This window comes from Dendrobium catenatum, unplaced genomic scaffold (genome assembly GCF_001605985.2).
Source record: "Dendrobium catenatum unplaced genomic scaffold, ASM160598v2 fragScaff_scaffold_621, whole genome shotgun sequence".
NCBI classification, from domain to species: Eukaryota; Viridiplantae; Streptophyta; class Magnoliopsida; order Asparagales; family Orchidaceae; genus Dendrobium; species Dendrobium catenatum.
Window position 1 is genome coordinate 16,218,549 of NW_021319083.1, and position 60,948 is coordinate 16,279,496.

Genomic DNA, 60,948 nt, shown 5'->3' on the forward strand with positions numbered 1-60,948 from the left:
TGTTTAGTGTGACAATTGAATGTATATTTTTGAGACATTATTTTTATTATTGTATAGATTTATTATTTCTGCACAAATTTACTGTTATTACATTATTCTAATGCTCATGCCACTAAATTATTAATGTTACTGATATATATATTAATACTATTTGATACTACTTATTCATTATACTGATATTATTCATGTGATATACTAAGATGTGATATAAAAATCATGGATATCATGTGTACATTCATATATTATTTTATTACATTGATTTGATTTCGATAATCTTTATCGATATTTTGATTTGATGTTTTATATGATTTTTATACTGATTGATATTACAAATATGTTGATTGCTTTATAAATTTGACATTAGTACTAGTTTATTGCTTTATTAGCTTCCATAATGTAATGTTTCACTGCTTCTAGATTCTTCTACTATTTCATGTGAATTTTACTATTTTTGCACTAATTTAATGATCATATGAATGTGATTATTATAATTTAACTATTGACATGTATATTATTCCTTTATCTTACTTTAAATTTAGTTATAGGTTTTGGTGGCCTGTTGAGCTTTTTAAGCTTATTATATATGATTAAATAATTTTAGGTCAAGATAGGTGGATAGAGGTGTGAGGTTAGTCAGGATTCTTCAGGTTTTATTTCTTTTAATTATTTTTTTGTACTCAGAATATAGCAGTTATGATATGATTGTGTATATCCTGAATATTGTATATGATTTTTGAGATTAAATATAGATATATACATTGATATTTTAAATTATAGAATCTATTTTATTGTTTATTATTAATATATGATATTAGCTCTGATTGTTATTTTTTTAAAAGAAAAATAAATAATTCTTTTAATTTAGACTCAAAGACACCATAATTAATATCAGAGCATAGTTATTAGAAAAATTAAATTATAACTAGAGCTGCAGGACTTGATTGAGTTGGGTAGATATGATAGATTAAGATACATTAGTTTGCATACATAATTAAATGACATGTGATAGAATGAATTGCATGACTGTATGATTTTTTAAATGTTTTGATTTGATTTGAGTTTGGAGTGTATATAGTTTCTTTAATTTAATTTTATACTTGAATCCTTAAGGGAAATGTTGGGGACGACATTTTCTTAAGATAGGTAAATTGTAATAACCCGTATTTTGACTTTGCTAATTTGTTTAAAGGAAAAATAAATAATTATTTCAATTTAGATTTTAAGACATCAAAATTGATATCAGAGCATAGTTGTTGGAAGAAATAAATTATAACTAGAGATGTAGGACTTGATTGAGAGTTGGGTAGATATGGTAGATTAAGATGCATTAGTTTGCATGCATAATTAAATGACATGTGATAGAATGAATTGCATGACTGTACAATTTTTTATGAGTTTTCATTTGATTTGAATTTGGATCGTACGAATTTGCTTTAATTTAAGTTTATGCTCGAATCCTTAAGGGAAATGTTGGGGATGATATTTTCTTAAGATATGTAAATTGTAATAACATGTAGTTTGACTTTGTTAATTTTTTTGAAGTCATTATAACTCCAAATTACAAACTATTTTTGTCATAGTATTTTGATTGTGGTATTTTACATACATGAATTTTTTCATAAAATTTGGGCACTAGTGAAAATTCTTAAAAATTTAGTATATATCGATATAAATGAGGATTTCGAGACTGTCATATATCTATTTTGCAAATCAATGTCATCAATATTTTTTAAATAAAATGATTTATTTTATGAATATTTTTTGTAATTTTTTAATTTTTAAAAAAATAATTATTTGAATTTTATACTAAAGATTTAATTAAATTTAATATCATATTAATATTTTATTATTATTTATTATAAAATATCATAAAACACTATTTTTATCATATTGCCTAAGCATTCAACTATCATAGTGAAGAAAAGGAATGTGAGAGAGAAATGAGAGAAATGTTAGGAGAGAGAAAAAAGAAATCAAGATTTAGATGTTGCAGAGTGATTTCTGTTAGTCGGGTTAGTTGGCAAATTTACTCGTCTCATTATAAAGAACCTTTACCCTAGTTTTGATTTTAAAGATTTTTTGTTTTTTGTATTTTTCTGATCAAATTTATATTTCTGTTACAAAAATATGTATAATTTTGTATTGACAAAACTTTCAACGCTTAAATTTTTTAGTATTTATTTGAGATTTTTTACTGAATTATTTTAAAAATACAATAATTTTTGTCTACCTAGAAATTTATTTTAATATTTAAAAATAATATGAGTTGTACAATAATAGTCTTAAAAAATTGTTTTAAATAATTTCTAGTATTTTGGTAATTTTCTTAAAATGTGCATTTTGTATAATATGATTCTTTGTTGTCAACTTTTTGACATTTTGAGTATTTTCTAAATTAAACTCAATTATTTATTATTTACTACAATGCATTAAAAATGAATGTGGATATATGATTGAGATTATTGTTATAGTACTGTGATAATAATATATATGTAAAAGAGAAGTAAATACTAGTTGATATATTAGTTGGAAACTGATTGACATAGACAAGATGGTGGACCAACAAATTTTTTTTTAAATATTGTGGTTTAGTGTTATCCTCTACTAATTCTCGTGATACACTAATTAGGAGTTCTAAGAATACCATTACTGTGCCAATGGATAAAGAGTGACAATTATATTTATTTAGCTAACAATTTACTAATACTGATATTAACACAGAAAAATACTATGAAAGTCAAGACTTTTTACTTGTTTAGCGTGACTTCTGAAATGCATATTTTTTAGGCATTGTTCTTATTATTATACAGAGTTATTGTTACTACACAGATTTATTATTATATTATTATTCTACTACTCCTACTACTTTATTTTTACTGTTACTGATATAGATACTGATATTATTTGATATTAGTAATTTACTGTACTTGTATTAACCATGCGATATACTGATCACATGATATAGAATATTTGGATAACATGTGTACATTCCTATATGATTTTATTACATTGATTTGATTTCATTAATATTTATCGATATTTTGATTTGATGCTTTATATCATTTTTATACTGATTAGTATTACAGATACGTCGATTGATTTATAGATTTGACACTCGTACTGGTTTACCGCTTTACTAGCTTTCATAATGTAATATTTTACTGCTTCTAGATTCTTCTACTATTTCATATAAATTTTACTATTTCTATATTGATTCAATGATCATATGAATGTAACTACTATGATTTGACTATTTTCAAGCATATTACTTTTTTTACCTTGCTTTGAATTTAGTTGTAGGTTTTGGTGACCTATTGAACCTTGTAAGCTCATTATATGTGGTTAAACAATTTCAGGTTAGGGAAAGCGAACAGCGGTGTGAGGCTGGTGAAGATTCTTCAAGTTATATTTTTTTTAGTTATTATTTTGTACTTAGAACATATTAGTTGTGATATGATTGTGTAGATCTTGAGTATTATATATCATTTTTGAGATTGGATATATATACATACACATTAATATTTTAAATTATAGAATATGTTTTGTTATTTATTACTAATAGATGATATTAGATATTTCTGATTGTTATTTATTTAAAAAATAAATGAATAATTTTTCTAATTTAGATTCCGAAAAATCACAATAATTTCTCCTAGTCATGAGAACCAAATTTTAATGATAAATTTGCTATGATGATAACGAGTTTACATCAATCATAAATGCATTATTACTTAGCCATTTAATTATGATAGATTTGAAACACTAACATATCATTGATAAATTTAAATAAAAAAAAGATTTTGTTTAAAAAATTAAAAATAATTAAGAAATACTTTAAAATTTTAAATTTATTTTGGAATTAATATAATATATGAATAATTTATATTATATTTATCTCAAAATAAATTTAGAAAAAATTAAAGCCATCAATCTTATATTCTAATATAGTTTTTTTTTTATGACGAGGAACTGTACGCTGCCACGCCCGGGCTTTGCCGAGCACGCTTGGTGGTCCATAAACTCTGACCGACCTACCGGGCCACCCACGCCTGCAGTACCCGCAGCCGGTGCTTAGGAGCCCCACTTAAGGGCGACAGCCGCTCGAGGGAATCGAACTCGGGATGGGGGTTCCCAACCGAGCACGGCCATCAACCAAGCTAAGCCGCAGTGGGTAATATAGTATTTTCCCTCTAAATCTAATTTACCTTGAAAATTGGTCCCATTGATTATGAGGTTTTGACGGTTACTGTCTTTTTCTTCTTTCCATTCTCCTTTTTTTGGGTCCATCAGCTATCTTAAAGGCGCAACCCTATGTCTCCTTTCCACCTTCAACCTCTCTCCTATGGCCTCCGCCAAAGCACAGAGAGAGAAACAGAGAGAATAACTAGGAGTAATCGGAAAGGATAGAGAAACTTTTTTGCCTTTGTTTCCTTTTCTGAATGTGAGAAAGATTCTTGTTCGTGCTTGTTTATTTCAGAGTAAGACAGAACCAGAGAGAGATTCTCGTCTTTCTTCTTCTTCTTCTTCTTCTTCTTTTCAGTTATTTTTTCATGGCAAAAGGGAGCAACACGTTCAGGTTATCTGACCTGATGCCATATTCGTGGTTCTATAAGCTTAAGAACATGCGAAGCAGAGGAAACAGAGTACAGAAAGCTAATAATTCCAAAGACAAAAGCCAAATCTCAAGAACAGAACCTCCCAAATCTCCTAAAATTCAAGATTTTTCCACAAATAGATTCTCTCACTACATTACAAGCGAAGAAAGAGCAGCAGAGCCGCTTTCCCGTTCTCCTACTCACCCAAAAAAATCAAAGAAAAAACCAAAGAAGAAGCTGTTGAGCTCCCCTGTTTTAAACTCACAGCCATCCCATGAAACTCCCCTACACAGCCTCGATGACCGCTTCGATGCCAAATTCTTCACCTCTTCATCAGATATTTTCGTTACAGAGCCCAATCATCCTCTTCCTCCTCCTATATTGACGAAGCGCCGCCTGATCAATGGAAGAAAACAGAGTCCGAAACAGGGGAGCAGGTCTCCCTCTGCAACTCAACAGATAAAGCTGAGGATAAAGTCACCAAAGCTTGTGCAGAAGAGACTGGTGAAGAGGAAGGGATTGACAGACAGTTTCGTAGTGGTGAAATATTCTTCGGATCCGAAGGGAGATTTCAGAGAATCAATGGTGGACATGATTGTTGAGAACAATCTATTTTCATTGAAGGAGTTGGAGGAATTGCTTTCTTGCTATCTGTTACTGAATTCAAGTGAGTATCATGATCTGATTGTTGAGGTTTTTGAGAAAATCTGGTCTGATATCACGGAGATTATCGTGTAATTTAAGTGCAAGGATTGTTGATGTAGTGTTCTATGCAAGGTAGTAACTTGAATTATTTTTATATTTTTATATGATCCTTCTTTCTTAATAAAATTATCAAGCTTTGATCTTTTTCAATGACAAAGATGACGCTGAGCTGCTCGACAAATAATAGTTCAAAGGGCGCTCATATCTCTGTCCTCTTGCATGGTGTTGATCAAAGATTGAACCCAGCTTCAGAAGCGTATAGTCCTCTCTCTCTCTTCAGTCTCTCTCTCTCTCTCTTCAGTCTCTCTCTCTCTCTCTCTCTCTCTCTCTCCAGAAACATATATAATTCTATTTCGGTTTTTTGCCCTTTTGGATTAGTTGTAGTCTAGATGTTGTGGTGTCATTTTGTATGTATTCTATCTAGCTTTTGTGTGTTTTTGGGGAGAGATTATTCTACGTGGACGCCGAATGCAGTTTTACAATCGGATATCAATTAGAATGAGTCACGTTAGTCATACCGAGCTGTGGTACATACACTCGGTACCATGGTATGGAGCGGTACCGAGCCGCGGGCTTAGGTTTAAGAACGGGTTCTGCTTCCACACAGAATAATTTTTCATTTTTGGGTGATTTCATGTCGCAGCTTATATTGATTTAAGGTCGTCTCTTTAGGGTTATTGTAATTTTTTATAAAGTTATATTGACTTGGTAATAGCTTAATAAAAAGCTCATTCAATAATAATTTAGGCTTCATTTGATAAGCTTTTTTATTGTTTCTTAAAATAGCTTTTAAGTATAAAAAAATTAATTTTTATACTAAAAAACTATTTTAAGAAGCAGTAAGAAAGCCGTCTCAAACGAAACATAAGTCGTATAATAACATGTTATATGTTTCATATAATTATTTCTCTTTTTTGAGCTTAAGAACACTATGAAAGTTTAAACCTGATTATGTTATGTTAAACAAATAGTTAGATGATATGATTTAAGTGTAATTAAGCTGCTATTAGTTATTTAAAATTTTAAATAACAAAATAAGGTTTAATAACTTAAATCAATTTGATGAGATTTGAATTTTTGGCATTTTAAATTTATTTAATTTGATTTAATTAAAAATTGATGATGAATAGAATTTAATTTATTTTTTTTTTTTAAGTTATTTTAAAACCCAAGTCATATTTTATGAAAATAAATAAATAAATTTTATTTTTTGAAGTTCCACTCAACAACTCGGCGTATAAAAGTATAGCTAGTATTGTAGACTCGAAGCTCAATAAACCAAGGCTTTTAAAATCGGACCGGTCAATGAACCAGAAGGAGGGGTTAGTAGTTTGATGGTTCAACCGGGGTCGAACCGGATGACGTAATAAATATTTATTATATTTAAATATTATAATAATGACACAACTATTTATAAATATATAGCAAAAATTGAAGAAAATTATAATACTTTTACTTATCTAATAAAGAAATGTTAGTCAAATAAATTCAAACATTTAAATCTTAAGGATATAAACTATATTACCATAGATAATACTAAGCCCAATAGTTTCTAAAAGCATAATCACATCTATTTTCGCTCCAAAAACATAACAGATCTGTAATATCAAATGAGTTTCATATATGAATCAAATATAATAGCATTTGAAAAAAATTAAGCATGTAACAGCAAAAAACCTGAATTAACTTAAGTGGCAGTCTACTTAAGTGGAAGGCTTCATTCATCAATCTCTCCCCAAACAAATGTAGTTGAAGAGATCCTTGTGTCTACCATACTAACAGTTTCTTCAACTGTTGAATTCTACATATGTCTAAGCAGATTATTTACAGAAATTCTATCATATTTTATTCAAACTTTCAATCTGCTGAATCCAAACTAAGAGCCTCCAACAACAACTTTCAGGCCTCTCAAACGGGTCTCTCCAAAACATACCGCCAATCTCCCCAAAACATACGGCCAATCTCCATTCTAAGCAAAAAAAAAAAAAAAAATCTTTAACGGTGCAAAGCCTCCAACAACCATTTGCAAAAAAATTTCTCCCTTCTAATCTCCATTCAAACTTTCAGTAAATCAAAACAATAAACAGAGAAAAACACAATAATGCAACCATTCAATGTCAAAAAACTCGATAATGCATACTCACCGTGAATGGATTCACGTCCAGCGACGCCCAATGCGATAGAGAGAAGAAAATGAGAGCGAAGCCGCGAGCAAGTAGGAGATTTTGCTTTTTGAAATAGAAGAAGTCGTCGGAGGCGGACAAGATGAGGCTACCGAGGAGAATGCCCAGCGCCCCAGCCGCGCGATACGAATACGTCAAATAGGGTTGCTTTCATTTTCGCCTAGCGTTCCTATACCTCAAATCCGGTCATCTCAGTCGTTAGTTCGCCTTTTTAGCGAACTGTCCGGTTAAGGAAAACTGGAACTGGTTCGACGGTTCGGCGGTCGGACCGCCGGTTCGAGCGGTTCGGAGCCGGTTCTCTGCGAAACCGGTTGTATCTCGAACCGTAACCAGCTAGCCGGCCGGTTCCCAGTTGAATCGGCCGGTCCGGTCCGATTTTAAAAGCCTTGCAATAAATTAAAGGAAGGTTTACCTAACTATCATAGAATTATTATGTATTTATATATATAATATGCAATTTTTTATATTTATTGATATAATATTCTAATCTAAAAAATCTAAAATACTATTAATATTAATTTATCTAAAGAGAAATATATCTATTCTTGCATATATATTATGAGATTTAGATGATATGATTTTACAACAACAGTAACAACAACATCAGCATGAATCTTTTTTATCTATTGTGTTATGTTAAAAGTTAAATCTAATACATATACTTTCCTAACCGGGTCATCGGAAGGCCGCTATTTTATGTGACCAAACCATCCACGACGACTCTCTCTAATATCATCTTCCACTGGAGCTACTCCAACCTTTTAACGTATATGCTCATTTCATATCCAGTCTCTAAGATTGAAGTCATTCATCCACCTAAGCATCATCATCTATGCAACACTTAAATTAATATTATGCTCCTCTTTTAATGGCCAACATTCTGCACCATACAACATTACAGGTCTAACCACCATCTTATAGAACTTTTTCTTAAGTTTGAGGGGGACTTTTCTATCACACAACAAACTCAATCCATTCCTCCACTTCAACCATCCAACTTGAATTCTACTAATAATATCCTGATTTATTTCACAATTTCTCTTTACAACAAACCCAAGATATCTAAAACGAGTACTCTTATTAGTGACTTGATCACCCAAAGTCACAATCCCCTATAAGATCTATTATTACTAAAATTACACTCCATATATTTAGTTTCAGATCTACTCAAACAAAATTCTTTAGACTCTAACATTTTGAATATTATCTTTATAAATACATAATATATAATTATGTGATATGTACGAAAATCACACCAAATTGAAATAAAGTTTTAGTTAAAAAGAGAATGGGAAGATTTCCATTAATAAAAGAACACATAAATTCAGAATATTTAACCTGAATTTCAGATCACAAAAGAACTAATTGTAATTTTGAATTGACTTGAAAGCAAAGATTAGTATAGTTGAGAAAGAAATTAAAACACATTCTAAAAGCATTGTAATGACTCAAAAGGACAGAATTTGGCATATGTTTATAGTTAGCATACAAAAGATACAAATCTAGAAATCCTATTTGAGATTTAGGTTTCATTTTGGATGACTTTTTTATTGCTTCTTAAAGCAGCTTTCTAGTACATATTAAAATTTTTGCACTAGAAAACTGGTTTAAGAAACAATAAAAAATCCATTCCAAACAACGCCTTAATCTTAGCTAAGCCAAGAGATTAAGAGTCACCTATAGAAACTTGAATAAATATTGTTCAATCATGTCATCAACAACGAATGAAAAATCCAAAACATGAACTAGTTTGATAAAAATAGACGGGAAATGACATAAGTAGAATTGAGAACTAGTATTATATAATCTCACAAAGTTGCACACAAGTTGAGAGAAAGTATTAGGAGGTAGACTTCTCTCAATAAGAGAATCATTAGCATAGGCAATACTTTCAAAAATATCTAAGAAGATCACATATAGTTTTTTTTTCCTATTAAGTCCCCACAAAGTTCATTTGTGCCCTCTTAGCTCTTCATTATTTATTGTAAAGAATGTTACATTTCTTTTATGAGAATAGGATTTAGATTGAGGGATAAGCCCAATTTTTATTTGTATAATAGAAATCAGAGACATAATGTTGAGGATTATGAATCTTTAAGTCATGCTTGAGAATCTAATCAACTAAGTTCTTCTTAAGGAAAACTCAATATTAGGAATAAAAAAAGTCACACTTAAGGCAACAATAAATTATTAAAGCGCCGACCAAAGATGCACAAGTTTTAGGATCATTAAGGCAATCATTAGGGATCTTAAGGCTACCAAACTGTGCAACTTGATAAGGCTAATAGAGTTTAAGGATGTATATTATTATTCTTCTTTTATCATTTTTATTTCTTTTTCTGATAGTGATCATCCTCTCATTTGAAACATCCATGATGATGTTATGATCCTTTTTACGCAATATTTAACCATTTTCAGCTTTTGAGAATTTTTATTTGCATAGGGAGTTCCATAAACATTCTTTTGTTTAAAATAGTTGAGAAGATGAGATTCTATCCTTGCAACTTTTTAAGAATCAAAATACTCTCTAGAGATAGATGTTCATCTAAAAGTTTCACAATCATTGAACTTATTTAGGGCAACCATGACATCTAGGAGGACAAGTATTTTGATTTCCTTATTATATGTACCCCTCATAATATATTTATATCTTTGATCGACCAATAATATACTTGTTTTGTGATTTATATACTACTCGGCACCCCATTATGTAGTTTCTTTCCAATGAAAGCAAATTCATAGCTTATGCCAATCATTTTAAATCTAAAAATATGATATCTAACTGATAATAAGGAGAATAATTCATCCATCATTAGTGTGCCAATAACCAAGAGTTATGAATTCTATAAGGAAGCCAAAATAATTACCTATAGAAAATGATGGTGTATGAAAATATCATTACCCATTATACATAAATGTTATAATATTCTTATATTTTAGTATAGCCCTACACTGTTAATAAAGTACATTATGAGTCATTGAAGAATAGTTTATAATTAACATTCAAAATATCAAAATGTATGATGATTTATTTTTTATTATTAATTTGATTATAGGTTTATATAAAGCTCTTAAGCCCAACTTGCTTAACAATCAATATTATACAATGAAATTATTAAAAAAAAAATCTAATGCAATTTTGATTAGAATCTTGTATGGTATTGGTAGAATGATGGACGCTTTAGTCAAATTGTTGAAGTATTTATCTATCTTACCCAAAAATGAATATATCATTAAGTTTAGAACCCACAAGATTTTGTCAACGATTGATTAAAAAAAAAAACAAATATTTTTAGTCATATGTTTTTGTTCATTGTTGTTGATTGGAGAAATTCATTCATGGAATATCTATTTAATGGCCATTGAACGCCACCACCCATTGTTGTTACTAGTTCGCAAACCTTCACAGCCTGCCATCACCTAGCACCACCTATCACACTTGAAGTTGTCGTTGGATGCCTTTGGCCACCTCCTAACCCAACCGTCGGTCACCGGTCGTCACCCACTACCATTGTTAAACTTTACACTATATTCATTTTACATTAAAGTAAATAGAAAAGAAATCATCTACATTTATTTTACACTAATCCAAATAATTTCAAACATTTCAAATGCCCCACTTCAATTTTACTATGCATGCTTTTTTCATCTAACCATCTCTAAATTGACATAAATTAGGACATCTCCAACCTAAAAATTCATTTTCCACTCTAAAATGCAGTCATTCATCTCCAATTGAACGTCATTGCTTCTTCTTTTGTACGCTTCCTGCGAAGGTAGCCATCTTTGACGCATTTTTCTTCTGTTTGACGAGCTTCTTCGGCAAATCCCAAAGCAAATTTTTTTGGGGTATGTGATATTGGCGTCACATTGTTCACCTACGGGAATTTGGCGTGTGATTTGGAGTTCGAATAGAGAAAATGGGAGACATCATACAACGGTATGGCATTCGGTTGGAGACGGTCTTACTTTTCCCCATTGATTTTAAAAAAATAAAAAATAAAAAAATAAACCCAATGAGTTTTTGATATCCCAAGGGGGAGGAGCTAGGGGCGGAACTAACCTCTCTTTTGAGGATTGTCAAAATAAGATTGTGAATATATAATTTTATGTATGAGATAAAAAAATAAATAAATTTTTTTCTTAGAATTAGTGCAATTATATTTGTTGGAGGTGGACAAAATAATTAAAATGTTTATTCTTTACCCACCCTGAGCTCATTCCGGTTCAACCACTGGGAGGAGCTAATTTGTAATTCCCAAATGTGGTCTTGAAAGTTGTATTGTGATCTTAAAATGTAAATATATAAATTCTAAATTTTTAGAACTTTGAGCTCTTAGAATAGTTTACATTGATTGCAACAATAATTACAATTGGGTCATATTATTGGCCACCTAAATCATATAAATTATGAGTGACAAAATACTTTCTATTTGAGAAAAATTTCAAATAATATTTAAAATTAGATACATCTTCATTTTTTTTCATTACCTTATTTCCACATGAATTAAAGAATGTTTAAAATAATTTTTTTAATCTAATTTTGAATAAATTTTTCATATATTATTATTATTTTATGCATACCATCATAGTCATGATTGATTTTTTTGCCCCCACATATCAAAAATGATTCAATCAATATTTGTCATTTCAAATGAGGGGATCATTTGCATGTGATGGCCACTATTTTTTTTTTAATATGAATTGCTTCACAAATAATAGGATTATTTAAATAAAACTATTTACAAATAATTTTTAAATTTCACAAATAAAAAAACAAGTTTATTAATTATATAAAAATAGACAAGAAATTTGTTATGGACTTTGGTATAAAATCTATGATGATATCAAATTTTTATGAGAAACTTTATAAGCATTTTCATAATTTTAAGAAAAAAAATGTTAGCATAAGATAAGAGTTTATTATCCTTATTTATTAAATAAAATAACTATTATTATTATTATTATTTATAGAAGGCTAAATTATGAGTTAAGTACAAATCTCATTGTTTATTGGAGGATAATAATATTAAAAACATGAGTCATCTAAGTCACATATAATTCTTAATATTTTATGATTAGTTTATAGTAATAGATATTTTTTATTTAAAATAATGAAAAATAAATTCTTTTGTAAATATTTATATCTTATTTTTAAAAAAATCTTATCATTTTTTTTCTATTTCTTCTACTTTATTTTATTGGCTTCGTTTGAGACAGCTTATGACTGCTTTCAAGAAATTTTTTACAAGATTTCTACTTAATTTAGAAATAAGTAATAAAACTGTCCCAATAAAATCATAATTTCTATCAATATATTTTAGTAAAATTAAGTATTATAATATAATTTTTTTTGAATATATATAAAAGAAAGCTTAACAAAAGTAGCTATATATTTTTTTTATATGATTTAAACATGAATTATTTATTATTTATTTTATTTTGTATTTATTGAATTTTGATGGATGATTTGAACATGCCATAAATTATGGTGCAATAGCAGCTGAAGGTTTTAGGTGACCAAATAGTGGGCAGGCAAAAGGAATTATGGTGACATTTTTAAGGACAAGTACTGTGCATACATTTTGTGTATGGTTCATAATGTATGTATATTTTTGTTAAGGAAGAATATCAAAGAAATTCAATTGAAATGGTGAGCATGAAAGATGAATGACGTGGCTTCATTTTGGCCGTTGAAGTCCTTGTCATTGATTGCATCAAAGTCAAGAATTGTGGCCCCACCTGATTGGCACAATAAAAGAAGGTTTTGGTAAAAAGATTTATTTCATTATTGCTTCAAAGCCTAATGATTGTGAGTGAAGTGAAGGGATTCTTCTTGTTCTTATGTGTTAAGTGAGTGGAGGTTTAAATCTTCTTCTTCTTTTTTTCGGGCAAGTTATGGGATTCGAGTTTAGGTAGAGAGGAATAAAGTTCCTTCAACCATTGCGCCATATACTCGATCATGAGGTTTAAACTTTTAATGTAGTATGCTCTAGAAGTTACTAGAAGAAAGTAAAGAAGATATGAGGTGTAACGGTATCTCCAATAATAATCCTCATTTTCCACTTCAAAATAAAGTAATAGTCTTATAAAATAGTAATTTATTTCCAACCGAACTCCATATATATATATATATATACATATTTCAGGTAGATTCTTTCTCATCTTAATTTTCGTAAGAAAAAAGGATTTTTATGAGCAGTGCCAATTTTGACGTCGCATTATTCACAGTTGCTAAAATATGTTTCTATTTTTGCTTTCGGGTGGAAGCCCGCAGACGTTTGCAGTTCAGTTGGAAATGTCATAAAGGTTTACTTTTTGATGAGAAGAATGTAATTTTTATGTTATCTGTAAGATATAAATAAGCTAGGATTAAAAATTTTTAAAAACCATATATTTAATAAAAAAAAAGTCAAGCATATGAAGGCAATGCATGGAACTAAAGCAACAATAATGCAAGGAACTTATGATAGAATTACTAAGCTTGTAACTACTCCATTGTCATCAATTACCTCATTGAAACCTCCACAAAAAAAACTTAAATGCCTTCAATAGCTATTGAGTCTACCTAAAGTCATACATAAAATCATTCGGCTTCTGTCTTGTGCTTTCTTTTAATCAAATAAGGCCTTATTTGAGATGGTTTTTTTTACTATTTTTCAAAGTAGCTTTTTAGTACTAAAATTTTTTGAATTAAAAAATTTTTTGTACTACAAAATTACTTTAAAAAGCATTAAGAAATGCCCGAAAACAAAGCTTAAATTAAAACATGAGAAAGGCATGCAATATCACCAACTCTACCAAATTGAAATAAAGTAATAAGAGGGAAAGTCTTTAGTGCCAAGCTTTGAGGTGGCATTCATCTCCATTATAACATCAAGAATAGAGTGACAAAAAAAATTATGAGGACATCGTCAGCATTTTCGACGCCGGAGATCGATGGTTACGAGCATGAGTTGTATTTTCATTATTTTATGTAGTAGTTTATTTTTATTTTATGTTTTTTCGTTTTTGCCCTTATGAGTATTTGGTACGTTTCACATCAAAAAAAGGTCTAATTAATGCTAATTGTTAATAGATTATTCATAATAAAAGCAAGATACATCATGAATGCTCCAAGTGAACTTTAAGAATTGGTTAAGAACCTAATTAAGGACACCAACAAGATCCTCTTGAACATGAAGGAAAATAATTATTTAAGGATCATCATAGAAAGACAATTAGCAATGATAATTTTGATTTGAAAAAATTTAGAGTAATCAATCATTTTTCATACTCTCAAGAATCCAAATAATCACTTGTAATCAGAATTTAGACGTGTAAATGAGTCAAGTCAAACGCAGTATTTATCTAATCGAGCCAAATTTGTATAACTCTTATTGAGCTCGAGCTCGACTCAACCTCATTTTCTATGAGCCTCGTCAAGATCATCTAGATGTACATCCAATCTAAGATATGAAATGCCCTCCCAAAGATTGAATAGATCTAGCATATGTCAAAGGTATGTCCAAGTTCACATGGTTCGATCTTCAATCGAATAGAAGCAAGACAAGTAACCTACTTGATCCAATTATTTCTACTTGAATATATAACTAGTTTAATATATCATGCCTTAGCCTGATGAAATGCTTGAGAATCGTTGACAAATCAAATATTTCATCATACTCACAATTTAAAGCTTCGTTTTGTTAGGTAGATTTCTATGTTATATAGCACGAAAAAGAAGGTAAAAAGAGACGCTAGCTTGAAAGGAGAAAAACTATCCTAAAAATAGAGAATGCAGAAGTCATGGCTTAGTTTTGTTAGAATAAATTTTTGTATCACAAAGCAGCAACAAAATCATCCCAATCGAGATTAGACTAATCAAAATGCACCACATCATTCCTACACTCGATACTGCGATTCCATACTACTCGGTACCGCTGACGTGATGCATTCAGATTAATCTCTGGACGACATTCTGTATCCGTTTCAACACAATAATTTTTCCCCAATCAGAATCTCCTTTTTCTAATTGCCTTACAGAAAGTACATGCACGTAGATTGATAAGTCCAATCACATAAATTCATGCTATGCAGGCAATTTTAAAGTAACCAAGAATTCATAGTAGCTCACACAGCTTCCATGCGACTAATATAAGGTCTAGAAAAGCCAGGCCCTATCTTAATTGAGAAATTTATAGAAGATTAAACCTGGCCTTTAAAAATTGGTCCTGAACTATTCATCCAACGAGCTGCATCAACTGAAGCTTAGGCTTCGTTTGGGACGGCTTTTTTATTGCTTAATGAAGCAGCTTTTTAGTATAAAAATTAAAATTTTTGTACTATAAAGCTTCTTCAAGAAGATAAAAAAGGCATCCTAAACGAATCCTTAGTTTGAGATGACTTTTAGTGCTTCTTGAAGCAATTTTTTAATACAAAAATTTTAATTTTTAAGCTAAAAAACTGCTTCAAGAAATAATAAAAAAGCCATCCAAAACGAAGCATGAATTTCAAACAATAAGCACTAAATGATGCTGTAATAATTTTAATATATCAAAGGGATTATCAAAGGAAACAGGTTTTTTAACTACACAAGCAATTTGGAAATGAAGATAACAGATAGTGAACTTCACAGAAATGAAACACTACAGAATACTTAAATTCAACAGTTGAGAATACAAAAATGTTGCTAGCAAAGATGTCCACAAAAGTTGAATGGAACTTTGTAAAATAAAACCAGATAAATTATTGAAACCAGGACACTCTTGTCTTGGCTCATGGGCGAACAGGTGCAGCGCCAGCAACACCACCAGGGCGAGGTGGTCCTCCTTGACCAGGTCTTCCCAAATCCTCCTACAAAATACAAATTATATTAACTCAAATTAAACTCATCATAGAAAAATAGAAAACACTAAGGCTTAGGCTTAGTTTGCGACAGCTTTCTTACTGCTTAAAAGTACAAAAATTAACTTTTTATGCTAGAAAGCGGCTGCCCCAAACGAAGCCTAAGAATCAGATCCACCAGGAGCTTCAAACGATAAGCACTAAATGATGCTATAATAATTTGAATATATCAAAGGGATTATCAAAGGAAACAGGTTTTTTAACTACACAAGCCAATTTGGAAATGAAGATAACAGATACTGAACTTCACAGAAACGAAACACTACAGAATACTTAATAAATTCAACAGTTGAGAATACAAAAATGTTGCTAGCAAAGATGTCCACAAAAGTTGAAAGGTACTTTGTAAAATAAAACCAGATAAATTATTGAAACCAGGACACTCTTGTCTTGGCTCATGGGCGAACAGGTGCAGCGCCAGCAACACCACCAGGGCGAGGTGGTCCTCCTTGACCAGGTCTTCCCAAATCCTCCTACAAAATACAAATTATATTAACTCAAATTAAACTCATCATAGAAAAATAGAAAACACTAAGGCTTAGTTTGCGACAGCTTTCTTACTGCTTAAAAGTACAAAAATTAACTTTTTATGCTAGAAAGCGGCTGCCCCAAACGAAGCCTAAGAATCAGATCCACCAGGAGCAGAATTTGGTCACTGTCATAATTATTGGTTGGTTATGTTCTAATCTGACTTTATACACAATCAAAACAACCATTTCTTGCACGTTCTCACCAATATGATCTACCTAATGGAATAATTAATACTGTATAAGTAGTTAAATGATCTTTACATCAATTAGAAAGTGATGAAGTTCCAATAATAACAGCATAAAAGATAAACTTTGGTTGGAGGGGAGAGCCTAATAAATAGAAGGCAAAAAAAGAGTGAATGAGCACAAGCGGGAACTGATAATAACTACGGAATAAAGTAGTAGTCATCATGCAAATGTCCCAACATTGTTCCAAATGACTTGTTCATCTACGCTTTTGTTGACACGACCACTGTTTAAAATTTCTCAATGGACGTAACGCCTTGCAAAAGCGAGCTTCGGATACCAACCAAAATAAGCCACGTCGGAAATGCCGAGCACCGGTACCGTGCGGTACCGAGCTTGGGCATTCGGACGGCAAGTTTGACCGCACAGAATAATTTTTTCTAAAGGAAAAACTCTATACAGCAGCATTCACTACACTACCAAAAACAAAAACAAACAAAAAAATCCACAGTTTTGAAGGAAATATGCAAAATTCTTGAGTGGTGTTGCTCCCCTCAAATAAGCAATCCACTGAATGGAACATTCACTTATCTAAAGTTCCATTCATTCTTTGTAGTTAATGCTCAAAACTATGGCATACAATGATGTCCCATGAAGCCAATATGGGAAGCATAAGGCATGATTGGCAGAACATAATTCCTCTCAAAGAAATATAATTTATAATTTCACAAAAGATCCAAGTAAAGGTCCTTCCCACAAGACAACTTCTATTCATGCATTATCTTAAAGATTATGGAATAGACAGTAGATATGTCATATCCCCATTCTGAAATATTGAACGACAGACATCATTATGAGCTAGCTACAAGTTGAACAGAATAGGCTAAAGGATTCGGATAAGTCATTAAATTATAAAAGGATACAAATTTGCATAAAATAGTTTTACAATGCCATGTTACTCCACATGAAACAGACAACGATTCGTTAAGCTGGTCCTTAACAGTTGGAACAAGGCCAATGGTGTTGATGATAAAACGAGAATATTAAAAATTCTTTAAAGATTATCCAACTAAAAAATGAAATGAACTAAAATTTTATCCAAAAAATGAAAAAATTAAAGAACATAGATCTCCAAGAATAGATGAGATCAAATAATAAGAATTATAGAGTTCCGAGACTAAAATAGAATGCTTAACAAAAAAAAATATTTATAGAGAAAATGGATGTCTATTTGGTGTAAAAAAAGTGCGTGTTTGAAGAAAAAACAAGTTTAAAATTAAACGAATAAAGTGATAGAAAAGAGTAAAGGATTGATCAAGAAATCAAGTCACTATGGAATAACTCTGCACTAAAATAATTAATAAAAACATCCACAAAATCAAAAAGACCTGAGGTTTTTAATTGATTTTAATAAAAGAGAAGATCCATGACAACTAATTCAGTAGGCATGACTCAAGAGGCTCTCAATTATACTTGCCTGATTAACCTTGAAGGTTTGATTTGTGAATTCAAATATGAATTTAGATAAAACTTAATTTCAGAAATTGCAATTTATAAATATTAAATAAAAAAAGGTCAGGCGGTCAGTAAGAAGATAGGAGATAGAAAATTAAATGAAGAAAATCAATAAAACATCCAAATATTATTTCTAATATATCTCATTTTTTAGGAGCTAACCACCTTTTAGGGATTCAAGGCGTAAGGTAGCTATTTTATGGTTAATTCATCTCTTCTATTCTCTTCTAAAATTTGAATAGATTTATTGATGTTTCTTGGACCTCTATAAATAAGGATAAGTTTCGTAATCTAAAATCAAATTTTGGATGAATGAAGACTGCTTCCTGGTCTCCCAAAAGTTCCTACTAGATCTCCCCCCTTCCCATCCATTCCAGCTTCCAAGCACTATAAAAACTTAAAACTACACTTTCTTTTCTGACTGCAGCAATCAACCCCTCTTAAAACAATCACAAATTATAAATATTTTGTTTGCTTGTTCGTAAAAAAGAATGCAAGCATTGCTTAAACACAGACAATGGAGGGTCCATTATCCTTCATATTACTCCATATAAGTCCTAATATCTAGTCCTATATCCTTCCAATTGATAGTAGAGAATTGAAGGCCTTTTCAATATCAAGGAATAGATGGACAAATGGCTTATCAAATGGTCACTCTAGCATTGAAGCCATCATTGGTAAGGTGGCATCACCAACATCTATACCACCCATCACTTATCCAAACAAAAGAAGAGACTTCTAATAAAAGGTAACAAATTGGAAAGGAATATCAATCAACAAAAAGGGGAGAAGTTAGGAATACACAAACGAGATAGAAACTCACCTTCAAGATAAGGCAAAGGAGGAGAAAATCTTACCTTCAAGAATACATGATGGAGAACAGATCTTACCTTCAAGATAAAAGGTAAAGGAAGAGTTGCCCTACTTAACAAAGTAATCAAAGCTGAGGCAAATGAAAATTGATTAAATCCTCCAAAACATTTTTCATGGTTAATAATTATACTAATAGAAATAATTGCATTTGTTTGTTTGAAATTGTCTTGATAAATTAAAGTGAGATGGATCTCACCAACTAAAAACTATCTATCAACCTTTTTAAAGAGTATCAAGCTCAATTCTATTCTAACAAACACTAAGAATAACATGGATCTAATGAAAACAGCAGGATAACAAGCAAAATGCATGACAAAATTTAGAAGAAAATCAATTATATTACAATTTTAATTGAATAAAAATTTTGCATTAGTGAAATATGTTGCAAGGCATCAAGAAAACCTTCACATAAAATTGAAGATTTTTTCAATTGTTAATGTTCTTGAAGCTTGTGCAAAAAGTATTAAACTTAACAAAAAAAAAATCACTTTTCATAAGACAAAAAAGCCAAAACTTACAACTATAAATAAGGAAAATGTTGAAGGTTCAACTACAGAGTAGGACACAAGACAATGTGATTATTGGAAAAACAACAAGGCATGAGCTTTAGGATTGAAAGAACTTATATCCAGAGAAGAGGCCAAAGTAACTAGAAAGAAAGAACATAATAGTTGAGAAAAATAAACTAAACCTAAGTGACAATGGTAGATCTAGCATTAACCTTAATGTTGCATGCATGTCTTAGTCGGTAAACTCAAGATTGTGAAAACCGGACTGGAAATATAACCAGAGGAATAGAGGTTCAAGGTTTAGTGGTTCAACCAGCAATGAATCATATGACATAATAAATATTATTATTTTTTTAACAATATCTAAATGAAATAGTAATGATATAATATTTATCTAATAATATAAATTTATGATTAAAAAATAAATAGAGTTTGTACACATAAACTCTATTTAATTACAAGATTTATGATTAAGAACATTAATACTAATGAAAAGCATGAAATATCATCACAATTTTTTATCTAAGTCAAATGAAGTACAATAAACCATTACAAAATATTTAGAAGCCCGTCACCATAAAAAGACGAAAAAATAGATCACACATTTGTAAGGCAACCAAAAAGAAAAGTTTTAAGGGTTTGTGAACCCTCCTAGGGATATGGCAATTGAATCCTTAACCCTGAATATTATTTGTGTAATTAACCATGACCGATTGATTGGAAAAAAATATACATTGAGTTGAATACTCAATTGCAAAAATTGTAATTTCGACTTTCAATTAAAGAAGCTGGCTTAGAGAGAAGTTAAAGAAAATTAAAGAAACTACACAAAACTAGTTCCATTAATTTCTCCTTGTTTAAGTGCCAAATATAAGGTGATCTAAGAGTGTGATGTTTTGAAGGTAGTTCCAATCTTCAAGTTTCTTCGAAAATTTTTAATAGATTTCTAAATATTTCTTGGATCTTTATAAATACAGATCAAGTTTGTAAATTGAAATCAAGATTTGATTGAATAAAGATCGTTTCCAAGTCCCAGAAATCCCTCTCCCTATTGAATAATCCATTAGCCCCCTCTTTGTCCTCAATTTTTTTTATTACCTATCAACCACCCCCACCAGATCTCTCACCTCCTCTTTGTTCTTGTTTTCAAGCTTTTATAGGAATCTCCAACTCCCTTTTCCTCTCTGACTACAACAATTAAAAGTTACCATTGTTGTGCTTGCTTTCTAGTAATAGTGAATGCTTTCATTTCTTTACAGCAAAAAAGTAAGGAACGTCCATTATTATTCAAATAATTCCATTGAAGTCCAAATCTGTTGTACTAAATACTTCCTACCAATTTCATAAGTCTTTCAAACCTAAGTTTAAATTATGGTCATGGGGAAACACAAGTATCAAGAAAATATTTGGAAGAATGGATTTAGGATTCACAGAACAAAATTTGTACATTGTAAGCAATGTTAGTATTGTTAAAACTAACAATTATCAATCAATACTTGACACAAAAGTGTCATAAATTTAACTTTCATAGATCCAATAAATGAAAGTTGTGCTATGACCAACTCCATCCGTATGTATAATATGCAAGTACAATAACAAGACCGAAAATGAGGGCATTTTAACACACAAACTTTTAAGTAAAACTTAGGAGGACAAAATAAAATGTCTCAAAAGTACCATGAATACTGACAATACAAAAATTTACAAGGTCAATTTCAAAAGGGTGGAGTTAGGCATGCATTCCAATGTGAATAATTGAGAAATCATGAACTATAAAAACAAGCAGAAAATAGAACATTACAATGTATGATAAAACCAAGGGAAAAAAGAAAAAAATGATAATATTATGGAGATAATGTGAAACCCATTGAAATAAGATTATAGCATAAACTTAGGTTGTTTAGCCAAAAAAAAAAAAACAAATGATGTTAGGAAAATGAGATTCATTTTTAATGAATGTTAAGTATCAAGGAGATAGAAAAAACATGATGGTTAGGAATTATGCCACAAGAGTTGTGAAAATAAAAATCAACATCTCATTTGACACTCAACAATAACAAATGGATAATGATTTCATGAAGCCAAACCCAAAAACATGAGATAAGATTAATGAAAACAATGATCACAATAGCCTAACTGCAAACATACATGAGTATTAATTTTAACATCAAATTTCTTAGTAATTGAGGACTACACTAAATTGACAAGCTATAAGGCATGGCAATAACTAGAAAAGCAATAGAAAGACAAGTTACTACCATCACCACATCTATGTTGGTATATCAATTATTAAAAGAATTAAGAGCATGTTGGTTCAATGACATGCAATATCAAGTCATCATGTCAATTTAGCACAATCATGAACAACTGACTCAACTGTACTATTATTTCTCCTAACTGAGACGAAACCAGCACCAAAAAATCAATGTAATTTAAATTCAGGCTAGTCAAATTTATCATAACATCACAAAGAAAAAGGTTCAAATTCTTTCACAAACTAGTTGCCACAGAAAAAAGAGAATCATACATTAGCATCTGAATCAGCCAAAAAAGTAATCTAAAATATCAAAAGAGAGATCAAATACCCTGCGCCTGAACCGCTGTGGAGGCTCACGAACCCTCCTGGCAGTGCGAGATCTAACTCTTACAACATGAGAGTGAATAGCGCAGGAAACACAGTACTGAACCTTGGCATAGAGTTTTGGGAGAGTATAATCTACAAGAAAAAAATTGATCAGGTAAAAAACATTACAAGAAACAAACGGCAAAATTTAAAGTCGAGGCAATACTTTCATAAACACAGGCCTCCTGTACATCCCTGACGGCAGCTTGTTCCACGATATTCCTCACCAGAAACCTCTTAATAGCCTTATCCTGAGATGAAATACAAAAATCATACGAAGAACAATTTTACAATCGCAACTCAATTGCATACAAAAAAGAACACAAGCCCTAAATCCTTTTCCGCCTGATCACTTCTAGGGTTTTATCCACACACAACATGTCGTAAAAATAAAATTAACGTTAGAGAACAGTAAACACCTTGGGACAGCATTTTCCGCAGTTGGAGCAGCGGATGAAGTTGACGTGGCCGCGGCCGTGCTTGTTTCGGCCGCCATTTCTGCGCTTGAAGGTCTGTAAAGGAGAAGGAAATTGTAGTCAGATCCATGGGAAAGAAAAGGGATCAGATAAGACAGGTAAGAAGGTTAACGCCTCTCTACCATTGCCGCAGGCGATCGGCTGCTTATGCCCTAATTGCAAAACCAGTGACCCTCTGCCGGCTGCTCTCTCTTGCTTCGTTAGGGTTTTGAAGGCCCGCGATGCAAGTATTTATAGTAGTGTAAGAACCTCGCGTTCACATTTTTTGGGATTGAAGAGATTTGACTCACCATCACCGTTCATCTTATGGGCCGGAAAGGCCGAAGGCAGCTCGGCCCAATCTCATATCCATAACAATTTTTAAAACTAATAATTATTATTGATGCTATATTTATTTATTAGTTTAACTATATTTGCACTAAGGGCCTGTTTGGTTGCCTGAATTAGGAGGGTAAAGTAAAACAAATACATGTATTTACTAAATTTTATTGTTTGGTTAATTTTGAGCGGAACAAAAGGAAACCTCCCGAAGCATTAAGCACGTATTACGGGAGGCGGATCCCGCGACTTCGATAGCCGCTCAAAATGGAATGTTTATTTGGTCCGGTGAACGGACGTTGAGCTAGGTTCGACCGGCTCTGAGATCGCTCCACGTAGCAGGCACAAAACCACGTATTTGTCGATTTTGCTCGACAATAACGAGAAATACCATTATGTGAAGACAAATACCGAGTAATACCGAGCAATACCAAGAAAAACTCAGTATTACTCGATATTGGTCTTCACATAGCGGTATTTCTCTTTATTGTCAAGCAATACCTAGCAATATCGAGCAAATACCGAGTAACTCAGTGGTGACCGCACGTAGAGCTACGTCTGGTCACCGGACGTAATAATTGTTCCTCAAAATGAGCGGGTTTGAAATTCTTCACTCGAGAACTAGCCTCATGCCATCCCTCCTGCGAAGAGCGAAGTCGAACAGCCAAGAGGGAGCCGAAGTCGAATAGCAACGAAGGAAAGGAAGGAGTGATCCGTGTGGTCTGTCGCTCTGGCGCGAATGAACGAAGTCAAACGATGACAAGGGAGCCGAGAAGCGACGGTGCAATCTATGTCATTGGTCGACACCAAACCGGCAACTTCGGCACTCATCGCCGGGCCGCGCACGAGGCTCTCCGCTACGCCACCATCATCGTCGCCTTCCTTGACAATCTCCGTCCCTTTTCCACGGCGCTTACTCGCTCGGCCATGCTCGGCCTCTCCGATCTTCACGTTACTCTTCAGAAGCTTCGTCTTCTCCTCGCCGACTGTGCTCACGGTGGCGCCCGCCTCTGGATCCTCCTTAACGCCAATCATATCGTAGGCAAGTTCCGCGTTCTTCCCCGCTCCGTCTCCATTACCCTTGAATTCATACCACTCGACTCTGTGGACCTTTCAGCTGAAATCAAAGACCTCGTGCGCCTCCTCGCCGGCCAAGCAAGGCACGTCGAGGTTGGCGTCGAGCGGGTAAATGAGCTCGCTGGTAGGTCGGTGCGCTCAATGCTCAAGCAATTCCAATCCGGCGAATCTCCTTGAATTTTCCTTGAATGTCCTTCATATGCTGGAAAAAAAATGTTTTAAAAAGAAGCTTTAGAAAGTAATATTTTATCCCAAATAATGCCTAAGAGCCCTTCAATTCGAGTCTTATGAATATAAAAAATATATATATTGAAATTTGAAAATGACGATGTGAGAGGTTTTGATGAAAATACTAACAGATGGTTGCATGAGTATCCATGATTTCTATCAAACTATTTTTTAAAAAATATAACTTTTACTTTACTCTAGATCTACCTAACCAAACAAATGAAACAGTTCTCCTGCGTTTATTTTATAAACCACCAAACAGTCTCAACGTATTCGGAATACATTACATTTATTTTACACTGCATTTCTTTTTCAGGCAACCAAACAGCCCCTAACTAATTATTTGACATTTCAAAATTAATAAGAATATAAAAAATAACGTGCAAGAAATTAAGAAATATTTTAGTTGTGTGCATTTAGATTAATTATTCTGTGCGGACGTCGAATGCTGTCCGAAGATTAATCATAATACACCCCTTCGCGTGATACCGTGGCTCGGTATTGCTCGGTATCGCGGCATTTTACATCTGATGTGGCTAGTTCTGATTAATCTCCGGATGATGTTGTGGGTCCGATCTCCGCACATAATAATTTCTCGTGCATTTATGTATTTATGTCCACGATTATGATATTTATCCTACAATGTACCATGGATGATGAATATGCTAATTAAAATATAATAAAATTAGTTTGATGAACTAACTATCTTAAATTAAAATACCTATTTTAATTATGTTAACAAATTTATTATAAAAAATATTTTAAATATTATGTTTAACTTAAACTCTATTGCATGTATAAGTTTTGAATTAAATTTCAAAATATTTACATAAAAATTTGATCAAATAGTTTGTGGGTTATTATTAGGCTTTTCAAGTCACTACTTATGCTTCGTTTGTGACAACTTCCTTACTACTTAAAATAACTTTTTAGTACTAAAATTTCTTGGGCTAAAAATTTTTTATACAAAAAATAGCTTTAGAAAGTAATAAGAAAGCGGTTTCAAACGAAGTCTGGGACGGCTTTTTTATTGCTTTCTACAATTTTTTTTAATTTTGTACTAAAACTCCGTTTTAGAAAGCATTAAAAAAACCGTCCCAAACGAAGCCTTAGTAAGCGTTTTGTCAATAAGTGCTTGTGTTGCATCAATCATAGCCTCATAGGGTATTCCATAAACTCCGTTTTAGAAAACAATAAAAAGCCGTCCCAAACGAAGCCTTAGTAAGCGTTTTGTCAATAAGTGCTTGTGTTGCATCAATCATAGCCTCATAGGGTATTCCATGCATACATATTGTAGCTAATCAAAAGAGATAGGCTTCGTTTTGGATAGCTTTAGACCAATATTTTTTATTTTTTTATGTTTTTAAGATATTTTTTAATTAAAAAGCAGCTTTATAAAGTATTTAGAAAGCTGTCCCAAACGAAGCATTATTTTGGGTTATGTACTATGATTTGATTTTGACACTCCGATTATCACATCAAAAGAAAAGATTATTTGGGCTTATATTATATCAAAAGAAAAGCAATCAAGATGCTCATTCATTCAATCCATTGAGTAAAAGTTCACTATAAATTTTTTAGTACATTGAAAATTTTGGTTATAATATTTATCTACTTATATCCATTATATATAATGCAATTTTAAGAACTAGCTACTATTGCCAATATTTATCTCTCAAAGGGATACATTCAATGATATTGAATTAGATAGTCAACTCATGCATCATATAGTATTGCTCTTTGAAATAAAAAATTGGTTGTATGTATTTCGCCTTGTATTAGATTATTAATATGATAGGCCTCCTTTAGCAGCCTGATGAATTGATGGAAATATTATATAGACAAATTAGAATACATCTCATATATTTCTAATGCAATTTTCAATCATTGAAAACACTCATCAAAATGCTCAAACAAATCAAACTTTAATATATTTTGAGTCAGTCAATTTTAATAGTGATATATGACTTCCTCAAATATTTCGCAATAATCAGGCTTCGTTTGGAACGAATTTCTTTTTGCTTTCTAAAACAGATTTCTAGTACAAAATTTTTTTGAATTTGAAAATTTTGTACTAAAAAACTGTTTTAAAACTGTCACAAACAAAGTCTTAATCTTTCGATAATTATTTGACATATCTTAACCACTAATAATATACCAATAATATAATATTTTTCAACCAGAACTCATATTTTAAAATATTTGAACTTATGTTCCCTCAGAATCCTCATAACAAAATATTAAAGGGTACTTTACATACAAACCATAAAACTTTTATGTATTTATCTATCTAATATTTTTTTTTAGCAATTTTGCATGCTCTATTACACATGGGCATGACTCATTTATTAAACATATCAGATTCGAGTTGATGCGCCAACTTAGTTTGACCCAAAATTAACACGTTTAATATATTTCTTTTATTGTTGGTATAATCTAAAATTTATAGTTAATAAGTTAATGAAAATATTTTCTAAGAAATTAAAATGGGTTATCGGGTCAAGTTCAGGTTCGATTTTTTGACTCGTTTATTAAATGAGCCTAGTTCGAGTCAACTGCATAGGATGGGTTAATTTCAGTACGGATCCAATCTCGACTCGTTGACCCATTTTAACACCCCTATTCAAAAAGCTTGGGAGCCACTAAAATCTTGAACATTAACTCCCACACCTCCCTTCACAACACGACAGCTTCATCATTCATTGAACTTGCCTTCTCTTGGGCTTCGATCCTCCTCTTCCCTTCCTCAAAATTGGCATCGAAGAGGACAAGGTCCATCTCTAATGCTTGAATTCACCCAAGGACTTCAAAGAAAAATGCACCTTTCATCGCCTTACTCTACTCGGTCTCTTTGCCTTACCTGACTCAATCTCCATATCTTACTCAGCTCACCCCTTGCTGATTTTGCTCAGCTTAATCACTATCACCTTCTTCTTCTTGTTGTTGTTAGTAATGTCAAAATTTTCTCCCCTCAACCTCAACTGCGAAATTCCTTAAGTAAAAAAAAGCTAACTCTTAAATATCGAGGCACCTTTTGGTATAATGCCTGAAATTTTAGTAAGAAACTCCACAGTTAAGCGTGCTCATCCCAGAATTGCTCTAGGATGGATGACCTGCTGGGAAGTTACATTAACAAGACAAAACCGTGAGGCTCTTAGGCCAAAGAGGACAATATCTCAATAGTTAAGAGTTTGAGTTGTTACAAATGATATCAGAGCAATAAACCAACCGGAAGATGGGAGCTAAGTGTCATACAATACAAAGTGCTATGCCAAGGGAGCCACCTCTTGAATTTTGTATGAGACCAAGTGTTGTATGACGGGAGCCACCACTTGAATATGTAGGGGCCACCTCTAGAGTTCTATCTACCTGATGGATGATTCTGGGATACAGATACTGAGACGAGGATGTCCGTTACTTAAGTGGAGGCAATAGCATAAGCAAAACTCTGATTTTTATTAAATGAAGATTGTAAATATTTTTCTTCTTAAATTCTCTTATCCTTTTTCACAAACCACCCTTTAAAGGAGCAAGTGAATCAATAGATTAAATATATATCCATACATGCCCATAAAAGTAACTTGTAGGTATCTAAACTGGTTTCTGTCCGGGAAGTGCAGGCAGATAGAGCTCTAGCTCAAATCAATACTAGCTAATACTAGCTAAGATAGAGGTATCACTTGATTCTAAGATCATTAAAGCATTGAAATGCTGCATAAATAATTTCTAATCAAAATATTTGATATGAATTATCCGATATAGTGTCATGAAATTTTGGCTAAATTTATCAAAGTATTCACTCTAAAAGTACTGTAAATGGACCCCTACTCTCCACATAAAAGGGACCGAGACTTGAATTTGGAGAGAATTTAGAGATCTAAAGAACTCTAGAGTTTAACTGGACATTCGCTGTCGACAACCACTGTCAACCACCGCAATCGCGTAATTACCATCACTTCATCATTATCTCTAGACTAACGTGGGGACCTAAAAAAAATTAATTCAGCTAATTAATTGAATGGTGTAAACTCTAAATTTATTACACCAAAATAAATGAATAAAAGACCAATTGTACACATTTTTTTTTTAATTCTATCAGACCTATTGTACACATCTAGGGCTTCATTTGAGACAGCTTTTGATCACTATTTTTTTTACTAATTTCAATAGGTTTTCGTGCTGAGAAGTTGCAGTAGAAAGCAATAAGAAAGTTGTCCCAAACGAAGCCTAGGTTATTGGGCGTCGAAACCGGGCTTTTAGCTTTAGCATATTGTGTAGAGAACAATTAACAGCATTCTTTAAATTCTCAATGCAAAGAACAATAAAACCGTGTAAATTTATATTCTACATTTTTTACCTACTATGAATCAGTAGCAGAGTAGAAAGTAAGAGAGCACTGTGCTTGTTCTATGAAACAGAATTGAAATTGAAGAAGATGCTTTGAACGTACCTTTCTCTCCCTGGTAGGCCATGAAGATTCAGAATTACAATCAATTTACATCATTCAATTCAAATCATACATCTTAGCAAAGGGATTCTCCTAATAGACCTCAAGTTCTTTTGTTTTTTTTAACTGATAACAGAGCCGGCTGGTATGTGAGCCAGTGCTTCACTGGACCGTTCTGTTATTCCTTAGTTTTGTATTTCTGTTCTTCTCTTATGCGTTGAACTCTGCGCTTAAGAAGATTTTTCTCGAGATTGAGATTTGTTGATGAGAAACAGCAGAAAACCTCATGGACGAACAAGGAAATTTGGTCTGATGTCAGGCTTCCAGATCTTTATTTGATTTCCATTCAGGTGCAGTTGAAGGCACAGCGTTAATTGTAGAAGCACTATCTTCTAAATTGATTAGAGGATCGCTTTCTTTTGCCTGAAAAAAGATTTGGTGCTTTTGATTAGCAAACCCGACATGAATGAATCATTGAACAAAATAAATTTTAACGACTTTTACAGATAATTGCAGTTGCCCTAAATGAATCCCAAGTCTGACCACCTGCACCAATGCGAAGGCCTATTTCAACCAGTCCATGGTTGATTGGTTGATAAACAGAGATCTGCATTGGGTACCCATACTCACACCCACATGTACCCACCCATACCCATTGGATACTTAAAATCGTAAGATAAATCGATTTACATTGCTAATCATCATATATCTTATATTAATGCAATCCTCACTACGTAGTGTACAACACCCTGAAAGTCACCATGGGTGGGCGTGGGTGGGCTAAGCCCGTCCGAGTAAAGCATGGGTACCCAATGGGTACCCAACCAGGACCCCATGTAAGACTTTGTTGATAAACACATAACAAGCATTCTGGTCGATCAAGACTCAAAGACACCATCTTGATCAACCAAGTGAGGTTACCATGGAGGTTGAACTGGACCAACACATTTGGACAGGATATTGCAAGCAAAAGCAGTCTTGATAGTTAGCAAAAGTGAGAAGCAACATTAAAAAAAAAAAAAGTTATACCTGTGATAGCTGGGCAGGTGGTTCAACAGATTTTTGCTGGTTTTGAATATGGCAGTAGTAGGAATATAAGACCATTCCAATTAATGCAATCAAAATCCCCAAAATGTTTCTCCAGCTAAATGGATCGTGGAGTAGGACATAGCCAAAGGCCAAGACAAGGCAAGTTTTTAGATGGCCCAAGACCTGATAGGTGACAGGTGAAGTCTTTCCAATTACCAGGAATGTACTGAAGTTGACTGAAACTGATATAAGGCAGGACAAAACAATAAAAACCTGCAAGAAAATTTTCCATGTAGATTATGTATGAAGTTTGGGCAAAAGAAAATGAGATAGTCGGATTTATTTGGTGCTTACCAGAACCTGAGGGGTGTATTTAAAAGCAAAAACATTTTGATTTGTGAGTAACCGATCAACAAAAGGACCTGTAGTAACCAGGGTTAATGCCTGGTAGAGACAAGACTGATACAGAAGTTGTGTCGATGTAACCTTGAACCTCTTCTGGATGTTATTGGTCATCTGACAAGTACTTGATTAAGGCCTCACACAATGGATGATCAGAGCAATTCATTTCATGCTTTCTCACATATACACATGCACACAATTGCAAAAGAAAAAAAAAAAGACTGTTATCAACACTGCAACAATGTAGACCACAGACTCATAATGGTGAATTCATCAATAACTCTTGTCCACATGTAAGTTAAGAGGGAACCTTTGAAATTACCTCTGGTTTAAAAGAAGAACTGCTCAATTCAAAATTGTCTATAAATTACATTAAACTATATTGAGAATATTAAGTGAAAATGAAAGGAGAGAAATAGAAAGTAGAATTTTCGAGTGATAGCTCTGCGAATTCAGTAAAATAAACTAGAGTACAGAGAGTTTAGCTTGAACTGAGTCGACTTAACTTAAATTCACCTTTATGAATCTGTGAATATTTGATTGTACATTTAGTTCATTATCTTATATCTTTGGAAGTTTATTTGCAAAAAGAATAAGATAATATAAAAAATATTCTTCATTAATTAATCATAAAGCCTTCATAAATACTTATTTTAATATTAGATATTAATCAATAAATTTAATGTTAGCTTATGACATTGTCCTTTTGTCCACATCAGCCAATTCTTAATCTGTAAATATGAGATTACTTAGAGGTATCAATAAATGACTCGACCTGCCAACCCGACCAAAACAATTAGGTTCAGGTTGACCGCCAACCCGATTTTGTCTGAAATTGACCCATTTAATTTATTTTAATTTCTTTTATTTATTGATATAATCTTCTTATTTTAATCTTTTTTTTTATTAATAACTAATAAAAACATTTTTAATTAAAACGGGTTATTGGGTCGGGTTAAGATTGATCAGATTCGGGTCTGGCTAGTTTTGGGTCGGACCCAAACCCGACTCGTTGACTTGTTTTAACACCTATAAGATAACTCTACCCCATTCCAAAGCTTTTTCTGCATTCACTCATTTCCTTTGAGCTCTGCATTTTCCTATGAAGGATGAAAGTTTCAAAGGATAAAATCAACTTTCAAAAGATGATATAATCGCTAAAGTAGATGGTAAAAATTAATGAGAAGAAGTCTAAGGGCGATATCCAAGAGCTCGTTGTCTTGTCAAAGTCTTTGACTGATTAGCACTCATTCTCATCTACTGATGTTGAGAAAGATATTGGCCTGCCAATGATCGCTCTCTCCAACTGAAATTAAAACTAGGAGAGAAGATAAAATTTGAAAATTTTGTGGAAAAAATCAACTTAACTAAAAATTGGACAAATGGTAGTTATCTCATAAACAAATGTTATTCAGTCGCCCACTAAGGTAGATGAAGTTGAAGTTGTTCAACTGCCTAGCGTAATAACTGAGGTCGAAGACGTCCAATCACCTATTGAAATAGTGACAATTGGAGTCACCTAGGTGCTTTTGAGCAACAAACTACTAAAGGGTCGAGTACTGAAGCTGGCAAGAAAATAACTAGAGTATAATTTTTTTTCAATTCCTTCGGTAAAATTTTATATTGACCTTATCTAGAAGTCCACTTCAAATCTTTTCAATGAAATTCTTCCTCTTCCAGCCTTCCCTTTAGCCAAATTAGCTATAGAGAAATATCCCAAGACGCCTTTGAATTTAGTCAGCTTAGTGCCTGAATTTTGAGAAAAATTGTTAGGCTGACTATGAGAGAATTTTTCCAGGATGAATATAGTGCAAATTCTGCCACACCCAGGAAACTTCATGAAGTGGCGCTGGTAAAAAAGAGATGATGAGTTGTCTGCTGAAGTCAGCTAACTGAAGTCGTCCATGGCTTCCATGACGGATGGCTAAGAACTAGAAAAATCCAATTTCAATGAATAAACTGCCAAATTGAAGGTATCATTCATCGACTCTACTGAAAAGTGGCTACTATGAAGATTTAGGTTGTCGACCGCAGAAGATATATGAGATTTACCAAATCAAATCAATTCAGGGAGGGAGGGGAATTCATCTTGAAGCATCTTATTGATAGTGACAAGATCTCCAGAAAAACTGCTACTGATCTCTCTTCAATTTTTCTTAAACTATTTTCTTTCTTTTGAGAGGTTGACTATAAATCACCCTTTGTAATAGTTGAGTGGCAAATATAACTTTAAATGAACCAATAAAATATGAATTTGATTGTTTCTTTGGGTTGATGTAATGATGTCATGCTATGACCTTCTGAATTTAAAAAAAATGTTACAGAGATGATAGCATGTCATAATAAATAAATTTGAACTTTAAATTTTAGGATTTGAAAAGATGCATGTTTAATGTTAACGTGATGTGACTTCAATTTAAATTAGTGTATATAGCTATCTTGAATACTTGATTGGAGGAAGGAAAGCAATTCAAGGTGTAGAGTATACCATATGTTATTCAGAAATGCAGATAAGTACTTTTAATGTGTTTAATTTTGATTTGATTAATAATAATGGATCTTAGAGTGCCTGATGAACTCTTAAGTGCTTAAGTCAGGAAGTAGACAGGGAAATGAAATTTTATTCATAGAATATTCTCTAGGAGTGTCACGGTGTCGGGTGGGCAGCGTCGTGGCATTGATCTCTCCAATGGGAGAAGTGAGTTTGAACGTGTGTTATGATGCTAGGTGGAGCTGCCGCGGTGTCGTGCTCTCTATTTGTAAAGATTCTAGGGGAATCTAGAATATTCGATTCAGCGTTGTGGCGCTGAGGATGCTAGTGACGCAACGCTTGACCAAATTTGTGTTTTTTATATAATTAAAATATCTTAAACTATTAGCTAACTCACCCTATCCCCTCACCCAATCAAATTGCCGGACAACGAAGGAGAATAAGAGGGGAGGGGTTGAGAAGAGAAGAAAGAAAGAAAAATAGAGGATTAAGAGGCCAAAGGCCAGGTTTCGTCTGTCGGGCTAGTTAGAGATTTCGTAGAGCATGAGGTAGACTTCTAAACTTCTCTCTGATTTCAATTTCAGTATTTATAAAAATTTATGGATAAAAATGTGTTTTTCTCAGATTTTATAATGGTTTCACTGCGCAACTTTAATATGTTAGTGTATGCTTTACTTTGAACATTTAAACTATAAGAAATCGAATTTTCACCTATTTATTTTTTTCTACACAAATTTATGAGTATATGATTTAACTGAGGTTTTTATAACAATTGCAATAGTTATGTAAAAGTCTTAAAATATTCATGTGAATATTCCTCTGAAATTGGAAATTGAATAGCAAAAGTTTAGTGTGTATAATATTATACATGGAATGTGACTTTTACTAACAATTCATGCATTATTTGAATATTACATTGAATTCATAACTTAGTTATTGTTGCATTTGTATTTACACTATTCATAGCATGATATTAGAGATGTTCTAAGATGTTACAAGGGCTCTATATGTTCTGTTTCGGCTTCATCTGCCTAGTGTGGATGTGCAAGGGATTCTGACCCCATTTGTTATAAGCAGGTGTGGCAAGTTAAAGGGAGGTTAAAGTCGAAGTTGACCTATAACCAGACATCGGGTCATATGCATTATGATAATTAAATTGCATATATATTAATGAATTAAGTGCGAACAATATTCTGAATTGAATATAAGAAATTTTTGAATTTTCGTATGAACTTTGATGAAATATGAAAGTCTAAGTACAAGTGAACTTCTAATAATAAGTGTTATGTGATGTATTTGAAAATATCTATGAAAGTAGCTTTACAAGTGATAACTTCAAGTATATACGTAAAGCCTAAAAAATTAAGTTATACCAATGCTTATATTATTTTTTACAAGTCACTATCTTTTTCATTATATTGTAATTTAATATTTTAATTTGGATGTTGATATCAGTTAGGAAAAAAGTCTTTTGGGTTAATTGTGCTCATTATGTTCATTCTGATATTTCAATAAAAGAAAAAGGCCCAACAGGATAAAAAGGTGTAGAAGCAGGACCTTTTGAGTCTTAGTAGATTGAGGTACCATTTTTTAATCCAATTTTAAATTATTCTAATATATGGATGATTGAAAAGTTACGGGATTATTATTTATATATTTTGATGAAATGAAATGTGTTGAGCTATTTTTATTATTTGAATTTTATAGCAGCTTTCGTTGTCTTTGATTGATGGTTGAGTTATTTAAGTATAGATTTAGAGTTTTAATTTTTTCATCACATAGAGTATATGTCTTTTGGACCTAAGGATAATCCATATGTAGTTATAGCATCAAACTAGGCTTTAATTTTAGAGAGATACTTGGTCATAGATTGATCCCACATAGAAATATGTTGAAGCTTGTTCTTGAGTTCGAAACATAAAAGTAGCGCAAAGCCTTGGAGTGGTAACGCATTGTAGAAGCAATTATAAAAATATAGGAAGAAAAAAAAAGAAGTAGAGCTGCTCTATAAAACGTGTACTCTTATTAATGACTTGATCGCCCAAAGCAATTATAAAAATATAGGAAGAAAAAAAAAGTAGAGCTGCTCTATTATAATTCCATACCAAAATAACAGAGATGATTGTCTCTTTTTTTTTTATAGATAATATGCTGAGTTTGTTACATGGGATAGAGGTGGTTTGAAATGAATGGTTGGGATTGAATGAAAGGTTTTAGATGAATGGTTGGAATTGAAGAGAAGATTTGAGATGAAGGTTTAGGGGTGTATATGTGATAGTGATTACTGGAGTCTGTCAGTTTTTCGGTTTCCTGTATCATTGCCTTTGTATCCTGCTATCAACGGAAGTCAAGCATCGATCATTGGTAGATACTGGATAATGATCTATGAGGATGGCAAACATTGGGCAACAATGGGCGGTTGACTTAGATGTTGTAGTTGAGAGACATGAAGTGTTGGTCTTTGATCGGTGTCGGAAAAGGTTGACAAGAATATTGGACATCGGGCAATAGTAGACGATTAGCTTTGTCATTCTCCTGATAAAAATGGAGATTGGGTGGCCAAAATGATAGGGATAAAACTTGGCGATTGTAGGATGTAGAACATTTTGGTCAATGATAGAAGTTAGACGATTGTTGACACGAACATCGAAGGGTAGGCAATAATGGATAGATGTGGGAGTTGAGCATCGATGGTTGATGAATGTTGGAGATCGAATGTTGGCATAGTGAATCAAAATTGATTGGGAATGTCAGAAAACATGCAATATTAAGTGCTTTCAGTGCTTAATTTAAACTCATTTGAATTAAATTTATGCGATTGTGATATTGTTTGGTTTTTTTGATCAAGCTCCATTGTCTTGACCTCCAATATGTTGATTTGTGTTGGATGGTCAAGAAATAGATTCTTGAAAATTTTGGACTAAATACTTGATTGTTATGAAAATTATGTCAAAATTTATACTTGATAAGATCAAATTTAATAACCGTGCCAAGTATCATCAAGGATACAATTTGGGCAATGCAAGTTGTGATGACAGCTAGGAGAGACAAAACAGACCCCAAAACATTGAGCTGCAAATCTGTCACAGTCGCAATGCCAACACCCAAGAGGAGAATAACAAGTGACAATTGAATGCTCCTACTGCAAGATAATGAAAAATGTAATGAGAGATTAAAATTATAATAACATGAAGAAAATAAAGTACATCAACAAAACATACAAAAAGAGATGGAAACAATTTTTTTTATTTTCCAATTTTACACATGAAGATTAATTTAAATTGCAAAGCTGTCCTTTTAAGTTTAACAAAATAAAGAGAACGTAGCTAAAAGCACTGACCAAATATATAATGAAGGTATTTTCGCAATGAAATTAGAAGAAGTACGGAGTGCAAGATGTTCTTATATATGTGTTTGTCTTTATGAATGCAGTTTTTAACTTTTGCCCTTAAGCTTGTCTTTATTTAATAAAAAATAGTAAATGATAAGGAACAATAAGCCAAAGGTATCCCCTATCTTAAATGATAGGATAGACCATGGTACATTTATGATATAGTTTAAGGAAGCTCCTATAGGGCTGAACCTTACCTTTATTTTTATTTTATATTTTTCGGGTTTTAGTTTTGGCAACTCAGGATTGACTTTGGGCTTATATATTGAAAGTATTATATTTATTTCTCAAATAAACTCTTCACTGGCAATATTTGGATATGTGCAAGGATCCAATTATGTAACATTTAAATAAAGGATTAAATTTAGTCTATTAGACCTATCCTTGAAAAACCACGCCATGCTTAACTTTTAATGATGACTATTGGACAAAAGATACTTTCTACTTCTACTTTTTCTAATATGAATATTATAGGATGATGTCATCTTCATGACCACCACCATCATTTTCATTTATCTACTGCAAGAAAAATTAATATGAATTCACAAATTTTATTATTTATGATATTTACATGTTTCAATTAGGTTTGTCAGGAAAATGTCTGTAAGATCCAAAATTTTCAGGTATGTAAAATTTAAAATTTATTTAAGCATATTCTAAAACTTATTTTAAAATTAATGATATTTGGGGTTAAATTAAGTATGTTTGGTATTAATTCTAAAATATTTTATTATATATTAACTGTTATTATATTAAATCAAAGCACTAGTAATAAATGTATTTAAATAACAGCTGTACGTCCCACTACCCTATTAAATTAATCCTTTTATAATTCCAGTACTAGGCATGCATTGGTTGAAATGAAGGGATGTGATGTTTGGCATATCAAGCATATTGATATTTCACAGAATAGGCTTACGATTTTGAGTGACGTGCAAAGCAGAAGATAATTATGAAGTATTGCTTGTGAAGTCTGTAGCGGTGTGAAGGAAAAGTGAGAGTGAAGAAGTGGGGTAAGCATTATTCCGTGCGATGAAGAGTTTTTAGCTCATGCAAGCAGTAGTTTTCCCGTAACCATCAGAGAGCAGTCGGAATTCTCTGTTTGCAGGAATCCTGTAGTTTAGTTCGCTACAATGTCGCGGGACTGTAGCAAGGTCCGGCTGAAGGATTTCGGTAAAGCAATTGGGTTCTGTATCAGTTTAGATAGTGAGAAGGAGACTTTGGAAGTCAGCCAGAGAAGGAACTTTGGTAAAAACAGGAAGAAAATCCTGCTGCTATCAAGTATTGGAATACGTAAAGATTTTAATGGAAGTTTTTATATATTTTGTTATGATAATTGATTGAGATTTAAGTGATTATGATCTTAAGTTTAGGATTTATACTATCAAGAGAAAGAGCGAAGATAAATCATTTCAGTTAACGAAGAATAATAGAGAATTGAAGGAAAGAAAGAAGGTAAGTTATTTTAGTATTTGCTTAGTATGGAATTTTCTATTAGTAGTAAAAGTTCTTGAATATGTTATAACATATGGTGTACTAGATAAATTTGGTCATATTCAAAGAGAAAGCTTTGAAGTGACATACAATAGTAGAAGAATTCGAAGTAGAGGATTGGAGAAAACTTTTCGTCAAGAAAGTAAGTAATGCAAATTTAATGTTTAAAAGAATATTGTCAAATTGTACTTGCATATCTATAATTGATTGTTAGTGACTGATTGAAAGAAAGGAACTTATGCATTGCAAGTAATTTATTTTGCTTTAGAATGTTTTATCCAAGATTTTAAGTGTAAACTACTGATTATAAAATTCTACCATATGAGTTCAAGACAATGTTTTGTACTCTCATCTAAAGGTTTTTCTATTTGAGAAGGTTTTGGAAGGATAGCAATTTCCTTGAAAAACTAATGCATATTAATTTTATACAAGATATATATCATGAATCATCAAGGAAGATATGATATGTGATTTGAAAGAATGTTAAATACAAAATTAATGTAAAATTTGGCTATATTTAATGTATGTATTACCAATGTAGTTGAGACAAATGGGTTCTCATTCAAGAACTACATGGTAAGAGGGGCAAAAGGGACCCCAGGAATTATGGTACCTGCTTAGCAGGTGGGGTAAAAGGGACCCCAAAGAGGCAAAATGGTCCTCTATGAATTTCGATGGCGATAATGCTAAGTTTACTTGGGCTCCATTGAATAAAGTTAAGAAAGTATAGCCAAATCTTGCACAGAAAAATTATATTCAATAGAAATCCAAAAGCATTGAAGCAAAATGTTAAGTATAACTTTCAATATTTCCTGTCATGATTTCAATGTTCTAATTATTCATGTTATGCTATTTTAATTATTCATCTTAATTGTTAATTAATTCTGCATAACTTGCTAAGCCTCACAGCTCACCAGTTACTTCTTACTGACTGTTTTTACAAGAAAGGAAAAGGAGAAGATTGATGCAAGCTAAATTATGCAAGTGTTTCTTCTTTACATGTTAAAGTTACCTTTGTTAGTGAGTTTACTTTAAATGTATGTAAGAACTTCATATAAGTATTAGTTGGATTGTTGTAGTGGCTCTGTAAGTTGATCTTTGAAGAAATTTGTAATTGAGATGCTTCCATGTATTCAGTATATGATCTATTAGTAAACCTTTAATGTATATTTGAAAGTTCTACTTGTAATATCTGATAGTACTAATAGGAGTACTATGGGGTGTTACAATGTCTATTTCAAAAAACAGTCCAGAGGAACTTAAACACATGACATATTCAAGTTTAGCAAATAGGATTCAATTTAAATATTGATGCAAAATTTTATTTTCTTATGTACAGAAAATTTGGGTATAATTAAGACATTAGGATAGTAACATTTGTAATATGTACCATATCATTATAATGCAGAAAAAAAAATCTACGAATGTTTCTATGAAATGACAAAAAAATTTCTACTTATAAATTTGGATTTTGTAGGGGTGTCAATTTCGAGTTACAGGTCAGGTTCGGGTCGAACCCCAAACTGACCCGGCATTATTCGGGTCAACCTGAACCCGACCCGTTTTTGCATACGGGTCAATTTTCTGGACGAGAACCCGACCCGCTTCGGCAGTGGCATAAATCACGCATTTAAGGGACATAAGCAGTCGGCAACTGCAGCGGCAGTGGCAAGGGATGCAACGTCGCATCAGCATCGCAGGCAGCCGACGTTCGACAGCGGGCAGCAGTGACGCATGACAGATGTGACCGTGACAGCGGCTTGCGTCAGCAGGATGGCGGGCAGACGAGACGGCACGACAAGGCGGGTAGGCGATGTGACGTGTGTCATGCATGGAAGCAACTAGATGCATGCGGGCAGCCGAGTCATTTCTGGGTTCCTGGGTCAACTCGAATCCCACCCGATTTTCAAAACGGGTCGAAAACCCCAACACGAACCCGAACTGGTTCGGGTCAACCCAAACCCGAATTTTCAGGTCGGGTTTTCGGGTCGGGTCAAATATTAACACCCCTGGATTTTGTATTGGTTTAATTGTTCCGGAATGATGCCCAAATGAATAGCCATTAATTAATCATGAGTTAATTTTTATTCAATTTAACAGCCTGGTATAATTATATCATAGTAAAATATTTAGTTTCTAAGAATGAAATCATATAGCATTCAATTGAAGACCCGTCAAAAGACTAAACTAAACATTTATAAATTTGACTAGATTTCAGTATATTGATAATTCATAGGTTATTGAGATAACTTCCCTTGCTAGGGAATCATAAATACATCAACTATGGGTAGGCCTAATTTCAAAGAGCAATAGGCTATGCATTATTGTAATTAATCATAATTATAAAGTTGATCATCTAATATTATAATTTTGAAAATGCCACAACGAAAGAAAACTATGATTATTATGATTTTTTTTCTTTTACTCATCTAAGCGAATTACATCCATCAAATTTTCCTCTCATGCCTATTTGAAATACAAATGTACTTAAAAAATCACAATATTATACAGGCTTTTATAAATAACCTTACTATCTTAATGTTATTGCACCATAATTTAATTGGTAAGTGTCAAGTAGCTATGTACCATTTTTTTTTTCAATTTTAAAATAAGTTTTTCCATGCCTTCTCACGGTGGAATTTTCTAGTTTATTACTAGCATCAAAGCATCAATCAGATTTTATCATTATCAAGTTGTCAACGTCAAGTTTCCTTAGCTCCACATTCCTAACGCGTAAAGCTGCTTAAACTACATAGGGATTGATAGTGCTATCAGGAAAGTTTTCAGTACATAAAATGGCATGATTGACAACCTCTTAAACAAAAATATACAGAATAAAAAAATATATATCAATGCCAAAGCTGCGTGATCCTAAAATGGAGATATTAACCACTTGATAATACAAAACCAATTAGTTGCAGCAGCTGACTAGCAGCTTTAGGCTTCGTTTGGGACGGCTTTCTTATTGCTTATTAAAACAGCTTTTTAGTACAAAAAAATAAAATTTTTATACTAAAAAGCTGCTTTAAGAAGCGGCAAGAAAGCCGTCCCAAACTAAGCCTTAATTTCCTAAACCTTTATAATGTTAAATATGGAAACATGCACAAAAGGTTAACGCATGCTGGGAGCCATTAAATGAAGTAACATGCCAGTTTTTAAGCTCTACTTGGATGCATAGAATTTGAGCAAAGGAAACAAAAAAGGGTTGAAAAGCCCAAATTAATGGCTGCATATTCCTAATCAACCAACAAGTATTGGGTTTTCATTTCATTTGCTTCACTTTCTTTCAATCCAAACAAAGCCTAAATGTTAGGACAGTTCAGTGATTTTGGAGACATGATTTTGACATTATTTTGGCTAAAAACATTCCATGATGATGATAGGTCGGCGCCTATCCAACCGACCCCACCTGGGTCGGCCAAGGTCTACAGGAGGCGGTTCAAACCGCCTCCTCTCTAACTGCCTAATCCATAGGGACATGGATGTTGCGATCTGATTTCAGGGAATATAAATTTGATGATAGCAAATACTTCTGTTTCTCTACGACTGACTTTCGTACTAACATTTCAGGTCCACAAGATCAAACTGCAAGTTGAACCAGCTCAAGATTGGGTGAATTAGGACTAAGTCAGTTTGTAATGTACGAAATTGTATCTTTTACCTTTTCTTGCGTCCATTATAACGTTGTGGGTCCTGATGCTAAGTAATCTTGCACACACACACTTGGGAAAAATTTATGACTGTTTTAGAGTTTTCTGTTTTTGCTCACATCGTCCAGGACGATCCAAAAATCGGCCTGAACGATCAGTTAAAAACAGAAACCCTAATTAGGGCATCCTGGTTAAGCACATCTTCCTGGACGATAGGTTCAAATAAAAAAGAATCAACAGTCAGATCTATTTATGTAGCTTTTATTTTTGGACATCGTCCAGGACGATGCAATGCAATTATGTCTAAATTAATATGATAATTAGGAAAGTAATTAAGGTTTGATTGCTCGATCATATCGTCCTGGACGATCGCAGGATCGGTCGGGACGATCAGTTCAAAAACCTTAGTTGTTCATGAACGATCAAATATCGGCTAGCTTCTATTTAGGGCGATGCTCTGGACGATATGTACTGAATTGAACTAATCGTCCGGGACGATCGTGAGATCGGCCTGGACGATCAGGTTATTTTTACATCGTCCAAACATCTATTCAGGGCGATGTTCTGGACGATATTCAACTTTTTGTACTAATCATACATGACGATATACTATTGTCCTGGACGATATGAACAAAAACCTTCTGATCGTCTCAAATCGTCCTGGCTGATTGAACTAAATTTGTACTGATCGTACATGACAATATTTATATCGTCATGGACGATAAAGTCGATTTGTTGCAATTAAGAACTATTCCGAAGCTCTTCTATATAAGACCTCTTGTTCTACCCAAGAGAGTATCTAATGCTGCTGTTCTGACCTGAGAGAGCCACGAGGAGAGGGAGAGCAAGAGAGAGAGAGAGAGAGAGAGAGAGGATTTTGTGAGGGGAAGTTTATGAGGGGTTTCACAAAGGTTGCTCCAAGCAAGGATCCGTCGTCGTCTTCTCCGATCATCGTCCCTAGTCCCCCCCCCCCTCTTGGTTAGCCTTGGGCAAGTTCATAAGGGCTTAACATCCATGTCGATCTTTCAGTGGGCCCCTATTTAATTAAATAAAATATCTTATTTAAAGCAAGGGATTAATCTATTTTGGGAAAGGAGATTTGAATTAATTTATATGAATTAATCTATTTTGGGAAACGAGGTTTGGAATTAATCTATAAATAGGCATGAGAGGTGAGGGTTAAGGCATGATTAAGTATTGTTTTCTCTTGGAGTATCTTGGGAGTTTTGGGCTCTAGACCTGGTGTCTATAGATTGGGAGAGAACGATCCTCCTCTCGAATAGAGGATTGGTGTATCTTTGCTAGTGTTTGTATTGCTTAAATTTTATCTAATAAAATTTACTATTTTGGGTTGCTTTCATTATCGTCTTGTGTTCTTTCTCGTTGTTTTAACAATTTATTATTAGGGTTGCTTGCGAACTCAAGTATTTCCGTAAGGATTACTTGCGAACTCAAGTATTTCCTATCAGATTGGTATCAGAGCGAGTCTTGGGCGTTCGTGGACTGATTTGGCAATTTTCAGCGGCTGAAATTTGGTGGAAAAGAGACGAAGTTGCTATTTTTGTAATCCAAATCCTGAATTTTTGGATTTAAAGAAATTTAGATCAAGATGGCTGCCAAAAAAGTGGATGCTCTGGAGGAAAGAATTGAAGGAGAGATGAATCAAATCAAAACGACGGTGGAGGAAAGGATTTCCTCCATGGAAGGACAAGTCGTCGATCTCAGGAACATGATGAAGAAGATGTTAGAAATTCAAAACCAAATGACAGCTTCCGTGGCAAAAAAATTGGAAGGAAAAGTACAAATTCTGAAATTCGTTTCGGAGGAAGATGAGGTGGAAATCATGGAAGGAGAAGAAAGAAGACCCCATATGGAGCTTATCCTGAGGGAAGAAAGATGAGGTGAATATGAGGAACGCCATGAGGGATACTACGGCTGCCGAGGTGCTGACTTTGAAGAAAGAATGGAGATTTCGAAGGGAGTTGGGGCTATGGCAGAGCAAGGGAAGATCGAGTAACATGGGGTGGACCTAGCACTTGGGAGAGGGAAAATTATGGGAGAATCAGGGAAAGTGGTGGAGACCAGAAGATGAGGAAGTTGAAGATGCCCATATTCGAAGGAGATGATGCGTATGAGTGGATTTACAAGGTAGAGCGATACTTCGCCGCAAATGGGTTGACGGATGAGGAGAAGCTGACAGCAGCGGGATTGTGCTTGGAAGGAAAAGTCATGTCGTGGTTCCAGTGGAGAGACTAGAGGAGGCCTATCAAGAACTGGAGAGAATTCAAAGACTGCATAATATAACATTTCCAAACCGACCGGGAAGAAGATTTTTATGACCAATTCTTTGCTTTGACATGGGAGGGATCAGTAGCAGACTACCTGAGCGATTTGAGCACCTAGCCAGCAGAGTGGAGCAACTCTCAAATACAATTTTGGAGGAAAATTTCATGAAGGGGTTGAAGGCGGACATCCGAGCAGCAGTAAATGTTTTGATGCCCCGTGACTTGGGAGAGGTCATGAAGTTAGCCCAACTGGTGGAGAATCAGAGGATTTTGGAAAAGGGAGCTAGGAGTAGCATCACAGGGGGGACTTACAGGATGATGAGAACTCACCTAGCACCTAAAGGTTTCGCAACCGGAAGGAGTCGAGAAGCCACCAAACAGAAGATGGGAGGAGGAAGCAGGGGAAATTTCAAGCGGCTGACGGAGAGAGAGATGCAGGAGAAGAGGGCTAAGGGGTTGTGCTTTAGATATGATGAAAAGTGCAAGCCATGGCATCGGTGCAAGGACCAAACTCTTCAGGTTCTCACCGTTTGCGATGACGAGGAAACTGAGGGAGGTGAGGAGGAGACAGAGGAGGAGATGGAGGAGAAGCTACACTTGGACCTGGCTGAAGTTTCCCTAAACTCAGTGGTACGATTCACTACGAATTATACAATAAAGGTGAAGGGGATGATAGAGGACAGGGAGGTGGTGGTGTTAATAGATAGTGGGGCTACTCACAATTTCATTTCCACCCAAGTCGTGGACCAATTGGGAGTGAGATTGGTGAATACCGGCTGCTACGGGGTGATGATGGGCACGATGAAGGTGGAGAAAAGCCAGGGGATTTGCAGAGGAGTGCGACTGATGATCCAGGGGATTCAGATGAAGGAATATTTTCTTCCACTATAGCTTGGGAGTACTGATGTCATCCTGGGGATTAAATGGCTACAAACTCTGGGAGACACCAAAGTGAATTGGGGAGCACTCACGATGGAGTTGATGGTGGATGAAAGAAAAGTGGTGATTAAGGGAGATGTGAGGCTATCCAAATCCATGGTTTCTCTTAAAACGATGGTGAAGGATATACAGTTGGCTAGCGGAGGGTATTTGGTGGAGTTGCACAGTTTGGAGGGAGCAAGATTGGAGGGGGGAGGGGGCATACACCTCTCAATTCAGCCATTGATCCAGCAGTTCCATGAGGTTTTTCAGCCACCACAGGGATTGCCACCACAGAGGAAGCATGAGCATGCCATCATGTTGAAGGAGGGAGTGTCACCCATCAGTGCACGACCTTATCGCTACCATCAGTTCCAGAAAGATGAAATCAAAAAGTTGATTAGAGAGATGCTGGAGGCAGAAATCATCAGACCCAGCGTCAGTCCCTTCCCTAGTCAGGTTCTATTAGTAAAAAAGAAGGATGTCAGCTGACGTTTTTACGTGGACTACAGAGCATTAAACAAGAAAATTGTACCTGACAAGTTTCCTATACTAGTCATTGATGAGCTATTAGATGAATTGAGTGGAACAGTGATCTTCAACAAGATAGACTTGAAGTCAGGTTACCATCAGATCCGGATGAAGGAGGATGTGCCCAAGACAACCTTTAGAACTCATGAAGGACACTGTGAGTTTCTGGTGATGCCTTTTGGCCTCACCAATGCTCCCGCTACATTCCAGGCCCTCATGAATAAGGTTTTCAAACCTTATCTTAGAAGATTTGTACTGGTATTCTTTGATGACATCCTGATCTACAACCGAACATAGGAGGAGCACTGGGAACATTTGAAAAGGGTGTTAGAAGTGCTGCAGGAGCACCAGCTGAGGGCCAACTTGAAGAAATGCTGCTTCACACAAGCCAGTGTGGAGCACTTAGGCCATGTCGTATCAAAAGAAGGGGTGGCAGCAGATTAGTCCAAAATTGAGTCAATGTTAAAGTGTCCAGTGCCGAAAAATCTGAAGGAGCTGAGGGGATTTCTTGGACTAATAGGGTACTACAAAAGGTTTGTAAAGGGGTACAACACTATAGCATGACCACTCACTGAGCAGTTGAAGAAGGACGGTTTCCTACGGGGGGAGGCGGCCACAACAGCATTTGAGAGCTTGAAGAAGGCAATGACAACAGTACCGGTCCTAACTTTGCCAGATTTCACTCAGACCTTCATTGTGGAGACGGATGCGTCCAGATACGGACTTGGTGCAGTGCTTATGCAAAATTGTAGGCCCATTGCCTATTTCAGTCATGTTATGATTGCTAAAGCCAGGCTGAAGTCAGTCTATGTGAGAGAATTAATGGCCATCGTTTTTGCCTTCCAGAAGTGGTAACCCTACCTATTTGGGAGACATTTCATTGTCAGGATAGATCAGCGGAGCTTGAAATACATGCTAGAACAACGGATGGTGACAGAGGAGCATCAAAGGTTGTTGTCCAAGTTACTGGGGGTACGATTTTAAGATTTAGTATAGGCTAGGAGTGGAGAACAAGGCGACAGATGCCTTATCTCGATGTATGGGGGAGCTGCAGACAGTGACACTATATGTTCCTTTGATGCTTGACTAGGAGGCCATTAGAGAGGAAAGTGCGAGAGATGAAGGTTTGGAAAAAATCATGTCAGATTTACTGAAAGAAGAGGGTAGCCACCAAGATTACTCATTGGAGGGAGACGAACTGCTATGTCAGGGGAGATTTATGATGCCCCGGACCTCGATCCACATCTCAAACTTACTCCAAGAGTTTCATAGAAGCGTTGTGGGGGGGCATTCAGGCGTACATAAGACATATAGGAGGCTAGCTGCATAACTGTACTGGAAGGGGATGCGTAAAGATGTAGAGGAGATGGTAGCTAGGTGTGAGATCTACCAAAGGAATAAGTACCTGGCTATGTCACCAGGAAGATTACTACAGCCGTTAGCTCTACCAGGAAGAGTGTGGGAGGAGATCTCTATGGACTTTATAGATTGGTTGCCCCGTTCAGAAGGGTTCACAGTGATCCTGGTGGTGGTGGACAGGTTGAGCAAGTATGCACACTTCATTCCCCTCTGACACCCCTACACAACAGTAATAGTGGCTTCAGCCTTCATTAGAGAGGTGGTCTGATTACATGGAGTACCCAAGGCGATCGTATCAGACAGAGACAAGGTATTCCTCAGTCATTTTTGGAGAGAGTTGTTCAGGCTGCAGGGGACAGTTCTAAAGAGGAGTACAACTTACCACCCACAGACGGATGGCCAAACGGAAGTAGTGAACAGGAGCTTGGAGACTTACCTGAGATGTTTCGTATCAGAGACACCCAAGCTCTGGGCTAAGTGGCTATTATGGGTCGAGTACTTGTACAACACCTCTTTTCACTCTACTTCTCAGATGACTCCATTCAAGGTGTTATACGAAGGAATCCTGCCTACTTGGTACACGTTGAGAGTAGCAGCAACCCAGTTTCCTCAGTTGAGGAGTACTTGGAGGAGAGAGATAGAGTGTTAGAAGAGTTGAAGAGACATCTGCTGAGGGCCCAACAAATTATGAAGAAACAAGCTGATGGGTATAGGAGGGACATCCAGTTTGAAGTGGGGGAGAGGGTGTTCTTGAAGCTCCGACCATATAGACAGAGGACAGTCGCCAACAGGAGGAATGAAAAGCGAGCTCCAAGGTACTTTAGGCCTTATGAAGTGCTGGAGAAGATTGGGGCAAGTAGCATATCGACTGAAATTACCACCAACGGCAACTATACACCCGATTTTTCATGTCTCGCAGCTGAGGAAGGCTATTGGTGACTACACAACCAACCCCGAGCTACCGACGACACTTACTAAGGATTTAGAGGTGGTTTTGGAACCCTTAGAGCTGATGTGGGTTCGTTAAAAAGAAGAATGAACTAAGTGTTGATCAAATGGAAGAACCTTCCTGATTACGAGGCCACATGGGGGCCATACGAGAGGATGAAACATCAATTTCCTTGTTTTTACCTTGAGGACAAGGTGATTCTTTGGGAGGGAGGTATTGATAAGTCGACGCCTATCCAGTCGACCCCACCTAGGTCGGCCAAGGTCTACAGGAGGTGGTTCAAACCGCCTCCTCTCTAACTGCCTAAGCCATAGGGACGTGGACCCCTATTTAATTAAATAAAATATCTTATTTAAGGCAAGGGATTAATATATTTTGTGAAAGGAGGTTTGAATTAATCTATTTGAATTAATTCTTGGAGTCTCTTGGGAGTTTTGGGCTCTAGACCTAGTGTCTAGAGATTAGGAGAAAACGATCCTCCTCTCGAATAAAGGATCAATCGTATCTTTGCTAGTGTTTGTTTTGCTTTGATTTTATCTAATAAAATTTACTGTTTTGGGTTGCTTTCAGTATCGTCTTGTGTTCTTTCTCGTTGTTTTACCAATTTATTGTTAGGGTTACTTGTGAATTCAAGTATTTCACATCAGATGACTTGTAAATAAATATCATTTTTATGACATCCTATTTTCTGCCATCATCTGCAGCACCACTGATTCAAAAATTTTACTAGAAAATAACTAATCCTAATTAAATAAATGTGTAAAGATGCATTCACTCAAGAAAGCACATTTATGCACTATCACTTGCAAGCATCATCTAATTTGAACCTGCAGGCATTACGTTTTATTCATGAGTGCTTCTTGAAGATTAAAACAGAGATTAAATAAAAGAATGCAAACTCTTTCTGAAACTACGGGCCTACTTTGGATCCTTCATACAAGAAACCATCGTTTGAGATGTGCGCAAAATCTTTTTTCTCCATCTCTCAAACATAGTGGAATCAAAAGCAAATTTCACTGTACCTAGCCCGTTTTACAGAACACATTGCTCCGAACTAAGAAAATTCAAATCCTGATCTTTCCAATGTTAATGGCTATCACATAATATAAAGGCACTCCTGATTTGCAAATCCCAACCAAAATGTTTCTATTTATCATGAACAAACAGTTGGAAAATTTTTAATATGGGTTTACATATCAATATTAATTATACATTATATTCTATCTAAAATTTTATGCAGATTAAAATGGTGACCAAATTAAGGATTATTATTAAGATTTTTTGAGACATCTCATTAATATATATAGACTTTAAAATGTGTAAAGATTAAGTATATAATTTTATTTTTATGATGGGAAAAAATGCAAATAAAATAAACTCCAACACATAGGATCCTAGAATCCAATCTAAAAAGTAGTTCATTCATTTGTTTACATTCATCACTAAAGAAAACAAAGACTCTCTCTCTACAGAACATCCTTTTTAGAAATGGAATGTCGAAAACCTCAAATTTGTAGTTCAATGGATTCAAACATGCTTTTCATTAAAATTTTCTCAATGATTTGACATGAGATCTAGATATGATGGAGGTATTTTCATCATTATATATTTTCAACACAAACACCCGACACAAACACCCGACATAGCTCGAAATCAGCCTAATCTCAATAGTTTGCCAACTTTATTGCTATTATTACCAAAATCCTCTCTTCATTGAATTACTAAAACCACCTCCCTGATTATTCATTCTACATAATTCACCGTAGTTCTACATAATGTGGAAATTTTTTCTCAGGCTCAAGCTCATTCGAGGCCAACTTATAATCTACATGATAATTCAACTTTCAGGTAAACATATCCATAAATCATAAACCTATTGAATGCACTTTACAATCATTAACTTTATCATAATTATTTAACAACTGAATTAATTGACTCGTTAAGTAAATGGATCGTGACTGCACCACTCTCTCTATTGAATATGAAACCAGCCATGTGCATTTACTGTCTGCTATACTAATTTTCCACAACTCTACAAAACATGGAAACTTTCAATATTTTTCAAACTTAAGGAGACTAGCCATAGCACGGGAATTTTCTTGCACAATATGAGGTGGAAATAGGCTTGCTAAACTTGAAATCTGATTTCAAACTGTTCTAATAAAATTTGTAAAAATTAGCAGAAACTCACAGATATAAGATGGTCTGGTCATGAACTTAGAAAAATATATAACCTCACAGAGCGGATGTTGTTGAAGGCAAAAGCAGTTTAAAAGCTAAGTTCTTAAAATAAGGCTTCGTTTGGGACGGCTTTCTTACTGCTTCTTAAAGCGGTTTTCTAGTATAAAATTTTTATACTAGAAAGCTGCTTTAAGAAGCAGTAAGAAAGCCGTCCCAAACGAAGCCTAAGTTGGCCTAGCTGTGTGCTTAAAAAGAAAGGATAGTCTCACAGCCATCAAGATGTCAATTACATGATTGCTGATCAAAAAAATCCCAACGTGAATTCATAGATCGGCTCTAGAAGACTAGAACCAGCTCAAGTAATGTTGTTTTCTACTTGTTAATATAGTACACCCAAAATAGAAATATACTTACTGCATAAATAAAATAGGTTTGATTATTCTCGAGAATTTCGAAACCAGCAGAATACCACATATAACGTAAAAAAAAAGTAGATGATAAATGCAAAACCTAACCTGAATGTCTTCCTAAAGAAAAGAGTCTCCAGCAAAACAGTGCAAGGAATTATTGCCAGTTTTGTCATCTAGATAAGAAAATGAAGCCATAAGCTGCTAGAATATTTACTTTCAAGAAATTTAAAAAACAGAATCAGCAAATAAAGGAAAAACACAGGTAGAACAAGCATGTATCAGACGTAATAACCTCTTATGTATGAAGGGAAATGATGCAAAAATGTAATAAAAAGTATTAGATAATCTACACAACATGCCCATCTAAAAATAATAAAATAAAAAATGGCAGAGGGAATTCCTAGGGAATAAACAAAAAATTTTACAAAATTAAAACACAGGGTTTGGCATTTACTTTTTTTTTTTTTCAGTGTTATTTTAGTATTCCACGTAGTGGGATAAAGGGTTGATGTTAGTGTTATTGTTTTTGTAATTTTAGTATAGCTGCCTTAGGAATTGAGATCTCAAACGTTGATGAAAAAGGTTGCGGGTTGACATAAAGTCGACCACCAATTGAAAAAGTTATGTCAAAAGTAATGAAAAGGTTTGCAGTAACATATAATGCTATTCCAATAGACATAAAAAGCTATTCCAAAAGAAAAGATTTGCCGTGACATGTAATTCTGTTTTATCATTTCTCTTGATGTTGTTGCAGGTTTTCTTGCAAGCCTTGTTTTATACAATTTGCCGTCATAACAAATGCAAAATGCATGTTTACTTGAATACCTTCTTCTCAACCCTCTTGCTTGATTGATTAGGGCCACACATGAAAAGCGATACATTTTGTAACTTTGTTCATTTTCTGTGCCAATCTTTAACAAAGCAAACAATGGAAATGGAACCAAACATCAACTGAACTGCTTAATGTCAATTCAACAATTATGTAATCCCTAACCAACTGCACTATGCTATAGACAGAATCTTGTAGTCGGTATATAGATTGTCTTGTAGGTAAGTTTAAGCTACCAAGAAACTTCAAAATCAAAGAGGACATTATAATGTTCAACAATTTCATAAGTTCAAGATATTGGAAATAACATACGAAGTCAAAAATAATAACTAATAGTGTACGTATCAGCATGCTTTAGAAAATAGCCAATAATTTAAATTGAAGCTTATTGAAAATCAGAAGGCTTCTGCATGCAAAAATTACAAATGGAGGAAGTGATCAGTAAAATGAAGCTTTGCAATTGGATTAGAAAAAGGCGGGGCACCTGATAGAAGCCAACTGAATTGAAACCCAAGCTTAGGTTTAGCAAACCAATAGAGATCCCATTAAGTATTCCAAATCCCACAACCACCTTCTGATCAAACGATTTATGTTCAAAAAACTTCATCCATAATGCCACATGAAGCGAACAGAATGTGACTAAGAGATGCCAGCTCGTCAAAGTAGTGGCTGCAACCAACATAAGTGAGATAAGCACAAAAGTTTCGACTTTGCTGAAAATACATTGTGATTTAGTCAAGAAAATTTATATTGAAATAAATTCATAAGAATAACCCAAATTATCTGCACAACATTTTAAAGAGGTCTGCATTGAGAATAGAGATAACACAGATAAGTTCACATGGCTATTAAAAATTTGGAAATCACAAAAATAAATTAATGAAAATTAAAATAAGTCTGGTTAAATGAGTTGTTAAGTCAGAGGTGGCAAAAATAGGAAGGATGGTGTGAAATAATTGACAAAGAACTTATGAGAATAGCATATATTCAAGGTTGTTAAGGTTTGGGCAAGCAAGAACCTATAATACAGCAAGTAGAACAATTTCAAAGGATTAACAAAAACGGTAAACCAAATTTAACTTGGCTAGAAAACGCAAACAAATAATTGTTTAAATTGGAGATAATATAACAAGCAAAACTCAAAGGGAATAAATTTGGAATAAAGATTCATGAGGCCAGCTCTAAGTAGCAAAATTAGGCTAAATGATAGACAAGGGATGCGGATGAAATCACCAAAAAGCTTTCAGGTGATAAAAAATAATAAATAATGAAACCTTATTCTATTGAAATAATACAAAAGTATTATTTCATAGTGTTTTCTGGATATCTTTGATTTTAAGTGTTGGGAAATTTTGAGCAAAACCAAATGATGATGGAGAACAAACACACCAAAGATTGCAATCACACAATATATAAATTTCTATGATTCAATGACATTCACTTACATCCAAAGCTACACAAAGATCAAATATTCTACTAAGCTTTAAAAGAGTAGTATATTAAAAGTTTTATATTTACACAAGTTAAAAAATAATCATATAAATACCACTTTTCTACACCAATGTCTGAGAGAGAATAAAGGCTGATTGTGGAGAAGATGCTTATGTTACTACTATCATTGTCTTACATTCTTAGTTGTAACAACTTCCTCTTTTCCCTTCTCACTTGTAAAAGCTTCTCCCTGTTATGACTAAAAGATTAGGCCCCTCTACCCTCTCTCTCCCTCTTCTTTCTATTTTCGTATGGCCATGCTTCAATAAAATGCAACCATCTCATTTAATCATGCTTAGACATGGTAAATAGCAAGCTTGTAAATATTAGGTAGATGATAGTAGGTAATTTAATATAGATGTTAGGTATATGATGTTGGTAATAAACTTGTGAAAGTTAGGTAAAGGGTGATAAGTAGAATATTTATAATGGTTAGATAAAATTATTTCCATACTTTTAAAGAAATTTATCTCCAAAATAACCAAGAGAAATAATTTTTTAAGTACCCATTTAGTGGTTAGTGTCAAAACACACCTTTCTGTGTAGCATCTGCATATCTCAATTATAAAAGTTATTTGAGGCTTTACAAAGCCTCAATTTTCAATGGATACTACTTTTGCAAGCATATTTGCCGGATTTTTTGCTCCTTTGATTTTAACGGGTTGTTATACATCATCATCAAGAAAATTATAGATGTAGTAGTATGTGAGTTGCATAGGTTATGTCTAGGAGTTTAAGATGACACTCTTTACTAAGTCAATAATATTTTGACTTCCACAAAAGAGAGCATTATCTTCTTGTAATAGGTCTAATTCTCCTAAAAGATTTTTTAGCCAAAGCATCTCTTTATTGGCTTTAATGATAGCTACATATCCGGGTTTTATTTTTAAAAATATAATTATCTTCTATAAGCATGACACCCAACATATGCCGATACCACCAAAGGAGTGGAAACATGGAATAGCACTTCGCTTATATCTAAAGTAGAGATGATGGTTAAAGCTCAGAAAAAATCATGATCTAGATATATATTATAATCCTGAAAAGACAAATATTATTGCTTGTGTTAAGTAGAAAAGCTTCAAGCTGTGTAAAGTAATCACTTAATTAACAATGACAGTTAATTAATGATATAAATAGATTAAATTATTAGTAGCAAATTCTAATGATGGTATTTTATTCAATTCAATCAACTAATGATTCAGTGAACATTGAAAACATGATACGAAATTCATTAAGGATATTGATTTTTCATAAAATTCTAAATTTAATAAAAGCATGTCATTAGAAGATTATGAAATTAATAAGAATAAGTTATTGAAATGCAATGGCAAGATCTGTCTTATCGATACAAATAATTTAAGAAAAGAAATTCTACAAGAATCATATATTTATGGTTAAAAATTCACCCATTAAGCAATTAAAATATATCAGGAACTCAAAATTGCTTAGGTGATTAGGACTAAAATAAAGTGTTGACGATATATGATTTGGTGTCCTACATATTAGAAGTTAAAACAGAACATCAAAGGCCATGGTGATAGCTGAAACTTTATCAATACTAGAGTAATTATGGGATTAGATATCAAAGAATTTTGTGATTAGATTACTTGATAAAAAAAGAGCTGTGACGCCATATAGATTATTGTAAATAGATCGGCAAAGTCTGTAAATTTCTTGCTAATTAAACACACTGATTCTATGGAGAAATAGCAAAATTGTATATGATTGAAATTGTAAGGTTATTGTAACAACCCATAGTTTGACTCAGTGAAATAATTTTTTTAGGATTAATTATAAATCCAAATCACAAACCGTCTTCGTCATAACATAGATATTATAGTGCATTAATTACACTAATGTTTTTCATATTTTTTGGCATTGATGCAAATCCTTAAGAAATTGATATATTTCAGTACAAGTGGGGGCTTTGGGGCCGTCAGGTTTTCGTTTTACAAACCGATTTCACCAAAGTGTTCTAAAAAAGACGGGCTATTTTATGGGTATGTTTCTATAATTTTTTAAGCTCCTAATTGAAAATATAAATGAATTTATATTAATTTTTTGCTAAATTAAATATTTGCATAATTACATTTATATACTATTAATATTTTAATCCAAATATCTTAAACCACTCAGATCCTTTAAATCCCTTTTTAATCCCTTCATTTGGCTTAACAGAGAGTTAAAATAACAAATAAGAGAAGAAAGGAGAGGGAAAGAGAAAAAAAAAAAAGCTTAGATTTGGAGGCCGTAGAGCGATTTTTGCCTGTTTTTGCCGGTCGGTCATATTGGAAAATTTGCTCATCTCATTATAAGAAACTATTACCCTATTATGATTTTAAGAGTTTATTTATTTTGTGTTTTATGCATTTTTATTTAGTCAAAACTTACAAAATTTGTGATATCTTGATTTTTAACAAACTTTCACTGCATAATTTTTTATATGTGATAAATATCAATAATATGAGCATTTTGATTATAATATTATTAAATTTCATTATATAAAAATAGAAATTATTGAATTTCGTACGATTTGCACTAAATAAATAATTGTATATTTTTATTTAAACATATTATTAATATAGGTATTGAGGATGAAAATAGGTGTATGATTGCATAACAGCAGGTCGCTATTACTATTATAATATTGTGATAATAATATGTGTGAGGACAAGTAAAAGCTAATTTCACTGACGTTGGCTGGAGATTAATTGACTTGTACAGAATGGTGGGCAAGCCAAAGGGTTTTCCTTTAAATACTGTGATTTGGCGTTATCATTTACTGATTCATGTGATACTAATTGGGAGTTATTAGGAGTTATTATTGTGCCGACAGACAAAAAGTGACGACTTTATTTACTAAGCCAACGAAATATTGATACGGATTACTGTTTTTTATATGGATTATTGCTTACTGGAAAAATAACACTTAAACCAGGACTTCTTATTTGTTTAGTGTGATTATTGAAATGCATGTTATTGAGGCATTATTCCTATTACTATATTGATTTATTATTAATGCATGGATTTACTGTTACTGTATTATTTTATTGCTCTTGCCACTGGTTTTACTGAAACTGATACGAATATCGATATTTTTACTAATACTATTATTGATTTATTGTTACTATTATTGATTCATTGTACTGATTACTGATACTAAACATACGATATACTGAGCATATGATTAAGATATTGATATAATAGATATGCATGCATTTATATGATTTTGCCGTATTAATATGATTCTAACAGTTGCTACTGATGCTTTGATTTTATCGCTTTATACAATTATTTACTAATTTGAAACTAGTACGAATTTATTGGTTTCTCCATTGCACTTATGAACCATATTATTTCATCATTTAAAGACTTTATTACTACTATATGTGAGATTTATTGCGTCTACACTAATTCATGATTATATAAATATTATTATTATAATTTGACTGTTGATATGCATATTGTTCCTTTGACGAGTTTGAGTTCATATGTAGGATTTGATCACTTGCTGGGCTCTTGAACTCATTATATGTAGTTAAATGATTTCATGTCATGGTAAGAGAGCAGAAGTGTGAAACTGAGCAAAATCCTTCAAATTCAGGTTCTTGTTATTTTAGCTATTCTTTTGTACTCATGACAGAGTAGTTGCGATATGATTATATAAATCCTGGTAGTATATATGATTTTTGGGAAAATGAATACATGTATATATTGATGTTTTGATCGATAGTTTTATTTTTGTTGGCATTTATATATAAGAAAAATTAAGTAGCTTTGGTTATTATATATTAAAAGATAAAAAAAAATATATTTTTTCCAAATTAGATTATAGGGCGTCGCAATATGGGTACCACTTTGTAGCACCAAAGGGGCCGACACCAGGTAGACTTCAAGAGACTTCAAAGGAGAAGCATGTAGAAAGGGGGAGGGGGGAATTTCCAGAAACTCACTGAGAAGGAGCTGCAGGGGAAGAGGATTAAGGAATTGTGTTTCAAGTGTGATTAGAAATATAAGTCGGGGTACAAGGGTGAGGACCAAACTCTTCAGGTTATCACAGTCTGCAATGACGAGATAACTGATGAGGGAGGTGGGAGTGAGGTAGTTGTAGAAGAGTAAGAGTTGCATCTGTACATGGCATAAGTCTCCTTGAACTTGATGGTGTAATTCGCTCCAAATCACACCATGAAAGTGAAAAGAGAAATAGCAAACAAGGAGGTGAAGGTGGAGTTGATAGATAGTGGAGTGACCCATAATTTCATCTCAAATCAGGTCGTAGACCAATCGGTGGACATAAGGTGTTATAGAGTGATGATAGGCACTGGAAAGATGGAGATGGGTAGAGGGGTGTGTAAGGACGTGATTCTGATCATACAGAGGGTCCAGATGAGAGATGACTTCCTCCCATTAGAGTTGAGGAGCATTGATGTCATCCTGCGGATGAATGGAGACAGACCTTGGGGGGGGGATACCAAGGTTAATTAGGAAGAACTGACGAAGGAACTAGTGGAGGGAAGAAAGGTGATTAGTGATTCAGGGTTATCCAAAGCTATGGTATCACTCAAAACCATGGTGAATACTATACAAGAAGTGGTAGGAGGATTTCTGATGGAACTGCAGAGCTTAGAAGGGATCGGATTGGAAGAGGTGGGAGGCATATCTCCTTCAGTACAACCACTTATACAACAGTTCTGTGAGGCCTTTTAGCTACCTCAAGAATTGCCACCACCAAAGGAGCAAAAGCACGCCATCACTTTAAGGGAGTGACCATCATCGATTAGTGTCAGACCATACTGCTATCCTCATATTCAGAAAGATGAAATTGAGAAGCTGGTTAGAGAGATGTTGGAGGTAGAGATCAACAGGCCAAGTATGAGCCTTTTTTCTAGCCCAGTCTTAGTGATTAAGAAGAATGATGGGAGCTGGAGATTCTGTGCTAAGTACCAGGCCTTAAATAAGGAGATTATGCCCGACAAATTTCTCATTCCGAAGATAGATGAGCAGCTGGATGGGTTGTGCGGAGCAGTGGTGTTTTCAAAGCTGGACCTGAAATCTAGCTACCATTAGATCAAGATGAGAGAGGAGGATATTCTAAAGACTGCATTTAAGACTCATAAGGGACACTACGAGTTCCTGGTGATGTCTTTTGGCATCACCAATGCCTCTGCTACATCCCAGTCCCTCGTGAATAGGGTGTTCCAACCATATCTCAGGAGGTTCGTATTGGTTTTCTTTGATGACATCTTGGTGTATAGTAGATCATATGAGGAGCATTTGGAGCATATGAGGGTGGTCTTAGGAGTGTTATAAGAGCATCAACTGAGGGTCAACCTGAAGAAGTGTTATTTTATATAGGCCAGTGTGGAGTACTTAGGGCGCATGGTATCTCAAGAGGGGGTGGCCGCTGATCAGGCCAAGATTGAGTTAATGCTTAAGTGGCCTCTAGCTAGGAATCTGAGAGAGATTAGAGGTTGATTTTCTAGGATTGATTGGATATTACAGGAGATTTGTGAGACTATACAACATCATAGCCTGGCCATTGACAGAGCAGCTGAAAAAGGACAATTTTTTTGTGTGGAGATGCCGCTACTCAGGCCTTTGAGAGATTAAAGAAGGCCATGATCATGGTACTGGTCCTAGCCCTACCAAATTTCAGCTAGATTTTTGTGGTAGAGATGGATGCATCAGGGTATGGATTAGAGACAGTCTTCATGCAGAACCACAAGCTCATAGCTTACTTCAGTCAGGAGTTGACAACCAGAGCCAGGCTAAAGTCTGTCTATGAGAGGCAGTTGATGGCAATAGTGTTGGCTATTCAGAAGTGGCGGCCTTACTTATTGGGCTGACATTTCATCATCAGGAAAGGCCAAAGAGCTTGAAGTACCTGTTAGAACAGAGGATGGTTACCGAGGAACATCATATGCGGCTTTCAAAGCTATTGGGCTATAATTTTGAGATACAATATAGGTCAGAGTTGGAGAACAAGGTGGTTGATGCCTTGTTCAGATGTGTGGGAGAGCTCTAAGAGCTAGCAATGTCGATACCACTGATATTCAAGAGGATCGAAGCTGTGGCTTAAAGAGGAGAGAGTGTGTAGGATGAGGAGATGAGGAGGATCAAAGCAGATCTAATGAAAGATGAGAATAGCCACCTGGCTATTCCCTAGAGGAGGAGAGACTGTTGTACTAAGAAAGGTTTGTGTTGCCTCGAACGTCAGTCTATATTCCAAATATGTTATAGAAGTTTCATGGGCAAGCTGAGGGGTCATGTTGGTGTGCATAAGACATACATGAGATTAGCGACAGAACTGTATTGGAAGGGGATGCACAAAGATGTGGAAGAGATTGTGACAAGATGTGAGGTATTCCAACGAAGCAAGTACATGGCCATGGCTCTAGGGGGTTAGTTTAACCCCTTGCTCTATCAGACAATGTGTGGGAGGTGGTCACCATGGACTTTATAGATGGGTTACCCCGATCTAAGGGATTTGAAGTGATTTTAGTGATAGTTGACATGTTGAGCAAGTATGCCCACTTTATTCCCCTACGACATCCCTACACGGCAATGACAGTGGCAACGGCATTCATCAAGAAGGTGGTCATACTGCATGGGATATTAGAGTCTATAGTGTCTGACCATGATAGGGGAGTCTCCCTATATTTATCTTTAATTTGCATGCAAAGATACACATCTTTTAAAGCAAAGTAGAATATTTGATCTTTGAGTGGCCATGAATGTAATTGAATACCACCAATAAACGTAAACTTGTGTTTCTCCCAATTGTGATCTTTGATGTACTTATCCTCCATCATTATTTAAATTCACTCAAAGTTTTATCAATATCCGAACATTGAATTCCAGTAACCTCTATCACGCCATGTAGCCTAAGCATTAATCTTAAACTCATACTGAATACCACACATCAATCTCAGATTGGAACACTATTATTTCTAATTGAACTGAACGCCTAAGAGTGAATCATAACCCAGCTGGGCTCAACTTGGGATTGAAACTGTCAAAGACAAATGCACAAACACCTTGAATGCCAGTCTGAGTTTCCATTCACGCTCATCTGCAGAAGCTAGGTCCCACTGATCAAATTCCATTGCCATAGAGCAATTATTTCACAGCAAAAAAGTGCTCTCCATCCTTCAATTCTTCAATCTCTGAACCATTCCTTGCCTCTCAGATCATCCAGATCTGATTTTCAAAACTATGACTGATACATTACTAATAAATATATATAAAAATGGAGTGTCTGTTTACGTACAATGCATCTAGCAGTTTGGAACAGCAGTAAAATTTAACCATAAACTTCCCTTGTCAACACCCCAACAAATAAAAGAACCATAATAAAGGTGATCAGAGGACCACAAAAAGGCTACAATCAATTAAAAATTTAGCATCCAAACAAGACTCATTTCCCTATAATACAAACAACAATATCTTCAAATTAGTAAAATCAGCTCCTTCGTACATCATAATATGTCCCAACACCAAATAATAAGTACGACTAATATGATCAGAATAAGGTTTTGGGTTTAGCAAAACAGAAACCATAAGTCCACAAAAATAGACCTCACCAAATGTGAAGCCGAGCGAGCTGATGAGCGCCTTGTTACAGATCACAATGGAGACGGACGATACCACCGAGAGGCTCAGCGCGCCCACGGTTCCCAGCTGGAACCGCTCGCCATCTCCCATCTTGACGCTATTCTTCACTAACCAACCTCAACTATTCAGCGCAACTCTCCAAAGCAGAAATGCCTTACTCCATCAAAATTGGAGCCACGTAAACGGACAGCTTATAAAGAGCTGTAATTAAGAGAAGGATCATCATCCACGTTGGTGGCAACGAGTAGTCAACGAAATGGGACACGAAAATCGGAGAGAAATTCCAAGTGGGAGTGGACTTTCGAAACCCTAGATCTGATCTCGGTTAGTGGGCGAGGAGAGGGCTTGACCTACCAATTAATCCAAATCAAAAGAAAATCTCCAAAGCTCGGATTTTTGTGTAGTCCCCGCGACATGTTAGCAGTACTGTGAGGCGGCATTGTAGCTCGCCCACGCTTCAGATTAACGTTCTCTGTCAAATTTAATAGGAATGAATGTTTTCTTTTTTAATTAAAAAAATAAATTTATTTAAATTGAGTATAGTATACTAATTTAATCAATAAGGGGATATTTTTTTAAAACAGACAAATACAACATTTTATAAATTGATCACAATCTCATTACTATGATAAAAAAATGAGATTTTTATTACAAAAAAATTTAAAAAAAAATGGTAAGAAAACAGCAATAAGGTAATAATTAAATAATTTAAGAAAAATGTTAATATCTACTTGCATACATTTTATATCAAATTTAGGTGCATTGAGTAT

General features: G+C 34.1%; 3 protein-coding genes across 3 annotated transcripts; 1 reads left to right on the forward strand and 2 right to left on the reverse strand.

Moving 5' to 3' along the window:
* The first annotated feature begins 4,302 nt into the window (after positions 1 to 4,302).
* LOC110094085 (transcription repressor OFP3-like) lies at positions 4,303 to 5,450 on the forward strand. The gene has a single exon (XM_028695054.1). The coding sequence runs from the start codon at positions 4,551 to 4,553 to the stop codon at positions 5,331 to 5,333; it is 783 nt and encodes a 260-aa protein (XP_028550887.1). The 5' UTR covers positions 4,303 to 4,550; the 3' UTR covers positions 5,334 to 5,450.
* An 11,164-nt stretch (positions 5,451 to 16,614) lies between these two features.
* LOC110094093 (40S ribosomal protein S26-2) lies at positions 16,615 to 23,354 on the reverse strand. The gene is made up of 5 exons (XM_020819246.2): positions 23,204 to 23,354; positions 23,025 to 23,117; positions 22,772 to 22,856; positions 22,568 to 22,698; positions 16,615 to 16,842 (listed from the first exon to the last, which is right to left on the reverse strand). Exons 1-5 carry the CDS (start codon positions 23,204 to 23,206, stop codon positions 16,765 to 16,767), a joined length of 390 nt encoding a protein of 129 aa, XP_020674905.1. The 5' UTR covers positions 23,207 to 23,354; the 3' UTR covers positions 16,615 to 16,764.
* A 5,669-nt stretch (positions 23,355 to 29,023) lies between these two features.
* On the reverse strand, positions 29,024 to 60,642 carry LOC110094089 (UDP-xylose transporter 3). The gene is made up of 7 exons (XM_020819239.2): positions 60,148 to 60,642; positions 51,555 to 51,739; positions 50,347 to 50,414; positions 36,083 to 36,215; positions 30,535 to 30,696; positions 30,181 to 30,453; positions 29,024 to 29,574 (listed from the first exon to the last, which is right to left on the reverse strand). The coding sequence occupies exons 1-7, from the start codon at positions 60,266 to 60,268 to the stop codon at positions 29,467 to 29,469; spliced, it is 1,050 nt and encodes a 349-aa protein (XP_020674898.1). The 5' UTR covers positions 60,269 to 60,642; the 3' UTR covers positions 29,024 to 29,466.
* Between the last annotated feature and the right edge of the window lie 306 nt (positions 60,643 to 60,948).

Excerpts from the sequence above, each read along its gene's own strand:
- LOC110094093 (XM_020819246.2), bottom strand. Across the intron at positions 22,857-23,024 it reads GCGGAAAATGCTGTCCCAAG|GATAAGGCTATTAAGAGGTT; the intron begins GTGTTTACTGTT and ends ATTTCATCTCAG. Across the intron at positions 16,843-22,567 it reads CACAGCGGTTCAGGCGCAGG|GAGGATTTGGGAAGACCTGG; the intron begins GTATTTGATCTC and ends TGTATTTTGTAG.
- LOC110094085 (XM_028695054.1), top strand. The coding sequence starts at position 4,551 with ATGGCAAAAGGGAGCAACACGTTCAGGTTATCTGACCTGATGCCATAT.
- LOC110094089 (XM_020819239.2), bottom strand. The coding sequence starts at position 60,268 with ATGGGAGATGGCGAGCGGTTCCAGCTGGGAACCGTGGGCGCGCTGAGC. Across the intron at positions 51,740-60,147 it reads CTCGCTCGGCTTCACATTTG|CCACTACTTTGACGAGCTGG; the intron begins GTGAGGTCTATT and ends TGTTGGTTGCAG. Across the intron at positions 29,575-30,180 it reads CACCTGCCCAGCTATCACAG|GCAAAAGAAAGCGATCCTCT; the intron begins GTATAACTTTTT and ends ATCTTTTTTCAG.